This window comes from Dipodomys merriami, unplaced genomic scaffold (assembly GCF_024711535.1).
Source record: "Dipodomys merriami isolate MVZ:Mamm:240054 unplaced genomic scaffold, mDipMer1.0.p SCAF_4, whole genome shotgun sequence".
NCBI classification, from domain to species: Eukaryota; Metazoa; Chordata; class Mammalia; order Rodentia; family Heteromyidae; genus Dipodomys; species Dipodomys merriami.
The window spans coordinates 13,878,981-13,951,069 of record NW_027205603.1 but is presented as its reverse complement, the minus strand read 5'-3'; positions in this window follow the sequence as shown (position 1 = coordinate 13,951,069).

The following is a 72,089-nucleotide window of genomic DNA, read 5'->3' as shown; positions in this document are numbered from 1 at the left end:
TTTTTTTTTATCTCTCTCATCTGCTTTTGCTGCATTTCTTTCGGTTCTTGCAAATCCACTGGAGGGCGATTGGGATGAATGCTTTGCACTGGAATGGCACTAGTTTCAGTTGAGGATTCAGGAGTGTGCATTTCAGAGCTGGGAGAAGAATGAAAAATACTGAGATGCAAATGTAAATCAATCGGTGACTGTGGGGAGACTCCAACATACAGGTTTACTCTTTAAAGGATCGACAGTTGTTATTCCAGAAAAAGGGTTTGGCTACTTCTCCCAGAAGCATGGGAGTGGCCACTGCTTTTCCAACAGTACATGGAGGATCTTCTGGAAGAAAGGTGTGGGCTCAATGTGAAAAGGAGAGAGAAAAAGAGCCTTTGTCACAGTGCTGGTATGTGGCCTTTCATCTTGGACTGCTGACCACTTAGGACATCAGCTCACAGAGCAAGACTATGTATGGCAACACAGAGACAGAGTTTATGCCATCTCTCTTCTGAGAAACCCTGTATTACCGAGCCTGCTTGCCACATTGCTCTTGTTGCTCTTATTATTGTTTTAATTTTGCTTTCTGTCTCTCTCAATAAACTATACCAAGCAGACGCATCTGGGAAGCCAGCTATGCTCAGAGAGACCAAGTTATGATCAAGGGGTCTTATTACCCACTCAATGAGCTATCTTGAGGATCCATTCATTGGCCTGGGTGGAGGAATGGAGTCCAAGTATATTTTCTTAATTCTCAAGTATTCAGAGGGCTTCCTTATGTCCCCCAATTGAGTATTGTCTCTGGCTTTAACCAAAACCTAGGAAGATGAAGCAAAAGGACCAGTTTTATGACTCACATCCCGCCCTAACACATTACAAAGCATTCCCCCCCCACCATGCCCCCTTCTGTAGAGAATAGGAGTGGCACCAATAAAGGAGCCTGCCACCGTGTTCCTGCAGGCTACCTGACCTTGTTTGTGACAGTGTCTCCTTCCTGCCACACTTCTAGCAACTGTGACTGACTGATATTTGTGGACCACTTTTATCCCTTTTATAAGAGCCACCCTCGAGGTTCCTGTTAGCCCTCTGTCTCTGGAATCATGGTGTGAGAGTCCTGAAGAGAGAGGTCGGGGCCACATGCACAATCCAATTCTTGAAGGTAGATGGGTGATGTCCCCATGATCCATGATTTCAGGTCCCACAGCACCCCCAAGTCCCTGCTTGGGTTCTAGTTTTTTTTTTTTTTTGGATAATGGAGGGAAAAGGCTAAAACCCACCCACCCTTTGGGCCATTTATAAACCATTGTAGTTCCGTGTTTCAGACAGGAATACTCCTCGTGATGGAGAGGGAAGTGCTGGCCTATTCCAAGTGCCTTCAGAGACTCTGCCATCCTTTGAGTCAGCAGCCCCACTGTCTCCACAGAGGACAGCAAGCTGTGTAAAAACTTCAGCCATCCATTATCATCCATTACCAGATGGAAGCCTTCCAACCCCCTAGTGAGAAATGGGAGAGTGCTAATGTCCACATGGGTAAAAGAATTATTGACCATGAACTGAGGAAATGTTTTTTCTCTCTCTCTTCCCCCCCTGTGATTGGAATTACTAATTAGATCAACATGAAATTTAAATGATTCCAAGACTGAAACACTTGGGGGAGAATCTCTTGAAGTCCGTTTTTCATCACTGAACTGGGACTAAATTATGCTGTCAAAACACCATATTATTTCAAATTAGCCAAATTAATTAATCTAACTCAGTCCTTGGCTATATTAATCATCTGTTTTGGAATTTTATTAGAGAAAGAACGTGACTTTTACCATTTAGAGTGTTATAGGTAAACTTCACTGACAGGTGGTTTTTCTTTTGTTCAACGTAGCTATTTTAAAATAAAGGCAGGACTTGGATTCCCATAAATATAATTATATTATATTTCATAGTTTATTATTGTATTTTTTTTGCAATTAAAAACTCCACCTTTCTCCTACTTAGACTGCAAGGGATAACTGATTTCTTTTTCTCCTTGAGCTTTCAGATGTATTAAAAGTTTACTTCAGTTTCTGTTTTAAATGACAGAAATTCAAACATGCTTAAGAAAAGATTTCAGTTGAAGTCAGTCATAGATCACAGATGTCTGCATTCCTCAGAAATGCCCAAAGCTGGGTTAATGGTGAGGAAGGAGTCAGCCATGATAAACAGTTTACCCAGAATCCCTCACTCATCCTTGAGTCAGGATCCTCGAGTCTTTCTACATATTTTGTGATTATGCACACCATATCATATCTTCATTAATTCTTCACAGTTACTCCAGTGCTGTTCATGGAAAAATAATGAGGTGAGAGACCAGGTGTCATGCCCACAGTACAAGACTCCAAGTCCAAGTTCACAGGAATTTCACCACAGCTAAAAAGTGAGATGATAATAGAAAGAAAAAAGTCTTCCACATTGCTGCTTCCCTCAAAAACTTTATTTCCTTCTCTTTTGGTGGTCCTGGGGTTTGAACTCAGGGCATTGTGCTTGATAGGCAGTGTGGATTTAGCACTTGAGTCACACTGGCAGCCCATGTTTTTTTCTTTTAGATATTTTTTCTCATAAGGTCTCACATTTTTTTTTTTTTTTGGCTAGGGGTGGACTCAGACTTCAACTCTTCTATCTCCAAGTTCAATATGGAAGATGGTACCTAATCTCCAAGTTCAATATGGAAGATGGTATCTGGAGGTGGGAGATTGGAGGTAGATGAGGTCGTAAAGATGGTGCCCCAAAGATTCCATTCAGGTTTATTAATAGTGTACCTCCCCCACATGGCAAGTGATACCTTCTGCTATTGTCTGTTGTTTCTAGAAGGCCTTTTAGGGAAGCTGACATTCGATCAGGAACTTTTCAGTATCCAGAACTATGGGAAATACATGTCTTTTCTTTGTTTATTTGTTTGTGTCAGTCCTGGAGGTTGAACTCTGGGTCTTGGCACTGTCCCTGAGCCTTTATTCTTAAGGCTAGCTCTCTACCAGTTGAGCCACAGCTCTACTTCTGTATTTTTTTGGTGGTTAATTTCCAACTAAATAATGTATGGATTTCCTACCCAGGCTGACTTTGAACCATGATCCTTCCTCGACCTTTTGAGTAGCCAGGATTACAGGTATGAGCCATGGGTGCTCAGCTAAATTTCTTTTCTTTATAAATTATCCAGTCAATGGTATTTGGTGATAAGAAGAGAAAATGGACTAAGACAGGATCTAAGGAAAACTCTGAGGAGGAGTCAAAGTTCTTATAACAGCAGGTATAGTTGTTTGTATTGCTTCTGTTGAGTACCAGCCAGGAGAGGAGTTGAACATGTCCTGGATGTCAGATAGGGCTCAGATTTCTGTCCTCACCTTGACTCTAGTTCACTTGGGATGAGTAGTGTAGACATGAATAATTGCAAAGCCTGGGACTCCTGTTGCATGCATCTCCTGGAGCTAGTAGGGAGAGGTACACACTCTTGGTTTGCTGTCACTTCCCACAGCTCCTCATTCATACAACACCAGCTATTGGCCTTCATGCTCATGAAGCTAATCTGAATCCTTTTGACATACTTCCTGGAAGGGGTCCAGTTTTTATGAGCATTGCTCATCTCAGCCCTTCGAACTTCTGGCTGAGACCCAGTGAAGGAGTGGAAAAATACCGTGAGAAAGGTTGCACTTGTGGTATTTCTGGCTTGACTAGATGCAGGAAGTACAGCAAATTTAGGGGAAAACAAGTTTACTTATTTGTCTAGCTGTGTATCTCTATATCTGTCTTCGAGTTAGGAGGTTGGATGGTTACTTTCAGCCTCAAGTTACTGACCCACATACGGTTTTGACAAATTGGCTCTCATAGCACTCAAGAACTGGTTGCAATATTTTAGGATCCAAAAGAGGCAGGCTAAGCTTTGGTCTTCTGAGACCACAAAGAAGGCTTTTCTGGGATGCAATGGGCTAGAACAGGGACTTTGTAGAGAAGCAAACTATGTATTTTCTCACTAGCAGTCAATATTTGTTTGGGCACTGAACAGATTATGAAATCTGAAAATATTATGAAATATTTTGGGATTTTTTTTGTTTAGCTTATTCCAGAAAGAGAAAGTCCTTCTTTATTTTTAGTTTTTGGAGCTCATTGGCAGATGAGATTTAGAACAGCTGCAAAATGGTATTATCATAGCAAAGTGCTAGCTACCTATGTCTGCTTTCAATTTTCTTTTGATTAATGAGCACCTTTTTTTTAAAAAAAATAAAAACTATATCAAGCTAAAGAATTTTATAAATCTTCTTGGACTAAGCATTCCTTTAGTTATTCTTGTATTTTGCAGACCTTAGTAGATGAATGGCTTTCTGACTCACGGGGTCCTGTATTTATCTCAAACATGTTTTGTGTATGTTTATATGTTTTTGACCAAACGATGGTTTATAAGGTATACAGTTGATTACTCCCTTCTCTTTTATGACCCTTCATCTATAACATATGGATTTGGTGTTTCTTTTGTTGTTGTTGTTTGGTAGAACAGTGCTTTAGATATAATCTCATGTTATCAATATCTTGGGAAACAAAGGTGTTAGCAGAAAACATTGTAGGAGACTAGATTCTAGCTGGTACCAGAGGGTGAGACATATAAACAATTCTCAGATAGATATTGTTTAGAAATATTGGTATCATGTTAAGTTTGGCACCTCTAATTATTGTTATAAAATATACAATGACATGTATAAAGCATTCCTCCATGCAATTCACCTTCTTCACAGTTGAGCATAATTTTACATGACTTTTCTTTACTCTATGCTAACAGCTGTACATTCATTGGGTCCATAAATCTCATTTCTCATTGTCCCATAGATTTGGCAGCTATTGGTGAAAGGAAATTTCTGCTATTTATTGTTATGGGAATAAAGAATTGATTAGTTTATACATGACCTACACATTAGTCTTGGAATTATTTTCTTCATATTAAAAATGATCTATAATCCAGGAATTTATTTTTGTGCTACACACACACACACACACACACACACACACACACACACACACACACACACACACACACACACACACACACAGAGTGTTCTCACATGCACATACATAAAATTTTGTCCATCGGTGTAAGTTAGTTGCATGATCCCAGAATGTTTATGTCGGCTCCATAGCCCGGCATATGTCCGAATGTGACCTTATTTGGGGGTTACCATGTTCACGGAAATAAATTTATAATAAAATCATTAAGGTGGATCCTATTCTAATTTTTTCATAAAAAGTGGAAAATTGGATAGAGAGGCACGTAGTGTGGGCAAACAGAGACAAGGGGGAAACTAGCTGTCTACAAGCAGGGAAATCTTGCAGAGATGCCTCCCTCCTGGCCTCACAAGGAACCAGATTTCAGCCCCTTGATCCCCACCTTCCAACTCTGGATTGGGACAACAACTCTCGGGCATTTGAGCCATTCTGTCTGTGGCTCTTCATTGGGATAACCCTAGGTGGCTAACACAACCAAGGATACCAAGAAGCCAGAGAAGGGAGGATGAATTTCAAGAGCTGCTGAAACAGAAAAGGAAGATTCAGGCCCAGAACCCCAGCACCACCAGCAGCCTCCTGAGATCAAGGGTGGAGGAGACATGAGTGGCAGGCCTCGAGGCAGGGGAGCAAGGCCTAAGGGACCAGCACGAGGGGTGGGTTCATCACCTGTCATTCCAGCGACCTTGTCTGTTTGTCTTTGCTTCTTTTCTCTGCCACATCATGGCTCAGAGACATAAGTTCTTAAATTGTTCAAAGTTTCAGTTTGTGGCAACAAACAACCTTGACTGTTGTAGACATCAGTACCAGACATGGTTACAGCCAGAAGGCTCCAGGGAAGTTCATAGGACTAAGGTTGATTAGCTGAGAGAGAAGACCTAAAAATATAACTGGCATTGGAGGATATGGATCTGTGAACCCAGGACATTTAGTGACAAGACAAAGAAATAAACAATGTTCTGCTCTTCGCTATGATGAAGTGCCCACTGAGGATCAGGCGCTGTGCAATTAAACTAGACTCAGGAGGAATCCAAAGACATTTGAGATGGGTAGTTGACTAGTTATGCTTACAGACATGGGATAAGAAACCTGTACCTTTATATCTTCACTGGAGGAAATTTGTAAAGTGTTTGTGTCTATGCATAAAGAGTAGCTTATCATTTGTAGCTGCACTGACTGGCAATGACAGAAAGCCAGAAAGCACATTTTGAACTCCTGCGCTATTCCATGATAATTCCTGCTAAGCTTACGGGGTATCCATGAATTTGGAGATGAGAGGTAAGTCAATGGAAATGGGGATATGTAGGAAGGTTTTGTGCTCAAGGAGTATATCTCCCACTTCCACAGCCACACAGACCTTTTCTCTTTTCTCTAAGACTTTTTTTAACCCATTGAAGCCTTGCATGAAGCCTCTCACTAGGAAGCGTCAGCATGTAGGAAGAATTCATTTCCAAGTTTATCCCAGTCATTCCATATCTCACTCCAGTGAGATCTATACCTGGAGTTCAGCTTCAGCATGGGTCAGGGGGGTAGATTTTTGTAGGAGGTGAAAAATGCTTCCTTCTAGCCTTCTGGATTATGTGTCTATGTTCTGTGAGTTAGTCTCCAAAACTGACGATTTTATAGGCAAGATGCACGCAGGAGAAGTTCAACGGATAAGAGATGGAATTAGAGCGATCCTGGCTACAGGATGTTAGGAGTAGAAATGAGCAATGGCTACACCTTGGCGATGAGATTCTTTGTGGTTCTAAAATTGGATTGTGGCAATGTTTTCAGTACTTTGTAGATTTACTCAGAGGCCATTGGATTGAATTAATAAAATGGATGGATTTTATGGTATGTAAATTAGACCTTCACAAAGCTGTTAAAAATAATTGGATATCTAGATCATAACAACTTTATTTATTGGAAGAATAAAATAAAACCTAGCTTCTTTTAAATAATATACCAGCAGAAACAGGTTAAAATATAGGTTCTCTCTAATTCAAACTCCTCCATTGTGTTTTGACAGAATAGTTGTTTGAACAAAATAAGAGAAAAATCTTCTTTAAACAAGCTATTGAAAGGGGAATAAAATTTTGAAGAAAAAGTAGACACATTTTTTAAACAATAGCTTTGTAGAGTTCTTAAATTTTCAACAATTGGGCTAAAAATGGTTATCACTAAGATTTTATTGGATCTGATTGATTAGTTTGTTCAGCTAAATCGTCAGTGTGTAACAGCCTTTTACTTATTTTTCATCCCAAAGTCTAGTAGCTAATATTTACACTAATAGCTTAATTAAAATGGAACTCGGCCTCCTCTTAAATAGGGGCCATTTGAAAGTTCTCCTCAAGAAAATATAGCTTTGGTTATGGCATAATTGCCAAGAAAGTCCTTGTTGAATATAGTTATTTTGAAATCAATAAGAAATTTAGGGTTGTGAGTAGCTTTTAACATTCAGACTTCTCCTGATATTGATTTAAATCAAGTTCTGATTTATTTAAACCAGATAATGACATAAATCTGGAAAGAGAAAGATGAGAAACCTGGCAGGAATGGGTAAACCCACACTTCCCTGATTAAGCAGTAGAACCATGGTGTTAGGTGCTCTCCTCAACTCCTGCCTCCTTGAAAATGTAATAGGCCAATAAGAGGCCCCAGCTTCTGAGGGAGGCTACCGTGTAATGTTCTCTGCCCTTTGGAACTCCACACGTAAACTGCGGAAACCAGTTCCAGGATTTCTCAGAGGGGTGTCATTACAAGACCCAACCTTTTTTCTCATGAGAAGGTTTTGTTGGTTTACTTTATAATTGGCATAATTATAGATGTGTTGATGGGCCTATTGTTCCAGTCTAGTACCTAAATAGGATGTGTAATGAGCAAACCAGGGTATTTAGCATTTTCTACACTTACCTTCACCCGACTTCCTCCTAGTTTATAAAATATAATCCAGACTGTATAAACTGCAGTCATCCACTAAAACTTTATTGCTTGTATTACCAATAATTTGGTATTAACTGTCCTCCCTCTTCCTCTTACCTTTCCTAGCCTCTAACATTTACTTTTCTACTTTCTTCTTGGGGGGGGGGTCATCTTTTTTAGCTTTTGCATTCTGATGAGAACACATGGTATCTGTTTTGTGGCTGAGAAGTTTTAAATAATCTGCTTTTATTTTATTCCACTTCAACTTGGGTAGTGTTCTGTCTAGACTTTGCTGTCATTGTCAGGCTATTGTTCATACATGTAAATTTGCTAACAAATTGCTCTGAAACCAATCTCTCTCGCGCTTCCCTCATATTGGTATGAATAGATGAATGGATATTTTATTGGCAGGATTGTTGAATTTTTCCAGATACATATACACACACATACACACACAAACACACACACACATTCACACACATCAGTATTAGAGAAAAAATAAAGTTACAACAAAAAAAGGTCCTGAATGTCTTCATAATTTTCTGGTTAGACATTACATTTCCTTTCAAATATGTGCTACAAAACTTGCTCTCCACACATGCCATAGATCATGAGCTTTGATTTCCCTGCTTCTCTTCTGCTGACCACAAAGAGCACTCTTGGCAGGTGGCATAGATAGATAGATAGATAGATAGATAGATAGATAGATAGATAGATAGATAGATAGATAGATAGATAGATAAAGCTTGTAATGTGGAGAAAGATGGAGGTTTTCAAAATGGTTATTTTCCCCCTTCTTTCCCAAAATGCAGTTTTATAAGAGGTTAATTCTTTTCATTAGCATATAATACATACAACCTAGACCTATTCTAATTGGAAACAATTCAGAAGCGATACACCCTAACATATGAACAATTCCCACCCCCCCCCCCCCCAGTATCTGTGATTTGTGGTGCTCTGCTGTATACTTGACTGATTTTAGTTTTCTGATTTTCAGGTGAGCTTGCTTGAGACAATGTGGCATTGCAATAGAAAGCGCAGGTTCTTGAGCCAGATATCCTGCATTTGAAGCCCAATTATGTTCTTTAATCACTATGTGGCCTTGGAAAAGTTACTTGTGCTCTCTGGGCTTCATTGTTCACATCTATAACATAAGGATGATATTGTGTAATGCATGAGAGCCACTGAAGGCTGACTTCCTCCTCCACACATCTAGACAGAATTGGTCTAGTTTGCAATGGCTTTTAGAAACTCTAGGTGATTCTACCTACCATCTGAATTTGGGAGCCACCTCCCATTCCTAGACTTCTTTAAGTCTTGTCTGCTCAGTGTGTATTGTAGCCACTAAGCATGAATTAACTAATTCCTTTCTTGCTAAATCTGTTTCTCTCTCTCTCTCTCTCTCTCTCTCTTTCTATCTATCTATCTATCTGAACATTGAAGATAAAAGTATGAGACCATTGGTATTTAATGCTATTTGTTGGCTCTAATAGTAAGACTGAAGTTGATAGAAAATGATTCAATATTTGAAAATTGTCTCTTGACTAGCTCCTGCAATTGGTATACTGTATGCTGAATTCATAACATACATGTATTTATTTAATTGAATCGTTGTTGCTCTTCTCTTGACACTGAAACAAATCCAGCTAATATTTATTTATTTTCAAGTGCATAAGCCCCAATTCAACATCGGGATGGACTTTGGATCTTCCTGACTCTGCCTGAGCTATTTTCCTTGACTTTAAACTTCACATAGGAGTGTTTGGTTTAGAGAAACATTGGCAAATTGGCCGTCGAGTAAATAAACCTAGATACTGAGCTGGGGTCTGCTACTACGAAGCGCTCCTTTCCTGTGACAAATCACAAGAATGCTGGATTATCTGCACTGAGTGAAATGTAATTGAAAAGCTCAGCACCACAACCTATGAAGATGGAATCTCATGACTTTTGAGCTGGTAAATCCCTTAGAGATGATATAGTCTAACCACTTAATTTTATGGATGAAGAATCCAGGAAAATACAGTTTCAGATGTCAGAGAATATATTTAACTGAGCAGCACTTCTAGGAGATCGCTTAGCTCAACCCCACAAGGAAGACTCAGAAAATCAAGAAAATACTTATTTAAAGTCTCATGTATTGGACAGGCTGTGTCTGGAACTTTTCTCCTGTTAGATTTCCCCAGTCTGGAGGGCTGAGAGTGTAAGACATTATGCAAGAAGTATGGGGGGGCATGGCCTAAGCAGGATGTGCCCTTGAATGACAGTTTTGTGACACCATTAAGATACAAACAGAAAAAGGGAAAAGAAAGGAACACAGCCAGGAAAAAAAAGGAAGCAGGAAGTTGGAATTTTGACGTGCTTCCACTTTATATATAAAAAAGGACTTCACATTGTTAGCCTTTTTAGTATAATTTAGGTTCACAGTGCAGTTGAGCACAAGGTTTAGAAAGCTGCCATCTACCTCCATCCACCATGCAGCTCCTCCTATATTTAACAGCTCACAGGAGAGTTTAGAGCGGGACATTTGTCACCATTGGTAAACCTTCACTGACACATCATTATCACCCAAAGTGCATGGTTTTCGTTTAAGGTTCAGTATTGAGGTTGAGCAGTCTATGGCTTGGAAAGTGTATAATGGAGTGTTTGCATTACTATAGTCACACATAGAATAAGTTCACTGCCCCCCCCAGTCCTTGTGCTCTTCTCTTCCTCTCCCAAACCCCTGATTGCCATTCATCTTTTCAATGGCTATTTCTAGATGATCACACAGTAGGATCCACAATTATCAGCCCCTTCACATTGTTGTCTTTTACTTGCATTCCACCTGTATTACTATTATTCGTGGTCTTTTTTGTGGCTTGAGAGGTCACTTATATAACACTGAATTAATGTTCTATTGTCTGGATGCCCTAGAGTTTATCTATCATTCACTTAATGAAGGACATTTTGGTGTTTCCATGCTTTGGCAGCTATGATGAGTGTTATGAATATCCCTATAAAACTTTTTTTAGGTAGATGGAAGCTCTTGGGTTCTTTAGTCAACACCTAGGGCTGTGTGTGCTGGATCCTATGTTAAAAGTATCCTATGTTGTTGAGAATATGTTTAGGTTCTGGATCCTATGTTAAAAGTATCCTATGTTGTTGAGAATATGTTTAGGTTATGAGGATCCAAGCTGTTTTCATAGTGACTGTCCTGTTTCTTTCTTACTAGCAATGGGAATGCCTGCTGCTCTACATCTTCCCTGGCATTCAGTATTTTTCCTGTTCTGGATTTTGGCCATGTTAAAGTTGTATAGGGAACCTCTCTTGAGCTTAGAATTCTATAATCAGTTACCATTCCCCATTCTATTCTGCATTCATTTCCCCAGGCTTTAGAAATAAACAATTTACAATCAATGTCTAAGAGATAAGCATTACAAATCCTTAGTTTATGATTTCCAACTCTTATTTAATGAAAAACCTAAATGAGACAGAACCTGAAGCCTCGTGCAAGGAAGGGTGTTCCAATGAGAAGGGAGGTGAGTGAGTCTGGGGGAAGGAGTCTCCTGGCAGGAATGCTGGATGTCACCTTTTTGGGATTGCATGTTGTTTTTGTCATCCTGGCTTCAGTCTACCCTCACCTAGCTTATTAGGTACAGGTAAGCCAGAAACACATTTGTTTAATATTTGTTTATTGTGTTATGGTTTTTCAGTGCACGTGCCTATACATTTTTGTACTTACTCTTCACCACTATCCACAAAGACCACCAGGAAGATATCAGTATTTCAGTTATTTAGCTCAGAAAAGTGAGGGTTTGAATAAGGAGCTACACTTAGACCCCAACTATTTTTTTCTTTCATAATCCAGTGCTCTTCCTACATTCATATGTGTCTTAGAAGAGATATTGAAACTGAACACAAAGGGGTGTGTATAAAATCTTGTTGAATTTCCCTGAATGATCTGAATTGACAAAGGGAAAACAATTAGAAAATAAATTTAGATGACAGGATTGTTTAATTCTTTGGCACTTTTAACACGAGAAGCTTTCCATACAGGCCAGGCACCTTGGCACCCCACTATTGCAGAGAAGGGTGGTCTCTACTGCAGATGAGTGTGCAAACCAGAGTATAAGACACCTCCAGTTCCCATTATGCTCCTAGGCTTCCTCATTATTTACAGATGACTCTCTCTGCTCTGAAAACTCCCATAGCAGGCTTTCCTGTGAATCTTCTCACCCTTATCAGAGAATTCTGGGCTTTGAAGGAGTGGAAGTTGCCACCTGGGGACAAGGGATAAGAGACGTGATGAGTAGGAGACCAAGGGACCAAGGATGGACAGGGGGTGAAGGAGGCACTTTGACCTCTGACTTTCTCATTAGCCACTTTTCCTGGGTAAGGGGAAGTGGTCATTTGTTTTATATAGCCAAAGTATATCAGCCTGTGTTTGTTCTAATGATAAATTAACACAATGTAACTCACATTTGCAAGTTCTCTTGTTGGTATGATAGAACCTGTCAATTCTACACTTGCTTTGGTAGCATTTTTTGGTCCCTTATTTTAGCAAAGATCATAACAACTTTCCCATACATGCTGCAAGAAGGAGGGGCTGGGTTTATTAGACACAGTTCCAATAATTGGTGCCTGTCAACAGGACCGCAGCTGGTGCAGTGCTAATGCATTATTAGACAGAGCTTTGAACATTTCTCAAGCATTGTAAATAGCCTCTGTGTAACTGATTGTTGATCATAATGGCATTATTAACATTGAAAAAAATGACTTTAATGAAAGAGGCTAATAGAGAGCAGTTGATGGAAAATGTTTACTTGTAGGTTTGTGTTTTAGACTACATAATGGACCATTTCAGACAAACGGTGCAATGAAATCTGTCATGGATTGAGTAATCTGCAACTCAAATGCTCACATCTGGATCAAAATACCTTTAGAATATGCAGCTAAAGAAAGCTGGGGTCTCAAGGTCAAACGATGTTTCTGTTTAAAAGGAAAAATCAAATTCACAGCCCTTGCCTCCAGGACTGTGAAAAACAGAGCCACACTAAATAAAGCCAAAGGATCAATGTTCAAGGCTCTGTGCTGAAGCTCTGATTAACACACATTTCCTTGAGATAGAAGCTGACTGTATTTGTCCTTTGCATTGCACAGAACATCTTCCTTGTAAAGCTTAAATCTGTGGGTCGACATGAAGAAGCCATGGGACACTGAATATAGCATGACCGGTTCCCTTATCCACAGAGAGCCTTCGTTATGGAGTTCTAGATGAGGGCAGCTTTGGAATTCTAAGGGAAGAAAAGTTAGTTCTTTCTACCAATCTCCATTCTGTGGCTATTCTAGGACTTAAATACGCATAAACTAGACTAACAGGAGAAAATGATTTAATATATATATTAGCATAAGCTAGATTAACAGGAGAAAATGATTTTAATTATGTATGTGTATATATGTGCATATATAATTATATATATGCATGCATAGGAATCTCACAAAAATTTGAACTGAAAGGAGATGCATAATTGTGGCTTTCAGATCACTGTGAGCTACTGAAAGGAACAGCAGTTTGGGGTTTCTTGGGATAGGAGAAGGGAGACAGGGGTGATGGTGTGTAGTAAATAAATGTTTCCTTTTTTATAATGATGAGTCCTTATTTAATAAAAAATAGTCCCAGAGTAGGTCTCCTCCTGGCATAGATCTCTTCCTTTATTACTGGAACTTTCCTTTATAAATGTAAACTTCCTTTTCCAAAGGGGAAATTTATACATAATTCTCCACAGTGGAAGATGTTAAGAGTTATATCAATGATGATTTGTTCTTAATTTCCTTTTGCTCTAAATAATCAGTATCCCAATGTGGCATCCTTTGGGACCCATGTTTTAAATGCCTTCAGGATGCATCAGCCACTCAGGACAGCTGACTGAGATACAATGCCCATCAATGAAGTCACAGGGCTCAAGATGTTTTAAAGACAGACAAACGGCAATAGAGAAGGAAGAGTTGAACATACTAGCTGATGCACATCATCCCAGCTATTTGAGAGGTGGAAATAGGAGGATTGCAACTCAAGGCCATCTCAGCCACAAAGTGAGTAATTTGGCTTACATCAACTAAACTATGAAGAGCTAGGCAGTGACCTCCTCATCAAAAACTCATTCCTATGTATAGTGAATTACATTGTCCTAGTATGCCATCTAATATTTGTACCTCAAGCCACAAAGAGTACAGGACTATTATATTGGAAAAGGGAGGAAGATCTGCAACTGGAAGTCAACTTGGGAAGAGCAGGCTTGGTCAGAATCCTGTGCAGAACTGGAGCCTACAATGATTGAGCTTTGTATATACTGGATCACTAAGCACTTTTTTTTTTAAAAAGCTTGTGAAATGAAGTATTCAAAATAAAAGACCTGCCAAAGATGTGTCCAAATTCTTGTTCCCCTTTTCTTCCAAATTATTTTCTCCCTTCACTTTCCCTTGTTTTCCCCTGTCTTTCCACATTTAAAATGGCTGAGACTCAAGCAGTTGTCTTTTAGTTACTGTTATCCCCAGGAAGGAATACAAGACCAACTGGCCCTTCCTATTCTAAACTTCTTCTTGGTGCATCATTAACCACACTGTGACCCTATCCAGGTCATTAAGGTTCAAAGGGCTGAAGGAGGACCATGACTCATGTATGCGATTGCAAAGGCCACAGAGCGGTGTGGCTCATTATTAGATTAGAAGGTGCTTGAAGTTCCTCAGATGAAAGCCACCAAAGAGGAGCATGAAGTCATCCCTGTAATCACCTCAGCAAAGCAAACACACCCTTTCCCACAGCAGGTCACAAACTCTTCAACTGTGCCACACTTTGGCGAATGGGACTAACCATAAGAGCTGACAGGAAGGTGATGCATTCATCATCTGAAGGGCTCAGAGCTGCCGGCAGATAGCAGGGGATCTCAGAATAGGCCCCTCCTGACCCAGGCCTTAAAAGTCTTATGGAATCCATCTACCTCTGTAGAGCTGGCTTGACCTGAAGGCAGCCTGTGTAGCTGAGCAGTGAGCAGCACACAGCGCTGTCTGAGCTGGGCCACCTTTCTTTTTAATTCTGTATTTTGGCTCTGCCGGTTTCCAAGTGGCTGTCTCTCTAAGTCAGAACTCTCCTGGTGCTCTAACCCAAGAGGGCTCCCTTCGGATCTCAGGACACATGTAAACACTTTGAAAGGCTTCACTATGGGAAGCACAGGAGATGAAGAGCCTGCCTTTGACCTACAGCGATTGCTTTTCCCTGCTGTTTTATAAGGAGTTGTAAATAGCAGAGCATAGATCATCTGCTACTTGCTGGGACAGGGTTCAGTTTGGCCAGACCCCTCTTCCTTCTCCCCTCCACCAGGGCTGTACTGATCAATCCGAACACCCCACTTTTGGCTGGAAGGAGGAACATCTCAGGAATCCACACATTCCACCCCATTCTCTCCTTCCTCACATGCCCTCCCATATAAATATGGAATCCCAAGGGAATGAAGAAAAAAAAAATAGAAACAAACAACCCAGCCCTTTCACTTCTCAGGGGAGGAATGCTTCACATACTTGACTTGAAAATTCATGTTGGAAGATGTCAAGTGCCAGGATGAGTAGCTTCTGGTTCAGGAGTGACCCCCACTTGGAGGGGAAAGATCAAAGGGCTGGGGCTTTCCAAACTGCAGTCCAATTTAGCATGCCAAGAGTCAGGAGGGCAGATGAAAATAGGACTCTGCTTGCAATAACAGTTGGGCCTCTGCTCTGTGCTTTTGAGTGCTTAATCCAGCTGGGAAGTCTAGGCATACAGCTCCCAAATCATCTTGCAAGCAGTATGTGTCCTCTTGAAGGAGTGTCTTTGAGAGGATACTGGCCTATTTCAAATCAGTACTTTCTTTTATTATTATTATTATTAAAGGTTTTTATTGTGAAAATACTGTACAGAGGGGTTAAAATCAAATGAACAAGGAAATGAGGCATTGTTGCCTCCTCCTTTGTTTTCCCTTCCATCCCTTCCCACCCCCCCACACCCCCATTGCCTCCCTCCCCGCACCAAAGTTGTAAATTCATTTTTCAAAATAAAGTCTTGTACATCTCATTGTTGCCATGGGTCCACCTGTATCCTATTTAAACAATTTGTTTTTTCCCTTCCCCTCCCCAAATTATACCAACATCAAATACAGTGAAAACAGGGGTTATACCATGGGGGAGGGACATACAAAGCAACAAATAAATCATCTTATAAATATGTTAGAAACAATAGCAAGAAAGAAAAACCATTTGAGTCCTTATCTTGGGGTTCACTTTGTATATCATCAACTTGTCTGACTGTTTCTGCTTGTCTCAGACATATACTAGTTACAGTATTTTCTTTTCCATGACAATGATTGTCCTCTTACAAGAAAAAGTACTCTGTTTGCAAAAGGAATTTGCAAGTGCATATCATGGACTATTCCCAAATCCAGAGAAAAGTGGATTACCTCGTGAAACCAGCAGTTGGAGATATGTATTTAGATTGTTTCATTGACACACCTCTGAGCAGGTTGGTTTTATTGTTATTAGCATTCCTTTTTTCTTACTTTCAATATTATTATTCATTATCTCCTATGAAGGCTGGAACTATGAATTGGTATCAACACAGGAGATGCCTCTGACATCCATTCCTGGAACTCTTAAGAAGAAAGCCCTGGTTTGATCCTATCCTTAAAGTATGACATAAGTGGTCCATAGGATTTCCTTTCTCAAGAGACTTCTGAATGGCTCCAGATTCTTTTCATCTCATAAACTAGATTTCTCTTTCTTCCAGTGTAATTCAATTTAATTTAAGAAAATAAGCGCCTATAGCACTTGGATCTAACCAACAACATACAAATGCCACTTCAAATAGACTTTTTTTCTGGGAAGGAGTATGTGTATTTTCTACTGAGCCAGAATACTATCTTCTGGTGTCAGTGAAAACATAGCACTTTTTTTTTTAAATTTGTGGCCAAACATTTAGAAATTTATTATCTGAAGGTTGTATATCCTAGTCTTTTCTAACCTTAGAGTCTTATAGGGATATTCATTATTATCTTCCATTTCACTAGGAGGAAACTGCCTCCATAATTTACTTTACCTCCAAATCACATCTTTTATCCAGACAGGTTAGGGTTGAACTCTGATAATGTTAGATTCTAAAATCTAATATGTGCATTTCTCACCTGTCAATTCTGAAATCAATGACATGTTTGAAAACACAGTTTTATTCATAAGTTTGCCACTAAAACTAATTTAACTGCGAAATTTACACACATTTATATGATATTATCAAAATTCTTTATAAATTCATTCTCAATGTATCCAGTTGGTTAGAACATAATAATGACATTTGAAATAGATTACTGTTCTAGCTCTTGTTGAAAGATCATCAAAACATGGTGAATATATCATTATTTTTGAAAAATTAGAAATAAAAAAAACAGAAATAAAAACACAGGATCTCAAGAGTTTTGCTTAATGGATTGTGGAACCATTTTGCAATGTCATTCAAAGAGATTTCTTTCTACCATAAGAAGATAAAAAGTGTAGTCTCCACCAATGGCCACTCCATGGTGTGGATGGGGACATGACAAAGCAAATGTCTGTTGTCATGTAACACAGTGTATAAAACACAGGCATTAAAGTATCAGTTTTGAACATTGCTTTTAAATTACCATAACTCAATTTCCTTCTCAATGCAAAGAATTCCCTTCCACAGTTCTAAATAGCTGTCCACTCCAAGGTTCTGATTGTTTCTTCTATTACTAATCTCCTCTAGTTTATCAACTTTAGTTATCAGAACCTTATTTCTTCTCTTTGGACAAGGTTTTCTTCTCTACCACATCCTCATCTACTTCTATTCTTTCTCATAGCCAAGCTACGGAAGTATGACAAAGCCTACCTTTCTTCCCCCAACACTGCCATTCAAAGTAGTCTCTCTCTAGATGGTTACTCTAAGTACTAATCATTTATCTAAATATTGCATAGTGATTTAAACTCTTTGATTCATAATTTTATCCCATAAATTCTATGCCATTGGATACACACTTTAATTTTATATATGAATATTTTTAAAGTAGATTGTTTTTATTAGCTGATATTAGTTACAGGGCTTGTTTCACTATTACATTTCCAAATGTTCACAATGTAGTTCAACAATCTAACCCCTCTATTACACTCCTTGGATCCCAGGTTTCCTTGTTCCATTTTCATAGTTGCAAACAATCTATTTCAACAATATTAACCTCCTTTGTGCTCCTCCGCAGCCCATCCCCCTACATTTAGTCCTCATCAACCCAAAGTCCATTTCTCTCCCTCCAGTCCCCTGCTGGTAAACACATCTCCTTGTACATGAAGTTTTAAAAACTACATTATCCTCCAAGATAATCAGACTGAAGACTGATTTTTTCCACTTTTTCCATGAAGAGTAAAATTCAGCTTTGTTCACAAAATATACATACAAATAATTGGTTTGATAGTGGAATTTACGATGCAAGGAACTCAGAGCTACTGTTGACAGGATTAAGTACCATCCCTCAGTAAGTCTAGGGAGGTTTGTTTCTAAACTCTCACACAAAATTAACCATTTACATCTGAAGTGGACTTTCCTGTTTTCAACGTAAAGAAAGAGACTTAAGAAAGTCTAGAAAGCTACATTAGCAACAATAACAAAAGCTGTGAAGTCTGGCGGCCACTTCTGGTTACAATGCATTGTCAATGGTGGTCACTTCCGGTTACAGTGGATGTTCTCTTGGTGGTGGAGGTGGTACCCACTCATGCTCTCTGGAGGCTTAAAGAGGGGCATATATGTGGATCAAGCTGGATTTATGATAGTATCTGCCCTACAGCTAGAAAGCATGGTCCAATGGGATGGAAAGGATTTGATACCACAAGATTCCTAGTTGTGGAATATTCTGAGGTGAGAAAGCACTAATGGGAATTCTATCCATGCTCTATCTGTCTGCAGTTCTATATGGATGCTTTTGCTTCATTTTTCACTTTGATCCTGACCACCCCTAATTTAAACTCAAAGTCAGATTCTAGACCCAAGATATATACATATCTCCATGAAAAATCTTTCATGTACCAATGAAAACACTCTACCTTATTGACATTTGAGACAGTGACTTTCCACTGTTGTAAGTCTTTCTCAAGTAGACGACATAGACATAGTTTTACTGAGTACCGAGATACTTGGGCAAAATTTGAAGCACAAATTATTTATCAGTAGCTAATTTCTAATCAATCTTCTATAAAATTATAGTTGATGACCTAATTCCACCTGGATTTAACAAGTTGTTTATGTTTTAGAAACTGCCCTCTTTTTCCACTTGAGATAAGAAATATAGATTTTATTTTATTTTTAGACTTTGGTTAAAAAAACTTCCACCTATCCAGTCTTTTTCAAGTAAGTTCACAGGTTCTTTCTCAGGATCTGAGTGCACAATAACATACACACACACACACACACACACACACACACACACACACACACAACTATATACTCTGAATTTTATACTTCCTTGCCATGCCATTTGTATATGTATTATTGGACCAGACCACATCTGGTCATCCATGTTCCTATAAATCCTCCTTCATGTTTCCAAATGCATATTTGTACATTGAGATATTCACAAGTTCTCCTGGCCAAATATAGCACCACCTGGAAGAAACCACCTGAGACTACTGGAGATAGCTGTCCTGATGTTTCTTCTACTCCATCCTCTACTCTCTGCCATATGGTTTGAATGTTTACTCCAAAGGTTCATGATTGAAATTTAATTTCCATCCTAAGGCACTGATGGAGTGAAAAGAATGCAGCTGTGGTGTTCAATCATGGAGCTTTAGGGAGCTAATCAAGACTAAACAATGAAGGCTGGGGACCCTGTGTTTCAAAATTAGTGAATTTTTATTATTAATAAGTTTTTATTGTGAAAATACTGTACGGGGAGGGGGGAGATGGGAAGGGATGGGAAGGGGAAACAAAGGAGGAGGCAACAACACTTCATAAGAAATGCACTCATTACCTTGCCCATGTAATTGTAACCCCTCTTTAGAAAGAAGGGCAGAGTGATACAAAGCAAGCTCCCTGCCCTGCCACATGACTCTGACAGGAAGAATGTCATCAGTAGATGCAATCCTTCCATCTTAGACCTCTGTCGCTACAAGGCAAAATAAACCTCTGTAATGTTACTGAGTATTTCTTTATAGTAATGCATGAGCAACTAATACATCAACCCAATCTGATGTAAGTCAGCGTTGTGCTGGTCCATGCCACTTGATTCCTCTTACTTCTCACTGTAAAGAATGCTCAGACTTTCCTGAGAGCGGCTCCTCTTGTAGTCCACATATCAGAGCCATGCTCCAAGGGGAGCTCTTTTGTCATGAATGATCTAATAATGCATCCTTTGCACAGCAACTGGTGGTCTTTAATGGGCACAGTAGAAAGATCTGTCTCTTGTGAAAAAATACAGCAGTTAATAGCAAGTAAATTCCTGACAAATGGACGATGGGAACCTTTTTTCTACTTTCTTGTTACATCTTCTGCCATCTTGGTAGATCCTTGGTTAGGTTGAACTGTGTGTTTGCTCATCCTCTGCCTCTTGTTGGGTGGGGAAGCAGAGGCACTTGATTCTGTGTCTCATCTCTGATATGTGTTAATATTTATACTTGTCATAAGGCATTAATTGCAGCCTTTCTTTCTCAGATTTGTTAAGAAACTATTACGTCATGGTAAAGGTATAAATTATCAAGTGGAGATATTACAGTAGATTTAATAATAAGAGTTAGGCAATAGATTTAGAAAAAACTCAAACATCTTTCTCGCAGTTCTGATTTCACATTCTATTTAACATTGATAGAAATCCATCATGATGAAGGTTCATTATTTCTGGAAACCCGAAAGGAGAGTTTATCAAAAGAAAGATGTATGACTAGCTCTTTGTACTCATAGGAAATAGCTTTCGATGTTCAACTACTCGGGTCTTGGCTTGGTTGTCTTTGTTCATAATAAATTCACAATTGTCTTATCTAATGATTACATAAGCTGAAAAACACCATATTATAATCAAATATATCAAAATACATGAGCTAAATGTGATTTTAATATGCTGGCATAATATTGCATTTTTGAATTTGAAAGTACCCTGACTGATTAAACTTCCTCAGTTTTACTGAAGGATAATTTGCTTCAGATTAAAGTCAAAACAATGAAACTGTTTCTGGAAAAATGACCTTTCTTGTCTTTACATGTAGCAAGTAGATTCTTAAGGAAGTAAGCCCAGCAGGGATTCCATTTAACTAACTGACTGAATCTACAGACACTAAAAAAAAAAAAAAAAGCTTTATTTATTTTTATTACACTAAGCCAACTTTATTCCATCCCTGGAAGCCCATGAGTTTTCACGAAGTCACCTTGTTGAGATAACATTTGTCATACCGAGCCTGGTGATATTAGCTTTTTGACTTAAAAAACATCTCAAAGGTTATTTCAACCTCTTATATTTATAGCAAGGCTCTGGTTTGATTTAATCTCATTAACATCTGATGTATTAGGGATTAAGGACCTGGTTTAGAATCTTGCTTTCACACCTCAGCTGAGGCTGCATATGTACAGTGTGTGGTGATACATTTCCCTTGGTTATTTGCTTCTTTCTGCACCACAGTAGCCCTAAAATCACCCCCAGTTTCAGTACCACTGTGTTTGTATATATGCTAATGTACAGCCATGTTTCCGATGCATGCCAGTTAAAACAGGCTTATTAACTCTTCGCAACATCATTTTGCTTCTCTGCTCTTTAGACAAAGGAGATGAATCTAGGCTCTGAAACAAGTGTGCACATGAGATATTCCTTGGTACATTTTACTCTGCAGATCAGATCAATGGAAATGTTGGCTCTAGGTGAAGATGAAGTATGCACACCAGTCTCTGTATGTATTTTTTTCTGCTTCCCTGATATTTTCTTGTTAAGAATTATGAAAGATCTGCAAAGGACCTGAAGTGTCTGTCTCATCACTCACAGCAAATTATATAAATATCATCACTGTTCTTTTTCAGGCCCCTTAAAAGCTCAGTTCCCATGTGGCAGCATAGCTTGTGCCTATACCTGCATTGGACTGATCTCAATGGTAAAACCCAGAGATGAAGGATATCAAATATTTTATAATGGTCAGTAAACATAACTTATCTTCTTTCCATAAAGTATTTCCAATCATGTCTTCTTGATGTCTAAGGGAGACATTTGTAAGTACCTCCAAGGCTGTTAATTCTACAAACTTCCTTGAAGCTTGTTCAATAGGAAGGCAATTCATGCCTCTGCTCACAGATGATCAGAAATCCAAAAGAACTTCAAACAATTTTTGTGGTTAAAAATTCTCCTCCTTTATATCTATAGCGCTGCACCAAAATTTCTAGCCATAATAAAAAAAAGATGAAAAAGACTTTGCTATTGTTACCTCTGTTCTTCAGGCATGCTTCTATTTTATAATTGCATTACTAATTAGAGAATTTTGAACATTCTTGTTGCTGTTTGTTACAGAAGCTTCAAGCTTTACTGGATATTTAGAAATAGATTTGAGGTATAGCAGAAAGACCTGTGTATTATGCGCATAGGTGAATTGAGCAGAGGAAATACGAGCTAGTTCTAAACTAGGTTCGTGAAAACTTTCATGAGTCATCTTTCCAAAGTCTTTTTAGATGCTCCCAGGGCAAAAATGAAGAGATGGAAGAATGTTGGTGATGTTGGCTGTCCATGAATTCATTCATGTATTTAACCCTGTTGTATTACTGCATTGCATTTAAGCTACTAGGCATCTGGAGCTTACTTGTTATGACAACCAGTGCTTGTAAAAGTAAGTTATATTAGTTAGGAGTGATCTTGGAGGAGACTGGACCAGTGTCCCAGTCTCCTAGATGTCCAAAGAGTCTTTATTTTGACCTTCGTAATCTGGGGCACACTGTCTGAGATCTTAAGAGTTCTTTCATTTCTCTGCAATTGATATAGTGAGTTTTTAAATATAGGAAGATGAAGACAGCATAAATATTCAGTTTGAGGACATATAGTTTATGCCATTAACTTGTGGGCACATACTTTATGCCATCCCAGGATTGATAATCACCCTACCTATCCCTAATGTTGAAGAAACATTTGTTCTGACACTTGTTGGCTTGTGTCAAGGGAGAGTCTATGATCAATCTAAAAAACAAGGAAAAGGGGATTTGTACCCATGGGGCAGGGTGGGAGATGGTGGATAGACAATGATGAGCCCATAGGATGACTTGGAAAAACTGACTTGGAAGAGAAACAGAAGACTAGCCCTGTCCCCAAAGAGATCATGTCTTGTAGTCTCTGAAGACAGGCCATGGTAGCCTCCCACAACGAAGAATTTGGTCAGCTATAGTGGATAATCAGATATCAAAGGTAGAAACACTTACCTGGAGGGGGAGGAAGGGTTGGTAGAGGATGAAGAATTTGATTCTGTATAGATGCTGATCAGATATCAAGGTGAGTTACTCTTTAAAAAAACAAACAAAATTTTAATGAACCTGGATGAGCAAATACAGAAAAATACCTTGACAGGTAAGGAAGATACTCGGTATTGTTCCTCAAAATTTCTAGGTCCTACTTGCACAAAAATAATTTGTAGAGGAGCTTTCTTTGCTGCTTACTGAATCTTGAATTCCATAGATGATTCAAAGTGATAATATCAAATTCATGTTAGCTTATGAGAAGTGAATTTAATATTCTTGGTGAAAATATTTCATTTCTGAATTTGAGTTCCTCTTGCTAAATTGACTTAGCCAGATACTTGCTCTTAAGGACAAGGGTCCAAAGACTAGGCATAGTGGAAAGGAAATGGAGAGGAAGCCAGGGAGAGAGTATTTTCAGTATTCCCAGTGGATATTTCACAGTCCAATGAACATTCTTGAAGGTTGGTGGAGGTTGGGTTTAATGTGACAACCTGCATTTGATGACAATCTTAAAGTATTGGCCTAATAGACACAAGTGTCTATGAAAAATTCTATTGCTTTAACTAGATGCTTATTAATAAAATATGTTTAATTAACTAAATATGCTTTGGAAAACAGTTCAGAAAACTTCTGTAACATTTCAGGAACTTTGAGTAAAGATGTCTTTAGCAATTTCTTTATTTATATCTATTTTATTGTAAAAATGCTCTACAGAGGGGTAACAGTTACATGAGTATGGTAATGAGTACATTTCCTGTTGAGCATTGTTACCTCCTCCTTTGTTTTTCCCCTGCCATCCCTTCCCCCCCCCCCAACTACCTCCTTTCCCAAGTTGTAAAGTTGGTTTTCAACATAGTGTCTTGTACATCTCATGGTTACAATGGGTCAACCTGTATTCATATTTAATTTAGGAACCTCTTATCTCTGTTGTCTATCACCTAAACAATGCAGTGAAATGGGCAAGGCTGTTTTCTATGAAGACTTTACCATTCCCCCATTGGAAAAAAGAAAAAGAAGCCGGGCACTAGTGCTCAACATGTAATCCTAGCTACTCAGGAGGCTGAGATCTGAGGATCGTGGTTCAAAGCCAGCCCGGATAAGCAAAGTCTGAGAGAATCTTATCTCCAATTAACCACCAGAAAACTGGATGTGGCGCTGTGGCTCAATTGTTAGAGCACTTGCCTTGAGCTGAACAGCTGAGGGGTAGTGCCTAGGCCCAGAGTACAAGCCCCACGACTAATAAAAAATATAACAACAAAAAAACCCTGCATTCTTTCATGTGTAGAAAAAATTTTGTTCTTTTATGAAAACCAGTGAATGTCTACAGTACATTCTTCAGGATGCTCAGATCCTATTCCTGTGCATTGTCTTTGAGATTTTATAATTCCTTATAAATTATAGGAAACTGAGATATGCAAATTCTGTTATTTCTTGTAATGATTCATTTGATGTTCTTTCCTCCTTGTCTTTCTTTTCTCATATTTCTTTTTTGTTGTTATTGTTGTTTTGGTCCCATTTGCAGTTGATTTCAATATTTCTTCAGAGTATCTATACCGTTTGCTGTTTTAGCTTTCCTTTGAATAACTTGTATCCTCATATGAATTAAATAAATTCATGATTCATCTTATATCTGTATGAGAGCCATGCTTTTTATTTGTGGAAATCCCTTTGTAAGTATGAGTGTTTAATGATCAAATGTTATTAATGGCTTGGAAATGAGGCCTTCGCTGAAGGTTAAATCAGTCTGGTATTTCACAGCGGTGTTTCCCCTGTTGTTCCTATCTGTAATTTGTCAAATTGATGGTGACAGTATTGTATTTATACAGCATTTTCCAAAAGTAGCCTTCTAACCATTAACTTATTTGTTTCTTTCAGTACTTCTAGGCTTTGATAAGGCAAATGATAACCAAAATTTCATGAAGAAGGAAAGTATGACACTGAAACTAAATTGCTTGGAGAAAAATTCACCAATGATTTTTTTTCCTGTCCTGATAGAGAGAAATTCTTTTTGAATATCACCTCATATCCAGGAAGTCTCTGTCTGCCTGAATGGCAGATTCGGTCATAAGAGTCATCTTCCTGGCTTCACATTCAAAGATTTGTAATTGGAGAGCCCTGAATTTACTTAGATAGATGGATGTCAGATGAGTAAGAACACATTCAAAAGTTAACGAGTTAGTTTTCAAAGTCTAGGTTCCAGTCATTCACAAAGTGCAATTATTAATAGAATAAGCTGAGAAGTATTTTAAAGTATGTTGTCCTGGTTATATACCTGGGTACCTAGGTACAAAGTAACCCAACTGATCCTTAGAAGCTACAATCCAGACCTTGAGCCAAGACCTACAGATCCAGGCCAACACAGATGCTGAAGATTATATAAAATAAAAATTCCAATACCTAAGCTCTTATGGACCCAAGTCACTTTACAGGTATGGTGATTGATATAACTTTGTTGTCTGCTAGATGTCTGAAATTGTTTTGCTAATGTTAAGGAGAAAAAGAAGTTCTTTACAGGCATGTTTGAGCTTCTTTTAACTGTTATGGGAAACTGATAACTACTTAAAGGGAAATTGAATGTGTTATAATGTAACACATTATAAATCCAGTATGTTTAGCTCAGAGGGAGTTGTATTAAAAAGGCACTTGTTTATTATTATTTTTTTAAGTAATGAGCCTGTTGGATATTGCTCAACTAACCCTTAAAAGAATACCCCTGCAGGAATAGAAAGCTGCAGATTCTCAGAGGGAAATCCTGACCCTAAAAGGTAAAGTTACATGCGAGACTGGGAAAACAGGAAATTTCAAATTTTTTCTTCTTTTTTTAGGAAAACGCCAAGTAGGGCTCCTTCTTTTACTGGGCTGCACTTTCCCCAGAGTGCATTCCTTGCAGCTCAGGAATTCACTCCAAAGACAAAAAAATGGGTAGCTGAAAGAGCAAGGAGCAACAACAAAATACCTTTAATGAGAACAAGCAGATAATACCATGATTGTAGCTTCTCAGTACAATTTCAAATTAAAAGTTCTAAGCAGCTCTGGTTCTGGCAAGAAAGAGGAAATATATTCAGAGCCGGGGAATACCCTTTCTGGTAGAAGGAGGCCAGAGCATAGAGGAAGTGGTGTGTGTGTGTGTGTGTGTGTGTGTGTGTGTGTGTGTGTGTGTGTGTGTGTGTGTGTGTGTGTGTGTGTGTGTGTGTGTGTGTGTGTGTGTGTGTGTGTGTGTGTGTGTGTGTGTGTGTGTGTGTGTGTGTAACACTTTAGATGGCTTGACCTGATGTTCATCTCCACCTTAGGGTTGAGCAAGACTGGGTGTGATGGAAATATATATTTCTTTATTATGTTGCTTTCTCAAGAGATAAGAGAAAGTCTGGATTTATCCTTCCTGGTAAATCCAAAGCAAAACACCCAAGGAGAACATCAAATAACAACAATAACAGACAGGCAGGACAAAGAGGGGGCGTGCTAGAAATTCCATCTGCATGAACTGTTCTGGGAAAGTCCTGGCAAGCTGGCCTGGTTGGGGAAAAACAGATTTGGTGTGTATTGTTTTGCTGCATGAGTAAGCCACCAATGAAATGTGGGTGTGTGCCGTCGGAAAGAAAACAAGACTCCAGCAAAATGTATGAATCATTTTCATTAATTGTTCAAGAAACTATATATCAAGGGATTGCTTAGCTCCTAAAAACATGAAAACGAAATAAAAATAAACAAACATCTTCCATTTCTGAATTCAGCGACAGCTAAAGCTTGTGGGGATAGCAAAACAATGCAAACTCATGCAATCTGCTTTTTGGTAAAGCCAATGAAGAAAAGGCTTTTTTTCTTAAAACTTTTAAGAATCATTTAATGTCATGAACCTTAGTGTGAATCAAAATGTGGCTAGTCCTTCCTTCATCTTTCATAAAGTTTCCCCCCCCAAAAAAAACCCCACAATGCAGTGAGTGAAAGTTTATGAAAGTTCTAATTCAGCTGAGGGCTCAGGACTTGCTTTCTCCCAAGGTAGTTTACCATGAATCAGAGGTTTCGTGGTTTAAACTATTCCAATAGGCAAGCCCTCTGCGGTTTGTCTTTTGTTGAATTTGTTACAAGATCACACAAGATCTTTTTCAAGGGTTTCAGAAAGCATCTTGAGAAAGTCTCTCACACACATGCAAAAAGGCTGAATCATCTGACCAAAACTAGTTCCTGCATATCTGACTAACTCCAAATGTCTTGCTTGCTTGCTTTATTTATTTATTCTTTTTTTTGGAGGGGGGAGTTCTCAAATTCAGCTAGATGTGAATATCCAGGTTGATTTTCTGATACTCAAGAAAAAGAAAGTGTATATAACTCACCACTTGCTTTTTAAAAAAATAATCTCCTCTGAATGGTTATCAAGGGTCAAACAAATGTAGACATTCTGTTATGGAAAAGTGCCAGGATTATGAATCCATTACTTAAAATACCATTTCAGATACAGCCCAAATTAATCCCTACTGGAATCTATCTATCTATCTATCTATCTATCTATCTATCTATCTATCTATCTATCTGTATGTATGTATGTATGTATGTATGTATGTATATATTCATTCATTCATTCATTCATTATCTTTAATTGTACAAAGGAATTAGCAATTAAAAGTCATCTTGGTCAATGCTATTCCTTTCAACTTTCTCACCCATCCCTCCTCCACCCACCCAGACTGACTTTCTGTCCTCTGAACATACCAGCTTCCCTGTGACACAGTTCTTCCTCTGGTACCTTTTCTCCTTTTCCTCAGACACATTATCTTAATTTTATAGAATATACCTTGGATTCTTGACTACATTTCCCCGGCTCTTCTCCTCTTCATTTCCCCTTGACTCCAGCCCACCCTTTTCAATTATCCACTTCCTGGTGTTTATTTTGTAGAACTTTCACTTTGCTTTTCTAAGGAACTGTACAATTTGAGTTCTCTTTCAAATGTACCATAATATCTGTTAGTATATTTGCATACGCTTCCATTCCATCCAATGTATAAGAAGTTTATAAAGCTGAGTCTAGTTTCCATATGGGAAAATATACATCCTTTGTTTCTCTGGGCATAACTAACTTCACTTTGTGTACATTTTTCCAGGCCTTTCCATTTCTTTACAAATGGTGCAATTATCATTAAAGCTCAGTTATAATACCTTTTTTTTTTAAAAGCCAGACCCACAAATCAGGTGAGGTCTGCTTTCACCTCTCACTTAACTCTCAGAATTGGAGAAGGTGTTAATTTGTTTGCTTATCTGTAAACCCAAAGAGATTTTCAGCTTTCTGATTTATAACAGGATTGGATTTCTGGCTTCTCACCATCAAAGCCAGTCTTCAGCTCAGGGTCCCAGAGGAGGAAGAATGGCAGGGGCAGAGCCTGGGATGGGTGCAGGTCCTAGGGAAAAATCACATTACAAGGAGGGAGGCGGTTCCCTTTTCAAAAAATGCTTGTCAAGTGAATGACTCATATTATGGCAGCTGCAAACAGCCAAGGAAGTTGCTCAGAGGGCGGGGCGGGAGTAACCACAGCTCTTCTAATGCTCCAGACTCTTGCTGAACCAGCCTTTCCTAGTAGCATCCGGAAAGTGGAAGGGAGGAGGAGAAGAAGCCCGAGGCACCCCGCTGTGATTCTCCACAGTCCAGGGCTTCTGGACAGCTGTGGTTTGACCCCCCCTCCACTCCAACCCCTTCATAACGGTCTGGTGTGGGGTTGAAAAAGAGTGTGGAGAGCTCTTCCTTATTTAAGGAACTTGGCTCAGACAAGATGTGGGCAGAGAAAAGGAGAATTCTGGCACCTCAACTCTTTAGAGAAAATGATAGATTTTTCCACAGCCATGAACCTGAAGTGAAAACTTACTTTATTTATGGCATCCAAAGCCAGAGCTGGATGTAACACTTTAATAAAACAGGTTGTGTCTCAGACCAGGCCCAAGTCTCCTATGAATGTACCTGATCCTGGGCTGTGAAGGACTTGAATTTTCTCTTTGTCATTATGGCAACATGGACAAGAGTGCACATTAAACATGATGTCTCAATGGGGCATGGGGGGGGAGAGAGAGAGAGAGAGGGAAAGAGAGAGAGAGAGCATGATCCCTCAGGTCCTAGATTTTACCATCCAAATAGCAACAGATTGTAGTGCATTAGATCTGATTTTTTTCCCCCTTCTCTGAGGGGAAAGAAAAGTTTTATTTATTTAATTTTGTCACTTAGGAAGCAAAACAGATCTATTCATATACGAGCTTGTCAAGTGTGAAGTTGAAATTAGAGAGTTATGGACACATGCATTTTGACAATCTTGTCTCTTAGAACCTAGTTCAAAGCCACCTGTCACTGGCCTGGGACGCTTCGGACTGATGGAGCCGGGGCCCTATTATAAAAGCTCTTTCTCGGGTAGGGGTTGGACTTATTCCAAGCATTTCATCTTCTGTCCTTGCTGTTGTTGGCTCTCACCAAGTCAGAAGATCCGTGCTGTGATTTTCCCTGTGCAAATGGATTCTTGACACAGCCTCTCTTCGCCAATCATTTTCTTCTTCTTCTTCTTTTCAGTGATTAAAAAATAAAAGCTTTTGTTTTTGTTTTTGTTTACAGGCCTCTGGCAGTCTCCCAAAAAGCAGTAGGGAGGTTTGAGAAGGCCAAGAAAGGTGTTCCGGCTGCCTGCATCTCTGCACACAGCCCAGCCCTGTGCAGGAAAGCTGCTGTTCCCTCAAGATTCACACTCACATTCGTCACTAAGACAGTTGACTGCATTTCATTTCCATTATTACGATCACCGGAAAAGAACAGTTTTATTTCTGTTATCCTCTAGATCCACTACTTCTAGGAGAGTATTTTTATTTTCCCTGCTCCCTTCTCTTTCTTCCTTTGTCAATGTATGTGTGTGGGGGGGAGGGGGTGGTACTGGGGTTTGAACTCAAGGCCTACTGCTTGTTAAACAAGCACTTTAATACTTGAGCCCTCAGCTCCTCCCTCCCTCCCTCCCTCCCTCCCTCCCTCCCTCCCTCCCTCCCTCCCTGCCTTCCTTCCTTCTTTCCTTCCTTCCTTCCTTCCTTCCTTCCTTCCTCCCTCTATTTCTTTCTTTCTTATTTTTTGGACACAGGGTCTTGCTGTACATCCCAGTCTGGCCCTGAAGTCAAGGTCTTCTTGCTTCAGTCTCCCAAGGATTGGGATTACGGGCTTGCCGTCATCGAGAGAGAGAGCATTTCTGTATGATTGCATGGTTTCATTGAGCACCTGTATTTGATATATTTCTGCTTTGCAAACTGAAAGCGTTCAACCCTAATCTAAAGGAAGTGGGGTATCTCTGGAGAATGCATTGTTGTGAATATGAGACACAGCTCATATTCAGGTATCTTAGTTTGTAAATCATTCAATAAACTCAGCATATATATTTATACATATATATGTATCTTTATGTATGTATATACACACATATACACCTACAATTAGGAGTGAAAAAATCTCTCAACAGTAATTTTTTTCCAGGGAGATGATTTGAGTAAGGAAGTGATGTATACAGTTGGTTTTACTCAGTAGAACAGAAATCAGAAATGCCAAGAAAGGAAGAGCTGGGATACTGAGAGAACAGGAGCCATTGTGTTGAAATAGTGTTGGTGGCAAACAGAGACGTTAGTCTGTGGTGAATTTACACTGTTACTAGGGATAGAAAACACAATGGGAGTTTTATGCGATGTATTTACCCACCCAGAAAACATTTAGCTTGCAGGAGCAGAATGCTGAGGCAAATGTCTGACATTGTGTGTATTATGGTCAAAATAGTTCCCTTCCCAATCGGTCAGCAAGTTCTGAAAGCCTACCTATATTTCATGGCACTATGATCCATAAATCCATATTTAATTAGCTCTGAATGAAATGCAGAAGATGATAGGCTCTTTGTGCTAAAAATGAAACCAAAGTAGATCTGGTTGATTTATGTCTAATTCAGAGTTGTAATTTAATTAAAACGACATACTGAATTAAAAAAAAAATCTCCCTGGCAAAGCCCTTCCCACGTGAAATTCAAATGAGGAGTCTTATAGCTTAGGAATCTCTATATTCCACTACTTTGTCACATTGCTCAATATGTTTATGCATTCCTTTCCAACAACTTACTTTCTTAACTGGCTTGTTTCTCATTAACTCACTGAATTTCTTATGAGTCAAAATTATGCAGCTGAAATTTGAATACAAACATATCTTTATTTCTTAATGGATAACTTATCTAATAAGTCTTCAGATTTTAGTGCTCCCGTCCTTACTAGACTTTATGTATAAGGTAAACGTTTTTATTGAATTTAAATATGGGAAGCTGAGGCAATATTACAAATGAAAGATTACAAATAAAAGAAAACCATGGATTTTAAAGATTGCATTAGGAGGGGAAATTACAATCAATGAGCAAGTGAAATAGTGGATCTAGAAAACACACATTTATCACTAAAACCATAATTAGTAAAGAAATATTACTAGGAAAAATTACTACTTCTCTAGGGCAAGTTATACAAGAACTTTACAACAATCCAATTTCAGTTTAATAGATTGTTTTAAATAATTCGGATAAAACATACTTCTACTCTTATAGATGCTCATCTTTCAATAGTCAAGATGCTTACACAATATTTGTTTTTTAGAATTATCTTTAAGTAATTATACAAGGGAGTTACCATTCAACAATACAACTTGTTCATCTCTTCCAATTTCTGACCCATCTCTTCCAACCCAATCTCCTCCCTCAATTTTCTTAATTTCATAGGATATGCTCTGAATGTTGTGAATGTATTTATTACTGAAGTAAAGTGTAAGTTTCACACGTACAAACACACAAACACATGATCGATAACCACCCTGTGTGTAGACATTGCTGTAAGAAAAACAGAAAAAGCTTTCTGTCTCCTGGCTTCCTCAGAAAGTTCCTGGGACCCACTGCTAGTCTTACCAAACAAGTTCTTTTCAAATTGTTCCTGTTGACATTGTTGGGCTCAGGATAGTGACTGTGGACTGGTCACAGGCTGAGTACATGGAAGGGATGCTTCTTGTTTCTGGACGGAAGGTTTTGGTGCTGGAATTCCAGTCTGTTGGACCATTTCCTCAGTCACAAAGGCTTATGAGAAACTCACTGGCTGCTCTGAATTCACAACTCCAGCTGCCGCCCCTCATTCGCTGCTTCTGCAAGAAAATAAGCAGCCTTAGTGTCTTTTGTCTTTGAAACAGAGCTTGCTTTTGTTTGAATTCCAGTCCACTTAGGCACTTCTAGGTCCTCATTCTCTAATTGGCTTTAAAAAAAAAGAAAGAAAGAAAAACAACCAAAAACTAATTTTTGATTATCAAGTTATTTCTCATTGTAGGACAATGCTTCAGTTGAAGTCTTGAATGCCTCTCCAAGACCTGCATCAGAGGCTTGTTCTCAGCTTTATGCCCTTGAAGGGTAGTGGGAATTCTAGAAACACACTCTTGATGGGAATGAAGGGACCCCAATTCATTACTTTTTCCTCCTTCGTTTGTATCCTAGCCATGTGATAACTAGTTTTATTGAGCTATGAACCCTGGCTATGTTGGGCTTCCTCCTAAATAGACCTAAAAGCAACCAGGCCAGTCAAACATGGATTTCAGAATCATGAGCCAAAAATCTGTTTTGCTGGGCGCTGGTGGCTGATACCTGTAATCCTAGCTACTCAGGAAGCTGAGATTTGAGGATCGCAGTTTAAAGCCAGCCCAGGCAGGAACGTCTGTGGGACTCTTATCTCCAATTTATTTAATTTAAACCACCAGAAAACTGGAAGTAGCACTGTAGCTCAAGTGGTAGAGCGTTCACCTTGAGCTGAAGAGCTCAGGGACAGTGCCTAGGCCCAGAGTTCAACCCCCATGACTGACCAAAAAAAAAAAAATCTGTTTTTGTTTTTTTCTTTACAAGTCGCTTATCTCAGGTGTTAGTTGTAAAACTCAGGTATTTGATGGAAAACTGATTCACACCAACAAGTATGTGTCTTTTATGTCTCGTACCCCAGCCTGAGGGGAAGGCCCTGGATATTTGAAATGAATATATTTGTGTGTACTTTCAAGAAAGTAAGAGCGTTTTCTTTTCTTTTTTTTTTCTTTTTTCTTTTTGTCAGTCATGGGGCTTGAACTCAGGGCCTGGGCACTGTTGCTGAGCTTGCTAGTACTCTATACGTTGAGCCTCAACTTCACTTCTGGTTTTCTGGTAGTAAATTGGAGGTAAGAGTCTTATGCACTTCCTGTCCTGGCTGGCTTTGAACTATGATCTTCAGTTCTTACCCTTCTGAGTAGCTGGGGTTTACAGGCATGAGCCATCAACACCTGGTAGAGTGCTGTTGAGAATGTCTAGCATCAGCAAGTACACATGCAAAGTAGTGTGTGTGTGTGTGTGTGTGTGTGTGTGTGTGTGTGTGTGTGTGTGTGTGTGTGTGTGTGTGTGTGTCTTCTAGCCTGCTCTCCTCTCACTTCAGCAAATCTCCTTTCTCTTAGGACTCTTGTTTCTCCATCTTGTCATGAGGTGCCATCAGTACACAAATATTCTGTGCCCTGTAACAGGCAAACTCTTGTTTGGTAGAATCTGTGAGATTTAAATGTGTCAGGTCAGAAATTCCATTCTATGGTCTGGAATTTGCTTCCCATGTATGAATCATACCCATTCAAATAATCTTAATACCCTGGGGTCTAAAACTGTCACCTGTATGCAGTTATTATTTGGTGAAGCCCATTTACATTTACTTTTGCATAAAACGCCATGATGGGTAGAAGAATCCAGTAATCCTGGTAAATATCATTTCAATGCAATTTAAAAATAACCAAGATGGCTCATGACTGTGATCGTGTATGGAGGATGGGACAGGAAGGATCATGGTTCTAAGATATGAGGACAGAGCTCCATAGGGAGGCTCACGCTGGTATTCCCAGTCTAAAGCAGGTAGATCATAGCTCGCGCTTCTTCCTGCCTGGTCAAAAATGAAGGCCCTTTCTGAAAAATGACCAGTGAAACTGGAACCAGAGCTGTGACTCAGCAAAGGCCCTGAGTTCAAACCCTGGTGCCTTCCAAACAATAATGATAATACTAGTAGTAATACAAAAATAATACTACAATCAAAATAAATGCAGTGAAGAAGCTATTGAATTTTTCCCTAAATGCAACTGCTCATGCTTCATTTCTTTTTTAAAAGCTATCTTTAAGTAATTATAGAGAGAAATTGCCACTCATTGAAACAGTCCGTGAATACAATGCTTCTTGATCAAGGATAGCCCTTTCCTGGCTCTTTCGTACCCTTCCCAACCCACCCCTTCCCTGCCATTTTCATAATTTCATAGATAGGCATTAAATATTATAACTATATTCTCCCCGTTCCTCACCTCCTCTCTTCATTTTGAATGAAAGACAAAGTCAGTGTCTTACTCTATTTGTTTCCCAAAACTCTAATTTAGATACATATCAATATCTGAAAGTATATTATTATGACTTATTTTTCTGTCTGACCTATCAATTTTAATTTTCATATCCTTAACCTTTTCCTTATAGTTCTGTTATTTTGTCGGTGTGCAGGGAGGGAAAAGGGCTCTTGAGTATATTTCTTTTGCATCTTTTGCTCCAACCTGGGTAACTCTATTAGTAGTTCTGTTCTCTGATTCTTCATCCGTAAGATCTCCTAAATGTTATTGAGATGAATTTATATATTTTAAGAGCTTAGAGAAAAGACTTGCAAAAGAGTTCGTGGACATTTTTAATAGTGCTGACTTTCATTATTACTGTTTGTGTTTTCTTTTGCCATCTTTGTTGTTGTGCATACTGTTATTACAAGTAAAATTACCTTGTCTATCATAGTAATGAAGAATAAAAGACCATCATCTACCACCACCATATTTCCTTTAGATTTCTTTCACCTCTCCTAGATGGAAAGGTTTAGCATTCATTTCCTGCAGTGACTTAACTATTACCTGATTGGATTAACATTTCAAATGTTGTGGGTGTGAAGGCAGGCCGCAAGGAGAAAGTTGTATCAGGAGAGAACTCTATCCTCTTCCCCAGCCTCAGCCAGAGCTCTTTAAGAAATCAACTAGCCTGTAGAACTGAAGGACTCTCAGAAGCAGCACTATTGGTGGCGCTGACCTCTATACAATCCTACCACTCTTTCTATGTGCTGGTCCTGGGGCTTGAGCGCAGGGTCTGGTGCTGTCCTGAGCTGCTGAGCTCAACCACTATCACTTGAACTACAGCTCCACTTCCGGCTTTTAGGTGTTGAATTGGAAATAAGAGTCTCATGGACTTTTCTGCCAGGGCTGGCCTCAGACCTTGATCGTCAGATCTCAGCCTCCTGAGTAGCTGGGATTACAGGCATGAGCCACATACAAACACACACACACTTGGCTATACCACTCTTTTTATGCTAACCATTAGCTTTTATACTCAATCCACTTTTCAAGCGTCAAAACTTTTACTATTGTAAGTGTGGTACAAAAGAATTTAAGTAGACTGGAGATGGTGGAATAGTTGAAGAGAGGTACCAAGGCTTTCAAGAGAATAATTATCCAACTCTGTTGGAGTACCCACTAAGTCAATCCAGCAGCATGCTGGACATGGAGATGGAAACAAGGCAGTAATGTGATTCTTCACCTCAGAATTTAGGGCACAGACTATATGGGAGAAATAATTGAGCTAGTCATGTTACTGCTCTGTGCTTCAATTTCATTACTCCATTAGGTGAACAAAGAAAAATAAGCACAGCATGTATTCATGACATGTACCAGCCTGCCATAAATGTTCAGGCTATGCAAACTCCTACTATTACCAACCATGGTACCAGAAAGTCCTTCCATGATCAGGTGGGAGGGGCAGTTCTGAAAGGGGAAAGGAGGGTGGAAGGAGAAGGTTATGAAGCATGAATAGAACTTACCCAGGTATGCAGCGGGTTCAGAAAGGGAAGAGGATTCAGAGGGAACAGAGATGAATGAGAAAGGGCGTTTTCAGAGCTGCAGAGAAAGCTGATGGTTCCACTAGCAATTAATACCAGTGCTGAATATCTGATCAGCCTCCCTAGGAGAAAGCTCACAGGAAGAGCAGGTGAGTAGCTCAGCACACTTGTGGTTCCAATACACCACCTAAGAACCTAGCCTTCTAATCTTTTCCTTTTTATTCCTTGGTGGGGGCATATTTCTCTATTTCATCTTCTGTTTTTCTCCTTCACATCTCTCTTCTCATGTGATCAAATCCTTGCTCTTTACTGCCACACTGCACATTATATGTTTTAAGTTTGAGGGCTGTGTGTCTCTCATGGGAGTCTTCCATGCAGTTAGAATAACTTCTCCCTTGGAGTACACATTGTGATCTCTCACTTGGGTAACAGATCTTTATTGCTAGTTCGTGAGGCAGTTGCTCTTCTAGTTGTCTGAGGTACATTATTAAACAAAGGAACCCCAACTCCCTGTCTTTTTGTAGCTTGTATTCTCTCACATAGAATGGAGAATCAGTGGTCGTGGTGATAGAAGACAACAATAAACAGATGATACAAATGAGTGCTGCAGAGTATAGCATGGGAGAAATCCTATTTACATTTAATAGACACCATTCTATTACATAGTAATTCAAAGGCTTGATAAAGAAGGGATGCTCACAGTAAATCTTGTGATTCTATATAAAGATTATAACCAAGCGACATATACTGATAATATGGATTTGCTTGGTTGAAACACATTCCCTTCCTTCCTTCCTTCCTTCCTTCCTTCCTTCTTTCCTTCCTTCCTTCCTTCCTTCCTTTCTTTTTTCTTTCTTTCCTTGTTTCTTTTTTCTTTCCTCCCTCCCTCTCTTTCTTCCATTTCTTTCCTTTCCCCTTCCCTTCCTCCCTTCCTTTTTTTCTTCCTCCCTCTTTCTTTCCCTCCCTTTGTCCCTCTCTCTCTCTCTTTCTTTCTTCCTCCATTTTATTTTATTTTATTTTTGTGCAATTTAACTTAGGGTTCCCTGTCTGCTAGGCAGGCAATGTACCACTTGAGCCACATCTCCAAACTAAACACAGTTCTTAGAATCAGCTGATTCTCCAACTCTCCAACTCTGCCAATGTGTGCCCATGGCTTCCATATGTATAGGATATTTGAGAACTTATCAAACATCATAACTTCCAACTGGAAACCAGAAATAGAGGTTAGACAATGCAGAGACAAGAATTAACCCCTATTCAGAGAAGCAGCTTGGTAGTATTACAAAATTTCATCATCTATTTATATGTATCCTGTCTATAAATTTTAAAAATCCTGGACCAATTGAATGGGAATGGTTGACTCAAAGATAGGTTAAGTGCCTAACTGCACAACTAATAAAGCACAAAGGGTGCATTAGACATAGGTGAATAAAACAGCAAACCATCCCATCTTGAGCTTATGTGCTACTAGCAAATTTACAATATGTCAAGTGAAAGCTGAGTTAGCTCCAACTTCAGGATGCCTTGCTTTATTGCCTAACATTCTGTCCAGAAGAGCTTGAGATGGATTTTTCCCACTTATCCCATCCCTTGCTATGTGTCCATTCTCCATGATTCCCATTCATGTCCCTGCCCTTGGAAGCTGACCCTTAGAACCAGTGATGGTTAGCTTCATTGCAGTCAGCTTTCTTGTAGGAGATGGGCAAAGATAGTTAGAATAGCAGTTTGGGGGAGAGTCTCCTATATTTTTCTCCCCACTCCTGGTGCTTCAAGGCATAATCATTGGCTGTGCCCATTTAGAGTTAGCTCCTTTTGGTTATCTTGTGGGGCTTGAACTCAAGGCCTGAGCACTGTCCCTGAGCTCTTTTCCACAAGGCTAATGCCATAGCTCCGCTTCCAGTTTTCTGGGGTTTAATTGGAGATAAGAGTCTCATAGAGACTTTTCTGCCCGGGCTGGCTTTGAACCGTGATTCTCAGATCTAAGCCTCCTGAGTAGCTAAGATTACAGGTGTGACCACCAACGCCCGACCACTGTGTCTTTTAATTAACCTGAGATTTCTTTAAGAAGAAAACGAGGTTTAAGAATGAAACAAAGTTGAGTCCAAATGAGTTAGTATTTCACCGAAATTTTGAAGGACTACATATTTTTTAGTTAAAAATAAATGGTATCCAGTCAAAACTAAAACTAAGAAAATTTTCCCAGAGTAAAGGTATGTAGCTAACCTATAGACCAATGAATGGAGATGTAGGTTCATGACATACAGGTTGCAGATATAAGCTGTTGGTGTCTTGGGACTTTATGGAGAGTATAACAGAAAGCCACCAAAAGAAAACACAAGGGGCTATGCTATGGATTGAAACCCATTCTACATTGAGAAAATGACTAGGAGGAGATTTGGAAGTAGGCCCTGTTCATTCCCTGGGTCATAAAAGCAAGATGGTGAATGAAACCATCGAAATTTAAATAGGAAGGACTAGATTTGAGAGGCAGGTAAAACAAGAGTAGGTGTGGTAATCAAGTTAATGTGCAGAGCAAGGAGTGAAGTCTGTTAAGCAGAGATTTGCATGTCTCATTGTAGTGTAGTTGCTCTTGGTCACCTTAATAGGGAGCTTGGGAACAAGACACTTCCAAGATGGCAAGAAATGACTGTGCCTCCCGTCTATTGGGCCTCAGCTCTGGAACACATTTTCTAAACCTTGCAAGAAAGAAAAAAGAAAGAAAGGAAGAAAGAAAGAAAGAAAGAAAGAAAGAAAGAAAGAAAGAAAGAAAGAAAGAAAGAAAGAAAGAAAGAAAGAAAGAATAAACAAGAAAAAGGAAAGATAGTTTAAAGAAAGAAGAAGGAAAGAAAAAAGAAAGGAGGAAAGAAAGAAGAAAGAAAGTTTAAAGAAAGAAGAAAGAAAGAAAGAAAAAAGAAAGGAAGGAAGAAAAAAAGAAAGAAAGGAAGAAAGGAAAGAAGGAAGGAAGGAAGGAAAGAAAGAAAGAAAGAAAGAAAGAAAGAAAGAAAGAAAGAAAGAAAGAAAGAAAGAAAGAAAGAAGGAAGAAGGAAAGAAGGAAAGAAGAAAAGAAGAAAAGAAAGAAATGGACTAGAGGCAATAGGCAAGTTTGCTCAAATCTATGATTTTAGTTTCTAAAGTTTTCTACAGCCAACTGTATTAACCACATCCTGTCATTCAAAGAGTAAGGTCCTGAGGCTACTCAGACTCAAGGTCAAGTCCAACTCTTCTGTGACTGGCCACATGTCTCTGAGAAATAATTGAATCTCGGTCCACTAGTGTGTTAGGTGAGAATGTAATGACATCAGACCATGACTGTGCTCAGTATATAGACAATAGAATTGAATGTATGGAGATGCTGTGATAATGGGATTGAAGAGAGATGTAAAAATGCACGACAGATAGCTGTTCGATTCCAAAGGGAGTCATTTTGGGATAGCGTTGATGGAATTCAGGGGCAATCTGGAGTATGCTGGCTTTACTATTTACCATATCTTCCTTGTGTAAAGCTGCAGCTCAGCCTATCCCTTGACAGAATTTGACAGGAGACAAAAGCAAGGAAAAACTTCTCATCTCACAAGAGGAGAAAGAAGCAAAGGGATGTTCGATGCCTCAGTGTGTGTTGAGGACTGAGGGGAACAGGATACATAACGCTTAGCATTGCTTCCACTGACCTCTTAAAGTTCTCATCATCAGATAGCGTTGTGAGACAAATGTTGAGCCAGACATGGTCGAATCGTGCTGGTGTGAAACAGAGATGTGAGAAGAAATGCACATACCTGGTCACTATCTTCCTGGTAGCTCTCACACATCAGTCGAAAAGTGTGTTCATGTCCTACCTGTATAATTTTGCAACCTGTTCTAAACTTCCACTGCTTTCTTTTTCTTTTTCTCTTCCTTCCTTCCTTCCTTCCTTCCTTCCTTCCTTCCTTCCTTCCTTCCTTCCTTCCTTCCTTCCTTTCTTTCTTTTTCTCTTTCTTTCTCTCTTTCTTTCCTTCTTATTTATTTGCATTAAGTTTGCAATCACTGGGCTGAGAAACCGGAAAAGCCCGCCATGGATTATCACGCGTCATTAAAACAAAACAATGCAAAACAAAACTGATGTCACAGGAATCCCATAAAAATACCACAGTGCATGTTTGAGATAGTTTCATTTGTGCCTACTCAAGGGAGCGAGGAAGGCTTTCAATAGATAGCTAGTCTTCCAATCTGAATCATGAAATATTGTGGGAATCTCTTTATTAAATAATAGTCACCTGATATGACCAAAGGGAAGTGTATAAAATCTCATCCTTACTTTCCTGTACATGATTACATAGATACACAGTTGAGTCAGTCCTTGATGGGGAAATAGTGACAGCTACATTTCTTAGTGGTATGGTCATGTGCATCATTTGTTGTCACATTCTTTATAGTCATGCAAGAAGTTCCTGTGGCAAAATAGAGATAAAAATCTGAGTTTAATCTAGCAGCTCAAAACTCCCCCCACACACACATCATTTATGATGTGTAAATTAGATTATTTTTACTTGTGAGTTCAGAAATTGAGAGGTATGGCTTGACTTCTAAGCAAATAGTATTAGTGTAAGCAAAATTCATGTGAAGGAGAATCAGAGTTCTTTCTGGATGGGAATGTCCATGTCTATATGTGTACGTGTTTATGTAGATGTTTGCACACGTGCACACACATGTACACATGTGTGCACGAGAGTATTTGCAAACTGAGACAAACTTACTTTGCAAATGGAGACAAAATACCTATGGAGGTATCACCTCCTGTGCTGGAGAAGTCCTGCCCTCATCAGACACAGGAGAAATGAGATTTCCTGAGTGTCTGTTTACTGAGGCACCATGATAGCCCTGGGAAAAGAGACTGTCTGGCAGCATCTCACCGCACAACTTACTTCTCTTCCCCCACAAAATTTTTCCCCCACAAAATTTCTGGATTCAGTCCCCTTTGCCTCTAACTCTTGGTGGCTAGGATCCCATTAGGTGTACAGAAACTCTCAGGCTGTGAGGAGTAACTTTCAAGGGTGAGACAAATGGCCAAGTCTCCAGCATTCACCTTGTCTCTTTTGGAATTATGAAAATTTCTTCTCATTCTTGAAGGTCTTCAAATCTCATTTTCCTATCTATCTATCTATCTATCTATCTATCTATCTATCTATCTATCTATCTATCTATCTATCTATCTATCTATCTATCTATCTATCTATTCATCCTCTCTCTCTCTCTCTCTCCAGTACTAGGGTTTGAATCCAGGACTATGCTCTCATGGGCAAGCCCTCTATCATCTGAGCCATGCCCCAAACCCCATTTTTGCTTTAGCTATTTTTTTTTAGGTCAGGGTCTTACTAACTCTGTCCAGACTAGCATTAAACTCAGATCTTCCTACTTCTGCCTCTTAGGTAGCTGAGATTACAGGTACACCACTGTGTCTGGCTTTTTCATTTATTTATTTTTCTCTACCTCCTGTCACAAAAGATTTTAATTTTATGATTTATACAGATTAACTCTTGCTCCCTGGTATCAGTACACTATTTCATTTGTATTTCACTTGGACCATCACAATAACAAGCTGGGTTTCAAACTCTGAATGCTCTGATTCCACCTATGGCTTCTTCAAAATTCATCCCCATGGCTCTACCTTTCTTTCCCTTCTCACTTCTAATAAATTGTGTTTCAGTCTTATTTGTTCCTCATTCTTTTCCCTATTGCTTTCTGGTTGAAATGCATGAGGTGTAAAGTCACCTCCCTTCCTTCTTCTGCTGATATTTTTGATGATTCTAGTTGTTCTATAATTAACATGAGTGCTTGGCTGGGGACAGTAATGAAACTCCACTGTGTATTTATTTTTGTAACAGTCAGTCATACAGAGGTTGCTATGCAAAGTTATTCTGCACTTTGAACCAAGCAAGCCTCTTTCATTGCAATAAAATAATACCAAGGGGACTGTTGTGTTCAGGAATTGCCACTAGCAATGTGTTTATGCAAATAATTCCAGAGGAGGTGCTGTAGGCTCTCAGAATGCCTGTAATTACAGTGTCAACCCAGGCATTTCCAGTGATCAAGTCTGCAGAATGTAATCTTCCCAAGGCCTCCTTGAAACCCTAAAGTGATAAACAATCATTTGTGATAATTACTAAAGAAGAACTGGCTCAACTCAATCCGGGGGAAGCCTCTGGCTATAAGATTCTGGGTCGCTGTGTTTCAACTAGAGTACCATTTGGCAAACATGCCTTTTCTGCTCTGACCTGCATTTGTTGCATCTCCAGAATGTACTTCTCCTCCTCCATCGCCCACATTTCCTGGGCTGCCCAGAACCACCTTCTGGGAGATGCATTTTGAAGGAAGAACAGATCTATTTTTGTTTCTTCCCTTCCTCTCTCACAGTCAGTCCAATGTGATGCCACAGATATGGCTAGCTGTTTGGAATAATTTACAGAACGGCACATTACAGACGAGCTCCAAACCTTGCAGTGTGTATTTTGAGTCTCTGATCAGGGGTGTCAAGATTTTATGCATTACAGTATGCTCATGATATTTTCCCCGTGTCTTATTTTGGGCGTGATAAAATCTGTAGCAATTAGTTTCTCACAAGTCTATTTTATGCTGAAGAATCTGTTATTTGCTCTTCATGTGATTTCTTTCTTTCTACCTTTACCAGGACTGTCTTCATTCCCAGATTGATGCTCTCTCTTTGCATTTGGCACTTTTCCTTGGCTTCTGTCTTTTGGGCTCTGCTCAGTCTTTTCAAATGCTAGTTGGTAAGAAGTCAAGTGTAAATTAAGAAGATGGTATAGGTTGGTGAACCACAAACATGATTTAAAAGGAGAAGTGCTTATACCAACAGGAAATGAGAGAATGTGTGCGAAAAGATAATACAATTTTGTATTTCAATCTTTTCTAAACTATTTGTGTTTTTGCCACTGGAGACAGGAAGAGAAGATAAGCCAACCGTGTGGACTCTGTGGGAGATCATGGTTAATATAAAGGGAAGCATTCAGTCGCAGCCACGTGCTGCCTAATGGTGGCATATGATCTCACAAATGTGCTGCTAAGTGATTTCGTTGTGCAAGCATTAAAGAATGTCCTTACCTAAGCCTACATGTTATAGGTCAGTCACTTGGTACAGCCTGCTGATGAAAGCAAGGGAAGAGATAACAGGAGATGTGCAATGCTGCTGTTACCTCACACAGGGCTCTGTTCTCCAGGAAGGATTTTTTTAAACTAGTGATTAAAAACATAGTACAGTAAATATATAAGCCAGTGACACTGTCATTTATGAAGTGGTAGTTACTGTACCTTGCTGTGTATTATTTTATGTAACTGGAAGAGAAGTTGGTTTCTTTATAGTGACCTTGTTTTGTTGTAAGCACGTGAGAGATGTGTTGTGCTAGCATGTTAGGATGGCCATGGTGTCACATGGGTGACAGGACGCTATTATCTCCATTATAACCTTATAAGACCACTGCCTTGCATACAAAGAAGTCATTATCTCCATTGTAATCTTATAGGACCTTGGCCTTCTACATGGTTTGCTGTTGAACAGAACATCAGCATATAGCTCTACTTGTGATTTTTTTTTGGTGGGGAAAATGTCTAGTTGCCTCTTTTAATGCCTCTTTAAATCCTGGACTAAATAAGTATATCTCATTCTAGGTGTGCCTTGTATAGAAGAAAAAGAAAATTCTATTCTTTTGAAATAAGGAAGAACATGCAAGATGTCATATTTGGGTCTTTTTAATTTTTTTATTGTAAAAATAGTGTATAAAGGGGTTATAGTTACATGAGTAAGTAATGAGTCCATTTTTTATTGAGCATTGTTTCCTCCTTTGTTTTTCCCCTACCATTGTCCCTTCCCTCCCCACCCCCTCAACTCTCCCCCCCACCAAGTTGTAAAGTTCCTTTTCTACATAGTGTCTTGTAAATCTCATTGTTACAATGGATCATCCCGTATCCTTGTTTCAGCATTTTGTTATTTCCTCCCCAAATTAGAAAAATGTATATACAAGATGCAGGGAATCTGTTTTCGTTTATCTTTTCAGCATTGAGGTTTGAACTTAGGGCCTCGCACTCACTAAGCAAGTGCTTTACCCCCAGATTTATGCCTCACCCCGCCCAATATGCACCATATTAGAAATGTCTAAGATAATATAATGTAGGTGAAAATGCTTTCTTCAAAAGACACTGCATTAATTAACTTGTATTCTTTTTTTAAGCAGTTTTCAATTCCAGTCACTTAAATTGGGGAAATGGTTAGTTCTTCAAGGAAAAGTTATAACATGTATGACTGGTTTTCAAAGTATCCTGGCTTGGGCTGGGAAGGTAGCTCAGTGGTAGAGTGCTTGCCTTTCATGCATGAGGCCCTGGGTTCAATTCCTCAGCACCACATAAACAGAAAAACAAAAAGCCGGAAGTGGCGCTGTGGCTCAAGTGGTAGAATGCTAGCCTTGAGCTGAAGAGCTGAGGGACAGCGCCCAGGCCCAGAGTTCAGGCCCCACAACTGGACCCCCTCCCCCCAAAAAACAACAAAAAACAAACAAACAAACAAAAAAACAAAGTATCCTGGCTCACCTACCTGGAAGGGAGCTTCTGGGTTTGTGTCTAGAAGGTTTTAGTTTATTGTGCACAGCAGAATAGTGCAGCATTGCCTACCAATGTTAGAGGGTGATAGATTCCACATCACAGATGATATTTCCTTCTATGGGTGTTGACTAGAGTATACCACATAGCTTTGGTCTTTCTCTCTCTGTCTCTTTGTCTCTCTGTCTCTCTGTCTCTCTGCCTCTGTCTTTCTGTCTCTGTCTCTGTGAGTCTGTGTGTCTGTGTGTGTCTGTGTGTGCCTGTCTGTCTCTGTCTCTGTCTCTTTCGTTCTCTTTCTGGAGCAAGAATTTACCTGGTGGGTGATTTGTGGACTGGTTATCCTGCTCCAAATTCAACACCTGTGTGGTACCTGCCCACTCAGAGACCTGGGAAGATTTCACATTCTACCAGTTCTTTTTAGTTTCTTATCAGGCCCATCTTCTCTGTTTCTTTCTTTTTTTTGGGGGGGGGGGTCCAGTCATGGAGCCTGAACTCTGGGCTTGGGCGCTGTCCCTCAGCTCTTCAGCTCAAAGCTAGCACTACCACTTGAGCTACAGAGCCACTTCCAGCTTTTTTTTCTTATGTGGTGCTGAGGAATTGAACCTAGAGCCTCAGGCATGCAAGGCAAGCGCTCTACCACTGAGCCACCTTCCCAGCCCCTTCTCTGTTTGTGTACACTCTCAAGACATTGAAAATCCTGCTGTTTTGGCCTCCCCTTCTCCTTTCAAGGTAGAGCCCAGGCTCAGGAATCAGCTTACCATGATGCCATTTCAACCTCTTTTCAGGTGAATGTCTTTCTGTGCTCTGTGGGTGTTCACATAGGCAAAGCCCAACATGTGTACATGGGTGTGCGCTGCAGTCTTCATGGAGGTTAGAGAGAAAGGGGCTTCCTCTCAGGCCTGGAAATAACACAAGAAACTCTGGACCATGAGGTAACTTCAGGACTTGAACAATTTTACTTGTGGCCAAATGGGAGACACCTAACATGAATTTGAAATGCTTACCTGGTGTTGTCTAAACTTAGCCTATGAAATTTGCTACTCCAGTTATTTATAAACCAGAGCTATGAATTTTGTCAGCCCATTTGCATTTGTTTGTTGTACTTATTTTACATTCTGAGAGTTTAAATTGGCAAAAATGCAGTTATTAGTGCTTACTGAAACCTGGCTTTCATGTTCATGGAATCCAGGGTTTGCTGAACTAAAGCTCAGTCAGGGCCATTGTAGTGATACTGTCACTCTAATGTCACTGTCAGGGTCACTGTCCCTGTATGAAGGTGATCACTCTAATAAGACAAATTAGAATTAGACCTTATAACATCAAAACTCATGTCAACATCATCTTTGATCATTTAGAAGGGAATATGTTTAAGGTTCTGACTGTTGTCTTTGATTACAGTGGCTAATCATGCTAATGCTGGATTACTCAAAGTGGTAGATCCTTGTTCTGTCAAGCATAGGAGACATTTCTATCAGATTCTTAAAAGTGATTGTTCTCCCAACCTTGTTGTAAGTCACTTCTTTTAGGATAAAGTTTGAAAGGGTTGTCCAAGCAAAGAAAAGAATGCATTGGTTTTCTAAATGATTGTCTATTGATATCCAATGTCTGCTTTGAAAATGTAATGATAACATAATAAATCTGGGTCTCACTTACTTAGAATATAGACATTCATTTCCAAAAGTTGGTATGTGTGTGTGTATGTATGTATGTATGTATGTATGTATGTATGTATGTATGTATGTTTATATAGTTATCTGTGGATACACACATACATACACACACACACACACACACACACACACACACACACACATACACGGGATCTCTGAATGAACTTGCCATTTCCAACCAATGAACTCTTTTACTTTTGTTTTTTTCTGATTAAAGCAAATTGTGTCAAATAGTTATCTGTGGATACACACACACACACACACACACACACACACACACACACACACACAGGGGATCTCTGAATGAACTTGCCATTTCCGACCAATGAACTCTTTTACTTTTGTTTTTTTCTGATTAAAGCAAATTGTGTCAAATAGTTATCTGTGGATACACACACACACACACACACACACACACACACACACAGGGGATCTCTGAATGAACTTGCCATTTCCGACCAATGAACTCTTTTACTTTTGTTTTTTTCTGATTAAAGCAAATTGTGTCAAATAGTTATCTGTGGATACACACACACACACACACACACACACACACACACACACACACACACACAGGGGAATCTCTGAATGAACTTGCCATTTCCGACCAATGAACTCTTTTACTTTTGTTTTTTTCTGATTAAAGCAAATTGTGTCAAATACATTCTATTTAAAGAAAGGAGTTGGAGCATGTTAAAAAAAAAAAAAGGTCTTAAAAATAAAGATAAAAAATGGATTGGGTTGGCTGGTTCATGAAGGTTCAAGTCTGTGAAGGAAGTAGTACCGTGGCTCGGTGGTACTGTGGCTCACTTGTCCCTCAGCTGTGTCTTTGCGGTGGAGCAGCAGAAATAATGGATGGCAGATTTCCCTGTAATTGGGCCACACTAGGAAATTTCAGTATCGACGGCATTCCAAGGAAGCTGCCTGTGAGGGGGAGGCTCTGGCCAGCTAAGAAGGCAGAATGGAAATTCTCGTCTGAACCATTAAATATGTCAGAATGCTGCCCACAGTTTCATAACCTGAGAAAGGTTTTGTTGTCTACCCGCAGTGTATTTATCCAGGCAGGGGACTGATGTGCTGTGGATGTTTCTCACCAAGTGTATATTTAACCTAAGGTGGTTGTAGTTTATAAAACAAAGATGAAGCAATTCTCTACTGTTTAGGACCCAGGTTGGTGCCTGCCTAATGTTATCAGTTTAAAAATACATGGCCCAGAAAGAGGGCAGCCCCGGGATGCTCCATGGGTTTCAAGAGGTTCTCAAGATCTGCAATCTCCATAGCAACAGTGGGCTTTTTGTACCCCTTGGTGGAGTCTCACATCACTTTGGATTTGTAAGTCTGGGTTGTAGATTAGAGGGTCAAAGATCACTTCCTTTTATTTTGCTCCAGCTTAAAAAAAAAAATTAAACAGTAACAAGGCACTATTCTCCATGTTAGCACCAATCATGGTTTCTTTGTGATACCCAAATGGTAGGGCTAACTCAGACTAGACTAAGTTATTTGCAAAGGGTGAAATGTGTTTTTAATGCATGCATTTCCAGGTATGATGAGAGAAGTGTTGGGAGGGAGGGAGAAAGGGCCAATGGTCTCCAAATGTAGGGCCTTTCTAGTATCATGACAACAAAGACAAGGATAACCAGAACCGGTGAGAGGTGGTCAGCCAGGACTTGTGCCCACAGGAAGGTGCCATGGGAGGTGTTTGCCACTGACTTTCCTCAATCCTCCATCAAACAACCATGGGTACTAAGTCATCTCTGGGGATGACTTCTTCCTCTGTAACCAGCTACAAGCTTCTGAGATCTACCCTGAGGACAATATTATCCTAAATACACCAAAATGGAGAGGGGGAGAGAGGGAAAGAGAGAGGGAGGGAGGGAAAGAGAGAGAGATTTGCCTGAGCTCAGAGATGACTCTGTCTCACTGCCAGCTTCACAATTTTGCTTTTTGGTTTTGTTTTATTTTGTTAGATTTTTTTTCCTGTGGCCAACTATGTACTGAATGTTTGTCTTGTTGTAAAAACTTATATGGAAATTTGACTCCCAAGGAGATGATGAGGGGAGGTGGAGCATATGAGAGGTGTTAGAACGGAGTGTGACCTCACAGGTAGATGCCTAAAGATTAAAATTAGCTTCCTTCTAAAAGACTCCAGAGAAAGATCTCTCAGTTGATCTCAGGGGAAGATACAAGGAGAAGGTACTCTTTAGGAACTGGGAAAAGGATCCTCACCAATTTATTAGCTACTTGATCTTGGGCTTCCTGACTTAGCTACTGTGAGAAATAACTGTTGTTTTTTAAGTCACCCAGTTTATTATAATCACTGAAAGCAGCCCAAAGTGACTAAAAGTGACTGCTCAAGCCATGCACCTCAAACGAATGAGAACCATGATGGATCCTTTTTCTTTCTGAAGAATGTAGAAAGACAGGGAAATTGTGTATTCCTAGGTAGACAGGCTTGTGGCATGAAGGTGGAAACTTCATTCCTATAGAACTTAGTGTGACATGCTTGAATACTCTATTATAACTTCTACTAAACACCTGATGGTGACTAGCATTGGAGAGGGAAACAGATAGACTCTTGGCTATTCTGGGTCCATGTTTTCGTTTGCATTGGACCTGTAACTATGTTGGGAGAAGGAATGGTCATTACTTTGTAAGTACATTAGCTCTGCTATCAGCTAGAGATAAACTGTGTTCAAAGCCAAGGCCACACAGAGTCCATGTACGTTGCACATTTCTGAATCAAACAAAAGATTCTCCTGTGAACTGACATGTAGAATAAAGAGGAAAAGTGAACAATCAAGGCAGAAGAGTAACAGGAATCTAAAAAAAAAAACCTAAAAGGGAAATAAATCCACAGAAATGGTTTCCACCGGGGCTGGGAAGTGCTTATCTTGCATGCATAAGGCCCTGGGTTCCATTCCTCAGCACCACATAAGCAGAAACAAACGGAAGTGGTGCTTGGCTCAAGTGGTAGAGTACTTGCCTTGATCTGAAGAGCTGAGGGACAGCGCCCAGGCCCAGAGTTAAGCTCCATGACCAACAACAACAACAACAACAACAAAAGCAAGCAAGAAAAAAACCCGCTTGTGCCCCTGTCTTGGGGTTCATTTCACTTAACATCATCTTATATGGTCATATGTACATAGCTTTGGATCTTTTCTGCTTGTCCTAGACATATACTAGCTATTGCAAATAAGGGAAGCCATGGGACCTATGTTTCTTTGGGTCTGGTTTACTTCACTTTAATATATTTTTTCCCAAGTCTTTCCATTTCTTAACAAATGGGGCAATGTTATTCTTTCTGATGGAGGCATAGAATTACTGTACTATGTGATTTTTTTTTCTTTTGTATGTTCTTCCCCCATGGTATAACCCCTGTTCTCACTGTATTTGATTCCAGTGCCCTGCATCTTGTATATATACTTTTCTAATCTGGGGAGGGAAAGAGAAAAAAAACAAAATGCTTAAATAGGGATACAGGTTGATCCATTGTAATCATGAGATGTACAAGACGCTATGTTAAAACGAACTTTGCAACTTGTTGTGGGGGGCTCGGGAGGGAGGAGTTGTGGAGGTGGGGAGGGAAGGGATGGTAGGGGAAAAACAAAGGAGGGGGTAACAATTCTCGATAGGAAATGTACTCATTCATTACCTGACTCATGTAACTGTAACCCCTCTGTATACTATTTTTTTTGGGTGGGGTCCTGTCGTGGGCCTGAACTCTGGGCCTGGGCGCTGTCCCTCAGCTCTTCAGCTCAAGGCTAGCACTCTACCACTTGAGCCACAGCGCCACTTCTGGCTTTTTTCTTTTTGCTTATGTGGTGCTGAGGAATCGAACCCAGGGACTCATGCATGCAAGGCAAGCGCTCTACCACTGAACCACCTTCCCAGCCCAATCTGTATACTATTTTTAAAATAAAAAATATATTTAAAAAAGCTGGAAGTGGTGCTGTGGCTCAAGTGGTAGAATGCTGTCCTTTAGCTGAATAGCTGAAGGACAGTGCCTAGGCCCAGAGTTCAGGCCCCACAACTGACAAAAAAAAGAAAGAAAGAAAGAAAGAAAGAAAGAAAGAAAGAAAGAAAGAAAGAAAGAAAGAAAGAAAGAAAGAAAGAAAGAAAGAAAGAAAGAAAGAAAAGAAATGGATTACACCTATTTATTTTCTACCTTTCCTAAATTCAAGTTGTTGCTATGTAGCTAGTAGAAAATTTTAAAATATTGGATATATAGTTACTTAAAAATTTTGGATATCTATCATTATCCATAATGCATGTCAACTTCATGTTACAAATATTTTTTTCTGATGTTTTCTCTTATTCTCCCCATGCTACAGAAAATTAAGATTAAACCCCCCAGGCTACAGAATGTTAAGATAAACTTGTGTGGAAGTGGTGCTGTGGCTCAAGTAGTAGAGCTCTAGCCTTGAGCTGAAGAGCTGAGGGACAGCGCCCAGGCCTAGAGTTCAAACCCCACGACCAAAAAAAAAAAAGGATAAACTCATGCATTGAGTTCTTATTAGGAAAACATTGGGTGGACAGCTCATCCACAACCAGTGGAATCTGGAGGCTGTTTCCTATAGCCATCTCTCCGTGTAGTCCAATGCTAAGTCAGTAGCATGTCTCCATTGAGGGTCAGAATCCAAGTTCACAGATTGTAGCTTGTTCTATCCAATACTCAAGTTTAGCCTTGCAGAAATGATGAACTGAGGAGCTCTTGTGCATTTCTCTACAAGTATTATTTTTGAAAATCAGGCTTTGAAATAAATTGAGAAAACAAATAATATAGTATTATATCCTGTATAATGCTAAATAAACATATAACGAGAAGATATCACTAATAATCCTCATGATTATTCTTCACTAAATTCCACCTGAAATGAAGAATTAGCTCTCATTTTCTTTGTAGAAATGAGCAGTAGATTGCTATAGACTATACTGATATTTGTCCCAGAGGATAAATATGATATGCGCCCAGTATGCAGATAATTGAGCAATCTAACCCTCAGATTATAGAACATGAAAGCAGAGTTCTGAATGTTACTTAGGTATTTAAATTTACATTTATTTTTTATCCATAGGCAAGTCACATATCCAAGCCACATCGTTTTCATCAACTGTTTATGGATAATATTAGTGCCTATATCTTTGGAGGTACTGTGAAAGCCAAATGAGATAATATCGTAATGAACTTAGTACTGTGATAAATCATGGAATCTAGTTTATGATTCACAAATACGATCACATGAGTATGACTGTGATGATTTAATACAGAACATCATAAACATGTCAATAGTAATCACTCATAAGTGCATTAAGAAGAATCTCAAAATAGAAGCTGGGTGTGGTGACACACTGTAATCCTAATACTTAGAACCTGCAGGAGAATTGTTATGTTTGAGGCCAACCTGAGCCTACATAATGAGAACCTGTCTGAAAAAAATTTCAGTATAGCTCCAGCAGTTTTGAACTTGCTAGTGAAACTTGCTTGAGCATACATAAGTGGCCAGCTTTCCTCCTAGCTAAACAATGTTTAGCTGAACCAATCAGCTCCACAGAATTATTAGATATAGATCAATTCAGTGTTGGTTTGATGTCATTGGCTATTTTCTTTTCCTGGTTACTACATAAAGAAGAGTTTTAGCTATCTCTTTTTGGTGGAGTGGATGTGGGAGAGTTCTAGTTCATTTGGGTGTTTTTGAAAAAAGACACAGATTCAGAAGTAAGAGGCAGAAGTTTCTTTTCCATGACCCAAAGTTTGGACACCATTCCTGTTGACCTAACTCTCCCACTGATAAACATAAATGTGCATGTGCATGTGTATTTTGCATGTGTGTGTGTGTGTGGAGACAAGTATATAAGTTCTTTGTAAGCTTAAGTACCTTTATTTTTATTGAGTTCAATAAAAATGGACTCGACTGATTCATAAATGTTTGATGGCCGTGGATTGTGGCTCAATCTGAAGACAAACTGAGTGTGGCTGTAGATGTAATAAGATTGTTTAATAATTTATGCCATTCCTTATAAGGTAGTCGATGTTCAACAGGAGTAGAAACCCCTGCTCTGTTGGGACATACACAATTATTTCTAATGATTCTTTCATTGCAGTGCAATAGCCCTGTGGTGAAGAGTTCAAACCTTGCAGTCATTCCCAGCTAAGTTAAAATCGGGTTTGCAAATTCCTAGATGTAATATTTGTGAGAAGATACTAAACATCCTGAACCTGAATGTTCTGGTCACTAGATGAGGACCATAGAAAAACCTATTAGGGGTGTGTGTGTGTGTGTGTGTGTGTGTGTGTGTGTGTGTGTGTGTGTGTGTGTGTGTGTGTGTGTGTGTGTGTGTGTGTGTGTGTGTGTGTGTGTGTGTGTGTACAGATTAAATAACATTAATCTTTGTAGGCACAAAGCTTTTATCTATTCCTCCATGTATTAAGCACTAAAAGATGAGAAGTGTTGCCATTATTCTTTGGATCCTTGTTTTGTGGCCACAGTTTGGAAACCTGAGAAATGTGAACTGTAGGTGAACCACTGATTGCCATGTTCTCTCACGGTAAAGTATCACAACAACACATGACTTTCACCAAGTGACAATGGAAGGTTACTGGAGCCTGAGAATCAGTAGGCAAAGCGGGAGCCGTGATGACTGCTAATACCTGTGCTAGCATGTATCCTAATCTGGAAATCTGCTTTCAGGAATTTAATTGTATTTTAAAAATGGAATAAAAGCAAAAGCATACTTTAATTGCATATCTACATGGACTGTTGTTTTAAGTATGAATGAAGAAGAGAATTGTTTGGAAAGCAGAATTAGCCTAGAAGTCAGTAAGATGTGCACCTTCTGTTCCTGTCCAGACAGCTCAGCCATTTTGAGCCTCAGCATCTCTTCCAGTGGAGAAATGATCTAGAATGTGCAAGCAGCCTGAAAATGATGGCATTGAAACAGAAAAGGCAGGCCTCTCTATGAGCTTGACGTAAGCACAAGCTGGGAACCAGTGGCTCACACTCAGGAGTCTGAGATGTGAAGGTCAGGGATTGAGGCAGGCCTGAGGAGAAGTCTGTAAAACTCTTATCTCCAGTTAGCCACTAAAAAAGCCAGAAGTGGCACTATGGCTCCAGTGGTATAACATCAGCATTGAGTGGGAAAAGCTAAGCAATAACACAAGGCCCTGAGTTCAAGCCTTCCTGCTAACACACACACACATACACCACAAGGCCCTGAGTTCAAGCCTTTGTGCTAACACACACACACACACACACACCCTAGACCAAGCACACACACACACACACACACACACACACACACACACACACACACACACACACCATAGACCAAGGGCACAAATCACTCATTGAGTCACATAGTTACTAATATGACTACCTGTAAAAATAACTTTGCAAGTGTGAAGTTAATATAATCTAACCTCAAAATCCAACTTTTGTTGCTAGAATGATAGCTTATAAAGTGATCCTTCACAGAACAAACTTCCTTACAAACAGACATGGTAGAGCCAGAGTATAAAGACTTTCTTACAAACAGACATCATGGTAGAGCCAGAGTATAAAGTAAGTTATTTTCAAAACTATACATTGTTTCAAAGAATACAGTACCAATGGACTCCATACAAATAAACCTCAGCAACTATTTTTTTCCACTGATTCTCTGTTTGAAAAACTGTTTTCAGAACCACAGTGTAATGATAGGTCTTACTGAGGTGATGTTAAATAATATCTTTGATTAGTACTTCTGTATGAAACATATTTGGTTTCACAACAATAATATGAGCCTGATGACATCAAAATAGGCAGCATTATCCTCATTCTCATTTGAGTAAATTAAACCTTGGAAAAATGGAGGGACTTGCCTGAGGTGGTTGTATTTCCCTCTGAGCTCCATGCCTACACCCTTTCCACACTGTTAACCAACCCTGTCATTTTAATCATTAGCTCTCTTTGTTTGTTTACATACTGGCAGAAAGCTAATCTTTCTGGTCAGTTTGAAGGTTCTTTTTTTTTTTTTTTTTTGTCTAGGAACTGGTTACTTCTGATAATACTTCCATCATAAAAGAACTAATTACAGAAGGCTTTATTGTGAACTCTCAACTAGTTAAAATAATCTGTCTCAAACTCAGAGTTTCTAAGAATACAGCTTTTATTCTAAAAGTGGAAATGAAAAGAACCAAGAAACAAAAAGATCACCTCATCTCCTATTAATCCTGAAAAACTAGCCCTGTACTAGTCAAAATTTCCCCTGTATTCTGATAGTCAAAGAAGTACCTGATTGACCCATGGAACTGAATAATTCCTCCTCGACCCCTCCCCAGGTTCTTGTACTTTTTCTTTGGAAACTGTCAAGATTTTCTTAAGCAAATGAGGGTGAAGGATCTTGTTTCTTGTGAGAAGCACACTAACATTACAGTAAACAGAGAATGACATCAGAGATGCTTGTGCCCTTGTGTTCTTACTAGATGGTTACTATCATATTCTGTTTTGTTAATAATAATAATAATAATAATAATAATAATAATAATAATACATACATACATACATACATACATACATACTAAGTATTTGGCCCTGGCATGTATGCCAGTGTTTCCCAGTGAAAGCACATTTCCAAACCATGAGAACAAAGGCTGTTGACATAACCACACGCATGATTCTGACTCATGTGGTTTTGCCAGGTGGAGGATGTGGTGAGTGGTGATTCTTCCTAATGTAGCCCTAGAAATTCCCAGAGAGCAATCACAAGAGAGAAGATAGCTGTCTTTTCTTTCTTTCTTTCTTTCTTTCTTTCTTTCTTTCTTTCTTTCTTTCTTTCTTTCTTTCTTTCTTTCTTTCTTTCTTTCTTTCTTTCTTGCTTTCTTTCTTTCTTTCTTTTCTTTTCTTTCTTTCTTTCTTTCTTTCTTTCTTTCTTTCTTTCTTTCTTTCTTTCTTTCTTTCTTTCTTTCTCTTTCTTCCTTCCTTCCTTCCTTCCTTCCTTCCTTCTTCCTTCCTTCCTACCTTCCTTCCAGAGAAGCTACATTTCCTTAAGAAACTGAATTTAATCAGAGTACTTCTCAGAGAGACAAATAAACCATCTCCCAATTAGCTTTGGATACTATGGAGTATGAAAGTAAGAGGACAGGGCTCGCACATGATTCATCATTTGGGCTTGGCTTTTTTCCCCCCACATTGCTTTCTTACTTTAGAAACTAAAGCTTGTAGGAAACACCAGTGTGGGGGTGGGGATAGTGGAGAGAATGTAAAGATTGGTGGACCAGAGCCATTATATTGAAGACAAAAAGGAGATGGGCTGAGTTTCAAGTGCCCAGGAGCTCTGAGACCCTTAGGATGGGGGGGGGCATGCTGGACTGCAGCAGTAAATAACATTCAATGAGCTAGAGATGGCTTATGTCCTGTGGAGTGTTACAATTAAGGAAAAACTAGATCCAGTCACTGGTGAGTCATTCCTTTAATCTTAGCTACCTAGGAGCCTAAGATCTGAGGATCACAGTTTGAAGCTAGCCCAGGCAGAAAAGTTTGTGAGGCTCTTATCTCCAATTAATCACCAGAAAGTCAGAAGTAGCGCAGTGGCTCAAAGTGGTAGAGTGCTAGCCTTGTGCAAAAGACCTCAGGTAGAGAGCCCAGGCCCTGAGTTCAAGCCCTATGACTGACAAAAAGAAAAAAGAAAAATTTTGGCCAGAATATACCATATCAAAAGAAAGGCTCTTCAGTACATTTGCCAATTGCTATAGAATAAAATAACAGTATAGAGATGACTCATTTATAAATCATATAAATGAATTCATTTAAGAATCTCCACAAATAAATTTGCTTAGACTAAAAACTCATGGAGCCATAGTCACTACTTCTTACTGTGAGAAATCTGTGTAGTTTACTAGGGAAAGAGTTCACACCCACTTGGCATAAAGACAATGAAGTCCAACTTAGAGCTTATTAAATTGGTTTGAAATCATATATACTTGGTGTTCTATTTATCTTACAAAATTTCAAAAGGCTCCTAGTTGTATATTATATATATATATATATGTAAATATTTAACTCAAAGTTGATCTGATTGTTTTTTATGTCTTTTTTTAAAATGTGGTTGTGGGGCTTGAACTCTGGGCCTGGGCACTGTGCCTCAGCTCTTCAGCTCAAGGCTAGCACTCTACCACTTGAGCCACAGTGCCACTTCCGGTTTTTCTGGTGGTTTATTGAGGATAAGAGTCTCACTATCTTTCCTGCACAGGCTGGCTTTGAACTGCAATCCTCAGATGTTAGCCTCCTGAGTAACTAAGATTACAGGTGTGAGCCACGGCACCCAGCTGTTTTTTATGTCTTTAATGATCAAATTAGATAAGTGTTTTCATCTTATCTTTCCTATGTGATGGGGAAATTTGAATTCTTGGTTTTGAAGTATACAATAATAATTATACAATAAATAATTATAGACTACACTAATGTATGTGTGGCAGAACATTGTCTTATCTAGCTGTATTTTGGTACCAGTTATCTCTTACCCTCTTATTAGCCTCTAGTGACTACTGCTCTAATATATTTTACTATATTAATTTTCCTTAGCATCCCCAAATGAGTTGGAATGTGAAGTATTTAACTTTCTATGTCTAGCTTATTTTGTCCTACATGGTACCCTACAGTTCCATCCATTTTGCTCCAAGTATAGAATTTTAATTCTTTTTATGTTTGAAATATCCCATTGTGTGTATATATGTATGTATGAGTGTATATATATATATATATATATATATATATATATATAATCTTATCAGTTTAGTTTTCAATGAACATTTTGCCTGATTCCATATTTTGGCTATTGTGAGTAGTGCTATAATAAATGTGAGAGTATGTCTTTGACATATGATGACAAAATTGAAGAGGGGACATACAGAAACACACACACAAATGCAAAGACATACTATGTTCAAAAATTGGAAGAACTAATATTGTTAAAATTTCACACTGCTCAGAGTGATCTACTGATTCAATCCAAAACCCATCAAATGACATTGTTCAGAATAACAGAGAAAGAAAAAAATCATAAAACTATTAGGAAACTGTGATCCAGAATAGATCCATATTATACCTGCAAATAAAAAAATAAAGAAAAAACCCAGAGATATTAAGATACTTAAGTACACTACAGAAATAAGATTACCCAATCTCTATGGTATGGAAAAAAGAATCTAATCAACCTACCAAGCAAACAAAACAAGACCTACACATAGACTGTTGATAGAGAATAGAACTCAGAAATTAATTCATATACCAACAGCCAATTGATTTTTTTTAACAAAGGTGCCAAGACTATGCACTGCAGACAAGACAGTTCTGTCAATAAATAAATACTGGGGAAACTGGATATACAATAGGCAAAATAGGTGAAATTAGGGCTTATACCTCATCACATACAGAAAGCCACTAAAAATTGGCTCAAAGACCTACATGAAATATTTCAAGTTATTGGTGTGGACAGATACTTGAAATAAATCCTTATGGCTTGGGCAGTGAGAGCAATAATAGACATGAAATAATATTAAACTAAAAAGCTCTGCCCAGCAAAGGAAGCACTCAGCAGAATGAAGAGACATGTAAAGAGTGAGATAAACTAGTATTATCCCATTAAAATGATTATGTCTTTTTATTATTGGTTTTATGTTTCCTTTTCCCTCTCATAATCAAAGCAATATGTGACCATCTCTGTTTAAAAATGTTGGTTCATGTAGTTTAGTGTACTAATGGGGAAAAAATGAATCTCCATCCTATGACCCAGAAAGAGCCACTGCGAAGGCTGTCTCTCAGGTTATTAAGGAACATTGTGAGCACATATTCCCAAACCCACTCAACACCACATGCTGGAGGAAGACACAGGGATCAGCAGAAATGCAGACAAGAATTCAGGGTAAATGTTATTATGACTTGTGGTGAATGTTAAGAAGAAAATTCCCTTAGTGCAAAGATGAGATGAGAGAAAAGCCTAGGGAGGAGCATGTCTGCAGAAGCCTCAGACATAAGAAGGGAGGGAATACATTTCCAGTTAGGGGAGTGGCTCTCACTAAGCCACGACCCAGTCTTGGTGTCTGGTTTTACAGAATAAGATAGTATAAAGAAAGAATTTGAAAAACTTCTTGTGTCCATGTGTTGGAGTTCATTTCGCTTAGCATCATCTTATACGATTATATGTACATAGCTATTGAGCTATTCTGTTCATCTGCTAGAACTATCCTAGACATATACTAATTATTACAAATGAGGGAAACCATGGGGTCCATGTTTTCTGGGTCTGGCTTACTTCACTTAATATGATTTTTCCCAAGTCTTTCCATTTCCTTATGAATGGGGTGACGTTGTTGTTGTTGTTGTTTTTAATGTACTATGAGATTTGTTTTCTTTTGTGTTTTTTTCCCTCTCTGGTTTATCTCCTATTGTCACTGTATTTGATGTTGGTGCCCTGGGTTTTGTAAATACATTTAGCTGAATTAGGGAAGGGAGGAGGAACAACAAAATGGTGAGACAAAGGACAAAGTGGGAACCAATGCCACAGCGATACTCACAAGACAATATGTTGGAAATGATCTGTATAACTTGGGGGGGATTAGGGGAGATGGAAAGTGGGAGAAAAATGAGGGAGGGGGTAACAAGTTCAACAAGAAATGTACTCATGTCAGTGGCTCACGCCTGTAATCCTAGCTACTGAGGAGGCTGAGATCTGAGGATCACAGTTGAAAGCCAGCCCGGGCAGAAAAGTCCGTGAGACTCTTATCTCCAATTAACCACCAGAAAACTGGAAATGGTATTGTGGCTCAAGTGGTAGAGTGCTCGCCTTGAGCTGAAGAGCACAGGGATAGTGCCCAGGCCCAGAGTTCAAGCCCCATGACCGACATACCCACCCAAAAAAGAAATGTACTCCCTACCTATATATATATATGTATATATATATATATACATATATATGTATATATATACATGTATATATACATATATATAAAACCCTTCTGTACATCACTTTTACAATATTTTTTAAATTAATAAAAAAGGATTTGAGATATGAATAACTATCCAAGGTTTCTACAAGCCTTTACAAACATTGTAGGGAGATATACATATATGTATATATATGCATACATATATACACATATGCATGTGTGTACATATACATATATTTGTATATATGCATATGTATACATATTATGTATACCCAGAAAAAATATATATACATGTATGTATGTATGTGTGTATGTATTGGTGGGTAGATGGATGGACAAATAATGTGAAGCCACTAACTTACAAACAAGGCATTAAAATATGGTAGAATAGCTAAGATATGGAACCAACCCAGATGCCCCTCAGTAGATGAATGGATCAAGAAAATGTGGTATATATATACAATGGAATTCTATGCCTCCATCAGAAAGAATGACATTGCCCCATTTGTTAGGAAATGGAAAAACTTGAAAAAAATTATATTAAGTGAAGTAAGCCAGGCCCAAAGAAACATAGGTCCCATGGTTTCCCTTATTTGCAATATCTAGTATATGTATAAGTCAAGCGGAAAAGGTCAGATAATGTGATGTCAGGAAAATGAACCCTTAGATATGTATTTTAATGTTTTTTTCTTTCATGCACGTGTTTCTAACGCATTTATAAGATTATCTCTTTGTTGCTTTTTATGTCCCTCCCCCACAGTATAACCCCTGCTTTCACTATATTTGATGTCAGTATAACTTGTGGAGGAGATGGGGAATAACCAGTTGTTTAAGGATACAGGTGGACCTGTTGCAACAATGAGAAGTACAAATTGTCATGTCCAAAACGAGCTTTACAACGTCGGTGCGGGGGCGGGGGGGGGGGGAGAAGGGGGGGAAGGAGAAGGATTGGGATTGGAGGGGAGGGGGGAGGCTGGGAAGGGAAGTGAAGGGTAAACAAAGGAGGAGGCTGCAATGCTTGGTAAGAAATGTACGCATTATCCTGCCCATGTAATTGTAACCCCTCTGTACAGTATGTTCACAAATAAAATTAAATTAAATTTAAAAAAAATAAATAAAATATGGTAGAAAATAAAGCCCAGTTTGGCTTCATTAACTGAGCTCTTGTCATCTGATTAAGATTAAGATGGCGAGTGGATTATAAAGAAAGAAGGGGTAGCTGGCAATTAAATGGTTTGTTTTCCTCCATGTTGGTCAAATGGTGACTTTAAAACATTTAGTTGGAAGTAGTATGTAGAATGTCTTGTAAGGCTAACAAGTTTCTGAGCTTTTAGCATAATCTTGATACCAAAGTTATGGAAATTATTGACCTTGGAAGGTAATCTAGAGAAAGAAAGAGGGTCCAGACTTATCTTCTGGGGAAAAAAATCAACTGTTAGAAAGCCAGTAGAGAAGAAATGTGCTCAATAAACCAAGAAGACAGTCCAGTAAAATGTGAACAAAAACAAAGGAGTTTGGGCTGACTTGTTCCCAGAAGGTTCCAAGATAGGAAAATTGTGTGTGAAGTGGAGGACCAGAGGAAATGGAAGGTGGATTAAGAAGATGGACCAAGGTCTCTGCCTCAGAATCACTGTAGACTTTGGATCCCCGTAGTTCATCACAAACCACATTATTCTATCTCGTTAGTACTGTGCACATCTTGTTGTTGTCATTATTTCCTCAATCACAGTTTCCTAAGCAACCTAAATAACGTTCAGCTTGGTCCAGATTCACTTGGTCTGGCTCTCTCAAATGTATCTTCCAGACTATTACACAAAAAGAATGCACAAAAACAAACACTGATATCATCTGTGTGCTGAAACCTATCAATGTTCCACTTACCTGACTGTACTGTCCTTCAGGATGAAATTCAATCTCCTTAGTTCAGAACACAAGGAAATTGAGTGACATTTAATTTACTCCCTATTGAGGTTATTATGCTAATACTATAAATGGTCCTATTCACATCTTCTGGTGCTTATATATACATATTTTTATTGAATACATAACTGAGATGTAAATCAAAGCTCTGGGTGACTTGCTTTAGAATGAAATAAAATCCAATTAAAATAATAATGTGGAGAAGTAGAAATAATAAAAATCAAATAAGGAAGAGAGGAAAATATCTTTAAAAATCCAAAATTTGATTATTATAATCAGCTGCCAAGTTTGATAAATACCTAACAAAACCATTGAGGAAAAAACACACACAAAAGCACAAGTGCAGAAGGAAAAGGAGGGAAAAGTGGAGGCATCAGCATAGATCTAGAGACATGGAAAATATGGCAGGCTCTATCCGTTACTCACAGCTGATGCTGATGTGATAAATTACCACAAACTTGTTCTGACTCATGTAATCTGTACTATTATTTACTGTGCAGAAGGGGAAGCAGCTGAAACGAGCCTTATGGAAGTCATGGTGTGGACATGACATTGTCGGCTGCTCTATACATAAGAGATGGGCGGCCTGATTCTTTGCTTTCTTTCTTTTTTTTTTCTCATTCTAAAAGTTACTTGCATTCTTTGGGTTGGGTCCCTTCCATTAGAAATGTCATGACTTCTGTATCACGGTCTTCTCCAATCCAGACTCTCCTGCCATCCACTTACAGTTTGGCAGAGCACTTTCTATATGCTGAAACCCTAGTCCCAGATGTAATTATATTGAGAGTTGGTGGAACCTTTAAGAGGCAGAGCCTAATGGGAGCTGACTAGGCTATTGGGAGTACTACCTTCAAAGGAGAGTAATACCCTCTTGTGGGAGCAAGATAGGTCTCCAGGACTAGGTGGGTGACCTTAGGGCTCAGTTGTTACAAAGTGGTTTGCCCTCTGTCTGCCTTCCTCTCTCAGCATGTGGTTGCTGCCTCTCTACATGCACTCATGCTATGTGAAGCTCCTCTCCCAGAGGATATCACTGGAAACCTATGCTAGCTCCATGCTCTTGGCATCCAGAGCTATCAGCAAATAAATAAATAAATAAATAAATAAATAAATAAATAAATAAATAAATAAATAAATAAATAAATGTCTCTTTTTATATAAAGTATTCAGCCTCAGGGATTTTGTTGTGTCAACACCAAATGAAGGCATTTTCCTTCTCTTATAAGAATATTTGTGATTGCTTTGGATGTTCCTGGGTCATTTAAGAGAATGTCTCAACTTCCAGGGATTCAATTCAGTATCACCTGCAAAGGTAGGTTAAATAAATGTTACCCAGGGTCAACTTTGAGTTCTAAGCTCCAATTCTGGTTCTAATAGACCAGGATAAAAATGAACATGGAATCATTTGCCCTAAAATTCTACTCACCAAGCTGAAACTAAGCTGTTTATTTGATGTTCTGAGAAATCAGGATCAGAAAGGGAGCCATATTCTCCAAACAGACCAGTTTCAATTGGCATGGTAATGAAGTTTCCTCTTCCATCAACTTGCCACAAAAAAATTATGTGTTTGTGTCTGAGTTTGTCACGGCATTTCTGCTTGTTAAACCAACCTCCTCTCTGTAGCTCACTGCAATTGTTGTTCTACCACATGAAATGAAATGTACAATTCTAGAATGGAAAATAAAGTCATTTAAGATCACTAAACTAATTTACAATCTTGTCTCTTGACAAATCTTTTGACCACACATAGTCAATAGCTCTGGAGATTAGGAAACAGGTAGTTTAGTGAATGATAATGACAATTAAATTCAAAAGTTTAGAAGACATGAAAAAAAATTCCTGGAACGTATGATTTCTAGACTTAAGAAGACATAGACAATTTTTGTAATACCATTTTTATGAATGAAATTCAATCTGCAATTTAGAATATTACCAATAGGGGAATCATGTCCCAGATGAGTACAGTGATTTTTGTTCTTTGGTTACCAAAAATACATAAGGAACAATTTATAGTAACCTTACACAAGCTACACTAGAAAATAGCCAAACAAGATGCAATTCCAGGCATGTTGGGGTGTGTGTGTGTGTGTGTGTGTGTGTGTTGGTTCTGGGGCTTGAACTCAGGGGCTGGGTTCTGTCCCTTTTGCTCAAAGCTAGCATTCTACCACTTGGGCCATAGATCCAATTCTTGCTTTGGGGATAGTTTAGTAGAGATAAGATTCTCATGGACTTTCCTACCCAGGCTAGCTTTGACCTATGATCCTCAGATCTCAACTTTCTTAGGAGCTGGGATTGCAGGTGTGAGCCACTGGTTCCCAGCTCCTGGCACTTTTTAGGAGGCTGGCTTAACCTCTGTAGCAAAGCTGGGCAAAAACATTATAAAAATAAGGAAATTGTAGGCAAACTATTTTGTGAGACAGAGGTAGGAATAACCTAGACAAATTATTTAGAAACCAAACCAGTGATATATAGGAAGAACAGTACATAGCAATGAAGTTAAGCAATACCTAAGAAATCAAATTTATGTAGGTATGCATATTAAAAGTTTAAAATTCCAACAGTGTGATTTATCATATTGGCATTCTAAAACTCATATGTGTAAGTGCCAATAGTTGCAAAATAAGCACCTATTATTCAGTAGCCACTCAGGATAAAGCTCTTAGCCAGCAATGAGAAAGGACAGCTTCTTTCCTCCAAGAAAAGGCTTCTCCAAAAATTTTTATAGAAAACACTGTACTAGGTAACACAACTCAAAGGGCTTTCTGTGTCAGAATGTAGATAGCTTAATAATGAATGCAATGACTTCTGCTCAATAATGGCCCCTAGGCCCACGTGCAAGGAAATAAAATGAAACAAAAGTCAAGAGAACGAGAAAGGAAGAAATGAAATTGTTATTTTCAATAGAGGAAATGGTTGTGTAGGCTTAAAAGCCTTTGGAATATGTAGACCAACTATTATAATAAGTCAGTGGATTTAGTAAGGTTTATGAGAAATCGATTATATTTTCATATGCTTTGGCATACTGTGAAATAATTGCATTGAAAATGAACACTATGAAAACATATATAATCTTATGTATGAATGAAACATAGATAGGGGTTTTATGCACAGAAAACTGTAAATAGTTTTGAAAGATAATCTTACTTAATAAAATAGAAAAGTACCTCTTATAAAAGAACTGTAAGAATCAATATTGTAAATAAATCAATTTTCCTAAATGCCTTTCACAATCCTAGACACTATAGTTTAAATGGAAAGCTTGACTTTAATATGTGTGGAAATATGAAAGCTTAGAATAATGACTAGTTTAGGAATAATCATAGCAATTTTGGAGATTTGTACTCCCAGATCTCTAACTTATTATAAAATAGCAGAGATTAAAATAGTTTTGATACTTGTTTGTTCAAAGATAGATGGATGATAGATAGATGATAGATGATAAAGAGATGAAAATAGTTGATTGATAGTAGATTGTAGATAAATAGATGATGGATAGCTAGTTAAACACATGTCACTGAATAGAGTTCAACCCACATTTCCATGTTTACAGAATTTGTAGGGGAAAAAAAAGAACTAAGTAGTCTTTGCTATTTTAGGTGACAGCAACTTTTCCTTCAAAGTATGGATTATTCCGGTTGTAAATGTCTATGAAAAAAATAAAAGTTATAAAACTCCGTGATTCCCACCTCATGATAAATTAAAGCCATGCCAAACAGATGTTGAATCTCAATAAGAAATATCATCCAACAGATTATATAGATGTTGTCATTAAAAAAATTAGTGCCTCTTGATAAAATGCATTGTTCTCACAAACTTGACATGTTGAGATGAAATCTCTTTTTATAGCTACTTGAAGACAATGGAAAGATGGAGTGAGCACACATGCTCACACAGATGCAAACACACACATCATGCAATTAAGTATTGAATAAGACACATAAAGGAATATCTGTTTATACAAATTTAAATGCAATGGGTAAACAATGAGGAAACACCATGCACCTGCCAAAATGGTGACAGGAGACAAAGACAAACAAAACATCTGACAATTCCAAGTACTGTCAAGAATAACCTCCCACCACTGCTGGTGGGAATCTAATTTCATACAGCTACTGGGTGAAACTATTTGGCAGCACTAAAAGGGATTTATGCAAGGACCAAATCTCTCTCTCCTAGTTATGTACATATGAGGAAAGAGTCCAACTACCACTATGAAAATGTTCAGTGGCCTTGTTCCCAATAGCCTTCTACAAGAAATAGCATAACAATACCATGCTATATGGTATTGTAATTTTACCATGTAGTGTAGATAACAATAAAAATGGTGTCAGGATATCTACTTTTCATATATATTTCTGAGTTAATACACATTATTTGACATTGAATGGTTCCATTTATATAAAGTACCAATCTGGTAAAAATAAATTTGCAGAGATCAATGAAGAATAACTGTTACTTTTTGAAGGACTGTGATGTGAGGAGGATCAGGAAAGACTGTAGTACATTGACAATGTCCCATTACTTAGTCTGTATGTTAATTCTATGCCTGGACTCACTATTGAATAAATTAACCTACTTCTGTACATGGTCTCTATGCTTTAAAGCATAGGCACTATGCTTAAGAAAGAGAGTTAAAATATTTCAGGTTAAACTAGTAAACGGAATGTCCTAAGCAAGGATATTATATCTGAAAACAATTTTCTAGCTACATTTTGAGAACTTATTTGGAGTAATAGCTACTAGTTTCCATCATCATCACTTTTTTTTACAGAGGGTTTGAATTTTTTTAATTCTGCACTGAAGTTGTATGTACATAAAAACCAGCTGCCTGAATTTAGCCGCAAAGCTCTCTGCAGGAATTGAGAGAGTTGGATAATTATCTGATTGATTTTTCTTCTGCTTAAATATTTGTCATACAGGTACCAAGATAGATAGATAGATAGATAGATAGATAGATAGATAGATAGATAGATAGATAGATAGATAGATGTAGATATATAGTTGGATAGATATATATAGGTATCTGTCTGTCTCTATCTCTGTCTAATATGTATATATATATGTATGTATGTATGTATGTATCTATCTATCTAAATAAATAAATAAATAAATAAATAATACTAGTAGTCACTCAAATCTCCCAGGAACATCTGTGCCTTGGGATTCAGAAGACAAAAGACAGGATTAAAAGTCCTGAGCCTTGCTTTTGACTCCTTTTTCTATTGTTGTTCTGGATCAGGTCCCAAGGTTGTTCCAATACCATGTACTGAAGGAAGTGTTTGCTAAAAAGACGTCATGTAAAATATGAATTGAATTTTGCTGGTAATGTTTAATATGCTAGTTCCCCAACCCTGTCCCAACAGACTGCAGAGAGGCTGCTCTACTCTAAAGTCCTCACATGGAGATTACCCTTGGTTCCCCTAGGGACACACAAAGCCACTGTTTCCATAGCAACACTACCCTGTGATGTCAGGAATCAGGGTTAGGCTTTGAAGGATAAAACAAAAGTATTGGTCAGCTGGCAAGGAAAGCACCTCAAATAGACAATACGCTGACCTCAACAAAAGAAGAATGCATGTATATATATGTCCACATTTTGTAAAAAAATTGCATGAAAAATGTAAATAATCTATTCTTTTTAAAACAGGCAATATATAGAAGCCTATTTCTTACCATCTTTCTAAGCAATTAGAAAATTGGGTCCCTGTCGCATTCATTAATACCTACTTTTGGAAGTTGAAGGTAAAATTATTTATCTTCCCCAATCTTTGAAATGTTGTAATGTTTCCTCTTATTAGGAAAGTTAATTCTCTGGGAAGAAGGAAAAGTGGAAGTCTAGCTCATAAAAATCTCTATCAAAGGAGTGTGTGAATACTTTTATGATATTCATAGATTTTTATGTTTTTGAGAATTAAAAAAATAAACAAAACATTCCAGAAATATACTTTATTTATGTATGTGTGTGTGTATTGGTATTGGGGCTTGAATTCAGTGCTTTGGCACTGTCCCTTAACATTTTGCTAGAGGTTGGTGCTCCATGACTTGAGCCATAACTCTATTTCTGGCTTTTTGGAAGCTAATTGGAGATAAGAGTTTTGTGAACGTTTCTGCCCAGGCTGGATTTGAACGATGACCTTCAGATCTCAGCCTTCTGAGTAAGTGGCATGAACCACTAGCTCCTGACTTCTTCTTTGCTTCAGGGAAAGAAAAAAAAATAAGGAAGGCAAGGCAAAAAGTGTTAGGAAGATTCAGAGTTGTCAAATAGAGATTAGCCACTCTCCCTGGGTTAAAAAAAAAATTCTGCTCATCCAAATGTAAAGGACTCACTCTGACCCTTCTGAATCACATCATTTTACATGTGATACCATTAACCTGAGGAAATGGTTAACGATTAGCTCTTCATTTTTTCTTTTTAAGAAAGACTAATTTTTGTAGAGAAGATGAGATATTGATTCAAAGGTAATACTTGAGCAGGAAGAGATTGAAATGACAGTTGAAACTTTATCTAAGCTACTGAGAATTGTGCTTTAGTCTAAAAAAAATCATGGAACTTACTGTAAAATTACTGGCGAAAAATATTGTTTTTGATAGTTTAGTTTTGTTTATGCAGTACATTTGTACTACAAATGAAGTTCCCCAATGTATTTTGTATATAAATGTTTTTGATGTAAGACTTACATAAAATTACTAGAGTCACACACTGTATATGTATATACACACAGACATGCGTGGATTTATATATTTATAGGGACATGCCAATCACATAATAATATTTCCTTACTCCTATGATAAAGTAGTAAATCTCCTTCAGCTTTACCACATTTGAAGTAATCTGTTTTAAACTAAGTATTTCCAAAGTTAAATTGTTTAAGAAGATACTCTTTTTAATATATATGTGTATATATTATATATTTTAATATATATGGATATATATATTAAAATGCTTTTTTACTCTCTACCCACCCTTAGCCATAATAGGATGAATATGTATACTTAAAGTAATAAAAGTGTATTAAAACAGCAGGAATAGCTGCAATTTATTGAGGTATCTATACTGTTTTAGACATTGGACTGTGTATCACTACCCTCGTTAATCTTGACAGAAAACCTAGGATGAAGCATTTTTGCTTTTAACTTACTTGTTCTCAGCATGGAGAGGCTGAGACCCTATGTGAAATGGAATGTCCTTGGTTTCAAATCCAGGTTCTGCTGGCCATGGAGATAAAACTTTAAAAAAAAACTCTCCAAATACTGCCTCTGTGATAAATAGATGTCAGACACCTTCGAGACCAGGAGATACTTTTAGTCAGTGTACGTGGCCACTATGAAGAGGTGCTGGTTATGTGATGGAGAAAGGCATCTTTCAGGCATGGTAGACACCATTAAGATGAAAGCTATTTGTGATTAGAAAGGGAATAAAACACATGGTCAAAGTGAAGTTTGATCATTACCTATTGACTAACCAGTGCCATGGCATCCAGCTATAATAGTGAATTCCCACATGGGCAAAAACTGCCTTGGAAAATACGTTTGTGGCCTTTCTTTTCCTGTTACCATGGCATTGACTTTCTGCCTCTTGGTGGAAGGTCAATGGCTGGATTTGAATAGAGTGAACATTGAACATACTCTTACGTCTTTGCAGGAGGTTTATTACAGGGTTTAGCGTGCAATCTAAATTAGACGTCTGAAGAAAAATAAGGCTTTTAAGTTCAGGATATTCTATAAAATTCTTTGAGTGAGATTCTCTTTAAAATTCCATGAATTTCCCAAAAGCCTTTGAAGTTGCTTTTGTCTGAAAACTAGCCTGATGTCCTCTATTCTTGGTGGAAATACTTTCAACCATCTCTGACAAAGAAACTTTCTTTTTTATGTTGATGAGAAGTTAGATGCAATTATTTTATAGTAAGTCCCTCTCTGTAAACAACCCTATAATTTTTCAGCTTTCAAATGTCATTATCACAAACACAGATCAGCACTTATTCTGCTCCTGTTTGCCTTTGAAATGGCATTTAGACTCAGTGCGGCCTTCTAACCTCTTTCAGACCACATTACCTCAGTGAGCAAATTCTTCCAGCACCTTGCTCTGGGTTCCAGACCACAGCATTTCACATTGTTGATATTGCTGTTATGTGCAAGCTGCCCACTTCTAAAATGGAATGTGCCATTTCATCCTACTCGAAGGTGGGTGGAGGCAAAGAAATATTTCAGTAAGGACATTTGTGCATGACGGGGACCGAAAGCTAATGAGGAATTATTCCTGAAGCGGTGGTGTTGCCAGTCATTTTTCCCTGCAATTAGATCTGTATAAATCTTTGGAAATAAAAGTATAGTTTTCTGTATTTTAAGATGAGAGACCATATATGTATATTTTCTGGTACTGGGTTGAGCTCAGAGACTAGATATTGTCCCTTAGCTTTTTCAGTCAAGGCTAGTGCCCTACCACTCAAGCCACAGATCCTCTTCTATCTTTTTAGTGGTTAATTGGAGATAAGAATCTCACACACTTTCTTTTTTTTTTTTTTTTATTCCCTCCCCCACCTCCCCCTCACACACTTTCTTGTCCAAGCTGGCTTCGATCCATAATCCTTAGATCTCAGTCTCCTGAGTAGCTAGGATTATAGACATGAGCCACTAGGGCCTGTCTTTGTGTATAATTTTTAATCAAAGGGAATTTGGGTCTTTTTTTCTTCTGCAGGCTTTAACACATTTTGAATACCCGAAAGTTTTTCTTATTTTTTGGTTGTTGGTTATATGAATTAGTAGAACATAGAATTACAGCCAGCTGAATAAGGATGTCTACCCCTCCAAAATAAAGATGCTCAAGACCTGATCTACTAAACCAATGATCATGTGATTTTCTTGATAAAAGGGACTCTGTGGATGAAATTAAGGAACTTGAGTAGGAGAAACTATGCTGGATTATCTGGCTTGAGTAATCTAATCACAAGGATACTTATTAAAGGGAGGTATAAAGGTCAGGTCAGAGAGGGAAAATGAGAAAAATAGAGGTTGAAGTAATGTGCCTTGAGAATAGAGGGAGGCACCATGAGCTAAAGCAGGTCAATAGGACATAAGTAAAGAAATGGATTTTCCCCTCGAGTCCTAGAGGGGAGATAACCTAATAATCCTTGATTTCAGCATGTAAATTTTGTTTCAGATTTTGACTTATAAAATGATAAATTTCCAGTTCTTTCTTTCTTTCTTTCTCTCTCTCTCTCTCTCTCTCTCTCTCTCTCTCTCTCTCTCTCTCTCTCTCTCTCTCTCTCTCTCTCTCTCTCTCTCTCTCTCACACACACACACACACACACATACACAATGGAATTTTACTCATCTATCAGGAATGATATGACATCATTTACAAAGAAATTGATGGACCTGGAAATAATTATGCTAAGTAAATGAGTCAGGCTCAGCAAGACAAAGGCTGCCTGTTTTCACTCATTTGTAGAAAACAGATCTACTTTACAAATATATATGGGAACATATACGGAATAATATGCACATCTACACAAATGTATTGACTAAAAATATGGCATATGCAGGGGAGAATTCCAATGGTTGTAATTCCTTTGAATAACTAACTTACAGTCTACCAAAATGAATACCATAAATGTAAGATGTAAGAGGGGTGAGGTCAAGAGAGGAAGGTGGATGAATGAAGAGAGAACGGATGGGAGAATGCAGCCATAGTATTCAATGTAGATTTGTGGAAATGAAGTCAGGTAAATCAAGGGGATGGGCAGGGCTGGGAGAGATTGAAGAATGATGATGGGAATGATAGTGATCAAGATGTATTATACTCATAAACTGACATGTTGAAATTGAAGCTCCTTTGCACAAATACTTCAAGATAATTTTTAAACCAATACATTTTTGGTAAATTGTTAGAATAGTCTCGTATAGCTTTAACACTTAGAACTAGGGCACTGGTGGGAGATATCTTTCAAAGAGTGGAAGTAGCAAGGAAGTTGGTATCTACAGCTATGAATTTCTGTGACATATAGAGTAGATCCACAAGGAGTTTGAGATGTATTTTGTTAGAAATACTGCCAACTTGAAATGAGAAGAATAGAAAGAGGAAGCAAGAGAAAAATGTCATCCTTTCAAAACTCAACAGGTAGGTAACAGGCTAATTGATGTATTCCCTTGACGATACATGCTACACTTCATGAAAATGGGAAGATTCCTCTGAGGATAGAAATGTGGGCTGAGTGGAAGTGCAGAAATTTAGATTATTCTGAACAATCAGAAATAATCAGGAATTCTGATTATTCTCAGGCCTGGAAACCTAAGGGAGTTTTCTCAGTTGGATTTTGAAATTGCTTAGGACTGGTGAGGACTCTCTCTTATCTGATATTTTTTTAAATAATGGAACGTCTGTCTATAACTTGTATCCTATACTTTCTCCATCACTTATGTTTGGACATAAAAGTCTTGTTCATTGAGTTTCATAGAATCATAGATGGAGATCCAGGATAAAACAAATTCAGATTCTCACTTATATCTGACTTATACTTATTTTATAGTTATACTTAGATTAATTAAATGACAATATTGGAGACTTTTGAAGTAGTAACATTTGTATGAGATTTTGGACTTGGTGGGATGTAATTTTGGTAAAACATGAATTAGGGGGCCCAGAGAATAGACTATAGTAGGCTGAAAATAATCACATAAAAGTGTCATTGTCCTTATTCTTTGAACTTCGAAATATGTTACTTTATTGATT